General features: G+C 39.7%; 2 protein-coding genes across 3 annotated transcripts; one reads left to right on the top strand and one right to left on the bottom strand.

Moving 5' to 3' along the window:
• Positions 1-1,808: 1,808 nt before the first annotated feature.
• Positions 1,809-5,892, bottom strand: LOC120437763 (P2Y purinoceptor 14-like). 2 transcript variants are annotated; one of them, XM_039608314.1, is made up of 4 exons: positions 5,204-5,892; positions 3,917-4,031; positions 3,557-3,816; positions 1,809-3,365 (listed from the first exon to the last, which is right to left on the bottom strand). In XM_039608314.1, exons 2-4 carry the CDS (start codon positions 4,019-4,021, stop codon positions 2,705-2,707), a joined length of 1,026 nt encoding a protein of 341 aa, XP_039464248.1. In that variant the 5' UTR covers positions 4,022-4,031; positions 5,204-5,892; the 3' UTR covers positions 1,809-2,704. The 2 variants fall into 2 exon arrangements, with proteins under 2 accessions (XP_039464248.1, XP_039464249.1); XM_039608315.1 differs by having other exon boundaries at positions 3,917-4,126; positions 5,204-5,284.
• A 40,172-nt stretch (positions 5,893-46,064) lies between these two features.
• On the top strand, positions 46,065-49,235 carry LOC120437762. The gene is made up of 9 exons (XM_039608313.1): positions 46,065-46,130; positions 46,287-46,378; positions 46,882-46,942; positions 47,040-47,090; positions 47,179-47,223; positions 47,308-47,372; positions 47,449-47,557; positions 47,677-47,902; positions 49,067-49,235. Exons 1-9 carry the CDS (start codon positions 46,080-46,082, stop codon positions 49,108-49,110), a joined length of 744 nt encoding a protein of 247 aa, XP_039464247.1. The 5' UTR covers positions 46,065-46,079; the 3' UTR covers positions 49,111-49,235.
• Positions 49,236-72,089: the final 22,854 nt, after the last annotated feature.

The raw sequence follows: 72,089 nt of genomic DNA, 5'->3' as shown, positions 1-72,089 counted from the left end.
GCTTTTTGTGAGAAGGAAAAGTTGCTTTAGTCGTTCTCATGGTGTGATGGTATCACTGTAGATCAGGAAATGTACAGTGACCACACTGTTGCTCTCCCCACTGACGTATTTCCTGTTTCTTTTCACTGTTAAACTGTCACAAGTTATTTCCCAGATAGATATGTGTTTGCTACACTTATTCTTTGAACTTTGACTCAGTTACTTTATTACCATTGACTGATTTTCATTTGAAAATCTGAAACTTCAACATGCAGGCTGAAATACCTAAGGATCAAACCACTGACACTGAGGTGATTGGTAGATGATCCACCCTAACTCCTGAGCCACAGCTCACCCAAAATCCCAGCAGAATTACAATCTCTTGTATTTAGTTTTATTGTATTGTATTTTGTATATTTATTTTTCCCAGAAGAAATGGATGAAGAGAGGATTTTTATCAAGCTTTTCCTAATTTTTATGACTAAAAGTTTTTCTCTGTCATCATTGGTCCAGCTTTACACCCAATATCATTAAAACCAAACTCTTCAACTTTGACTAAAAGGAATGATTGGTGTCTTTTGCTTGAATTGAACCAACTTAACAGCTGTCAACACCGAGAATGTCTATTGTCAAAAACAACATGCCTCCTCTTCTGCTTCTCCCTGTAAGGGTTGCGAAGGAAACTACAGCCTATCCCAGCTACCATAGAGTTAGAGGCAGACTCATTCTAAGTGAGAAAAATTTTCTTCAATTGAAAACGTTGGAGGCCTATCTACTGCAACCATACTCGCTGCCGTTGGCTGATGCCCTTAGCCGTCGGTGCATTGGTGGATCTCAGTGTCCGGGGCTGGGTGCTCAAGTATGTACCGGCTCATTCTCTGTGGCTGCTTGGCAGGGCCTGGTGCCAGTGGCTTAGTTGGGCCCCTCCAGGGGGTGGGGAACCTTTCCAGGAGGAACTATTGCACCTTTGCCTCACTGTAAATAAATCCACTGTCTTCTTCAAAGGAGTCCTGCATACGAGTCCTGTTTTTCCTCACCAACCATGACAATATCAGTGCAGGGACGGGGTAGCTCTTTCCAACTTGCTGGGAAAGACACATGACACGTGAGATTAACAAAAAGTCCTTGCATGGTTGCATCTACCCACCCTGCCACAGCAATCCAATAAAATGCCAAGGTTGGCACATTGGCCTTGGCTGCACCACTGAGAACCACCAATGGCCAGACACCATATAATCACTGGGACAGGAGAGAGACCATAGAAGTGAAAAAGGTGCAGGATGTAGGGTACTGACAGTACAGTTCCCACCCCGGGACCCCCTGGAACCACACCAACCAATAAGTCTTACAAACCATATTCTGGCGAATATTTGATTTTTACTTGAATGACAATTTTTTATTTTGTGTGACATCAGCAGGTTGTGAGTGCACCTCACAGTCCCAAATTAAGTGACTCATCAGTCAGATTTGCCCACACCACTATCTTGCACTATTCTGTACTGCACTGTTCGACTCTGGATGTGTATTGTACTTATTCTATGTACTAATGTATTTATTCTCTTTTCTATTCTTACTCTATCTCTATTCAAGTACAATGCTTTTGTACTTATATTTAGTTTATCTATTCTGTGCTCTGTATAGTTATAAATATGTATAATTTAATTTTTAATTTTTCAATTTTAGTTTTACAGTTTGCACCTTTGATCCAGGAGGACAATATTTTGTCCCACTGCATACTTGAGTAAATATTGACAATAAAACTTGACTTGACTTGACCACACCAACCTCAAAACATCTGTCTTCAATTGAGCCAAAAACATGAAGCACACGCTTATTTTTACATTACATAACACAACTTTGACATATTTGTGGAAAAACTCTAAAGTAGGAAAATGGGTTATATAAATGTTGTTGTTATTTATTCATAAGCAAAAGGAATTCAGTCATTGTCTTTTCTTTAATTTTCATTATGAACTGTACAAATTACTGCTGAACGGGATAAAAGTTCCTCTTTACATTTAAATTCGGGGAAGGGAGGGAAATGGAAACAGATAGGGAACACAAGCAGTAGACTTGAGACAGAGGGAAGCAAAACTGAACCCACTGAACACAGGGTGCAAAATAAAACAGGAAACACACTGAGCCGCAGACTAAGACACACAGCTTGACACTGGGTTCGTTGAAGAAATAGACATGGATTCACATGACATAGAGGGGAGAAGAGGAAAGAAACACAAGGAGGAGAAGCATGGTAACAAAAGAGAGAGACAGAAAGATAGGACACGACTAGGAGCTGGAGGGCAAAGAAGACACACAGATAGAGAGGGAGCGAAGGACACATAGATGAAGACAAAGGTAACCTAATAAACAACAATAAACAAAAGCAAATAAACTAAAAATTCGCAAACATACTCAGCAACGTAAAATGTAATACTAAATTGTATAAAACTAAATCATTGAATCATGTGAGCCAAAGATCCAGAACCATATGAAGAACATTTGAATTTGACCACAGAATGGTTCAGTTCATTCATACTAAATCAGCCTTTGGGCTCATTCCTGAAAACTAGAAACATAAACACTGATGCCGTCTCTGTGGAAATGTTTCTGTGTTGACTTTAGCTTTGTTTGGATTTCTGACTTGTGGTTTGCGAGGATAAAGGTCCATGACACTGATTTTATCAACTTGTAAACAAAATTGAAATCTAAATGTACATTTTCACAACTAACTGGTTGAAGTCACTGGTTCTAATGTAATGATGTCCAGCTTGTCCCTCCTGCTCTCATTCTCCTTGTTTCTAGTTGTATGTTGGGCTCTCGCCTTTCTGACCTTGTCCCAAAAAGTGTTACTGAGGAAAAAGTAAACAACAGGGTCCAGGCAGATGTTGAAAACTGACACCATGGTGGTCACCTCCTTCAGGTAGAACAATACTGGACCTACTGAGTCATCGCTCCACAGAAACGCAAAGGGAAGACGAACCAGGTGATAGGGGACAAAGCAAACACAGAAGATGCTGACCAGCACCAACATGTTTCTGCGAGACTTCAGCAGCTTCTCAGTGCCAGAGGAGGCCAGCTGTGTCTGCTGTGCCTCCAGCACTCTGCGGGAGATGCTGTAATAGAAGAAGACCAGGGATATGAAGACCAAGAGGAAGATGAAGGCAGAGAAGGTGTGGAGAATTCTGAACAACAGGCTGACTGATGGAGTAAACAGGTGAACGCAGCGGCTAGGATTAAAGGTCAGAGGTTTCTGGGAGCTGAAAAAAATGATAACATAGACGACTGTTGGAGCCAGGAGAAAAACCCAGGTGATGACAGAGATGATTCGTGCAGTTTGCACTGTCTGCAGCATGTGAGTTCCTGAAGGATGGATGATCCTTAGATACCTGGAGAGAGACGAGAAATAGGCAGAATACAACTTCACTAATCAGTCACAAAGGTGCCTAATCTGAAGAAGTCAGTTAAGTCAAAAACATACATTCATGCTTTTGTCAGGAGCACATTGTAGTGGTTAACCACTCAATCTAGTTTTTACATTATCGTTAACTACAGCCTTAAATAAGTAAAGGTTCCTTACCTGTTGGCAGCGATGTACCCCATGAATAGTATACTGGCATACATGTTAATGAATAAGGCAGAAGCTCCAAAGCTGCAGTACAGCCTACGAATGATGGGAGAGCTGCTGGCATAGTAGGTAATGCGGAGTGGCAGACAGAGGCAGAGCAGGAAGTCAGCAGCTGTCAGGTTCTTCAGGTAGACCATCAAGCTGTTGGATACCCTAGGCCAATCTCGACAAAGATAGACCTTCAATGTAAAGCCATTGAGGAGTAAACCCACCTGAAAATAAACAGAGTGGAAGGAAAAGAAAAGGATTGGTACATACACCGGCACATAAACCAATTTCTAACAGAGCACAATTGGATAATTTGAAACTTACTAGGAACACCAGACTGTAGACCGCCATAAAGTATGGGTTAATGGATGTCTCGTCAACATCATAGGTCTGGTCCAAAGATGATGTCATGTTTTGGGGGGCAACCATGGATCTGGCACTGAAAATAAATCCAGTTCATCTTTGAAATGATTCACCTCCACAGTCTCTTGGTTTGTTGTATTAAATAAATGTTGGATTCATTGCCAAGAAGCACTGTTACAACAAAGAAATAGTCAACCAAACACAAATTTATCCACTTTTGTGTAAAGTTTATATATATTTATATGTTTTACTTTGCTGTTTTCATTGTCTTAAAGAAATGTGAAATCATATTGTTTCCTATGTTTTTGTTGCTTTTGGCAAGCAAATTAAGTTTACATGTAACAAAATGCGCTATATAAATAAAATGACTTTGGCTTTAAAAGCGCTTCATATCGGGGTAGGTCTGTGAGTCAGCAGTTTGAGTTTATTTTGCATTTTTGATTCCTTATGTTAATTGACCCTGTGTATTGGCTCCGTTTCATACCAGCGTGTCCCAGCCTTGATAAGAAAGTATAGCTGTATTAGTTATTTCCTAACAAAACGTCAGGGATTTTTTGTCTAAAAAGAAAACAGGTTCTTAACAAGCAAGTTTTTGCACAAGAAAATTAAGCTCATTCTAGGAATATATATCTAATTTTTTCTTAATAAGATATTTCAGCTCAAATTGAAGTTTATTTACAGGTTACAGACTACACTGCAAAAACAGCTCTGCTTGAAATAAACCAAGTATTCTTAAATCAGACAAAATTGTCTTGTTGATAGCCTTTGCTTACCCCCATTGGCAGATTGTATTTTCTCAAAACAAGACAATTTTGTCAGATTTAAGACTATTTGCTTTATTTCAAGTAGAGCTGTTTTTGCACTGTAGGAATATTTTAACAGGTGGTCACAGACTGTTTCTCTCTATATTCTCTATATATGCTGGTTTCCTTGAGACAGTAGGTGCAGACCATTCAAGTTAAGTTCCACTGACAGATGAAACCAGCAACATTAGTGCCATGGATCATAATGAATGTTCTTAAACATTATCAACATATTTAAGGTTGTTCGTCAGTGCACTTGGCACCAGGACATCCTCAGCCTTAGTCAAAGGAACATTTGTAATCATATATTCACATTAGTTTCCTGAACACTGGCAGAAGCAAGCTGATTATTTTTGTCCTTTAAGTGAGGATGGTTTAAAACATCTATTTTTTCTTAACAGTAGAAGGATTAAAGATGTGAGAATGAGAAAGTATCAGGACTCACCTCTGGTTCTGCAGCTTCCCGTGAAAAAGCTCTAAAGCTGCTTTGTCTATTCTCAGAGTGATGCTGTGACTGTAGATCAGGAAATATACAGTGACTTCACACTGCACACTGACTTAGTTTCTCTTTGTCTTCACTGTTAAACTGTCAGAACATATTTCCACTACAGATGAGTCATTTTCTGATCAGCTATTGCTACACTTCTTATTTTAGCACTGACTAACTTTATTACCACTGATTGATTTTTTATTAATGTCCTTCATCACTTCATCACCACAGCTAACATAAGACAGCAACTTCAGCCATTTTAAATTACACTAGTGAAACTAGTGCCATGGATCTGCAAAAAAATATGCAGATGTTTTAGCATTAGGGATAATGGTATTCACTGGCATATGTTAGTGTATTGTCATTTTGAGTTTTCTCGTTTTGTTTAAAAGGTAACAGATAAACTCAAAAGTGCCACTGACACCACTTACAGTCTCCTGTCTCTTTCAGACAATCACCCTATGTTCCCTCCTCTTCTTTAGGCAAAATCCAAAAATGTCCTTCCACATTCCTCTTCCTAACACTACACCTACCAAACACCTCTTCAGCTGCAATCCTCAAAGTCTAAAGTTGCCTTCAGCACGATAAGTGTTGCCACGTAAGCATGAGCCCTGGTACAGGAGTAGAAGTAAAAACAGGAGGCAAAGAAGTCACAAACACTCTTTTTGGGGAAATTCATCTTTTCAAGCTGTTACAACATCATCCTTTGTATAACCTGTGACGCTCTGAGCCACTGCACTGATGTATGATTTGAAAGACCAAGACTATCATACACTCGTCTCACACTGTGCACATGCTGGGCGATATTTCTGCTACAGGCAGAATGATAGTTGCACTAGACTGGTGATGTTGCAACGAGCTTGACAGAGTGGCAAAGTGGAAGTGATCTAAAGCTTGGATTAGTCACCAAAAACTTGGGAACCAGACAGATGTGTGACTATAGATGTTTCTTATTGAACTTACACATGAGCCTCATTTGTTCAGACTTTTGAGGAAGCACAAATGGTGAAACAGCAGGAGGAAGTAGCTGGTGTGTTGCAACATATGAGAAACATACAAAAACTCTAAGACATAAAAATGTTTTTAAAGGTCGAGCTGACACACAGAAAAACAAAACAAAACATGTCCTTAAAGTCAACTCTGAGTTTGATTCAAAAATCTGTGTGGCTGATTAAGAGCAGTTGAGGTGTTCTTTTTCCTCTTGTATACAGACATTGACCATCCAGTGGTGACTGATTTAATGCATGTGCTGCTGAAGACTTTAAAAGACTTTATAAGGATTTAGTGAGTAAACTAACCACACTCAATATGTGTGAGGTCGAAAAAGCCCTTAAGAGGCAATAAATGCATACATGGGGAGGTCACATTGGTCACTACAGTGCACCGGCCATATTGTTCAAGGGTAGCGACCTGCAACTCCCAGTGCGTGTAAGTTGGTGGAACCTGAGGTTTATACAGATTATCAAATGATTTGGTTTGTTGCAACCCTGGAATTGCATTTATAGAATAGAATAGAATTTAACAGAACAGAATAGAATTGAACAGAATAGAATAGATTAGAATAGAATAATCCTTTAATTGTCCCACAAGGGGAAATTTGGTTGTATCAGCAGCAAAAAAGCATACATATACAAAAAGAACAGGACACAGAACAGAAAACAAAAAACACAATTTGTACATATTTACATCATAGACAATAGTTACCAGAGCAGAGTACAGTACAGTTGTTAAAAGTAGCGTACAGATAGCGTGCAAACATAGCAGGATACTGAAAGATTTTTAAATGGTTAAGAATATTTAGAATAATTAGAAAAGTGCAGATTGTGTACTGTAGCTGTGCATTAAAAAGTAGACATGAAACCTCCAATAAGTTAATGTATAAAACTGAGAAAAGTAATTTGCAGTTATAACAGTAGACATTGTTACAGCACTGATGTAAACATCTATGTTTGTTGGGAGCAGTTCTGATTGTACAGTCTGACAGCTGCGGGGAGGAAGGACCTGCGGAAATGCTCCTTCATGCACCGAGGATGCAGCAGTCTGTCACTGAAGGAGCTCTGCAGTTCAGCAACATTTACATGCATGGGGTGGGAGACTCTGTCCATCAGAGATGTTATTTTGGCCAGAGTCCTTCTACATATGGACAGCATATGGACACCATGGACAGCAGCCACGATCACAGGTCCTCTCCTCACTAAAGATAAGAACAAGATCAGCATTAACTCAGAGTAATAAAATTGGATAAGTATAGTTTAAGTGATTTTATTATTGTTTTATTATTGTTTTATACATATATAGATATATGTATATATAGAAGAGCTCGAGAAGATGTGGAGGGTGAAGGTAACAGTGGTCCCCGTGGTAATCGGAGCACTAGGTGCGGTGACTCCCAAGCTAGGCGAGTGGCTCCAGCAGATCCCGGGAAGAACATCAGACATCTCTGTCCAGAAGAGCGCAGTCCTGGGAACAGCTAAGATACTGCGCAGGACCCTCAAACTCCCAGGCCTCTGGTAGAGGACCCGAGCTTGAAGGATAAACCGCCCGCAGGGGCGTGCTGGGTGTTTTTTTATATATGTATGTATATATATATATATATATGACCTAAGATAAACGCTCTCAGCTTCGTGACATTATTATATCTGTAGATTAGGAAATACACAGTGACCACACAGCGAGCCTGCACTCTGACTTGTTTCCTGTTTGTCTTCAACGCAACGTGAAATATGTTGACCAAGCTTTGCGTCTTCAACGCAAAGCTTGGTCAACATATTTCAAACACAGAAACACAGACGTGTCATTTTCTGATCAGACAGTTTTTGGTACATTGTCATGATGACTGCCTGCCGCCTACAATACAGTTTTGAGATCCTTCCCCAGAGCTTTTGCGCTTTTCACTTTGTTTCCAGCAATAAAAATGCACTTTAAGTTTTACTCCTGTATTCTCAGTCCTGCATTTTGGATCCTCAACAACTGCACAGTGCTATTCATGACAGTTGACCTTACTTTGTTAAAAGCACTCAGATAACTTGTGAATTACAACTTTATGACCCAGTAGATTCAGATTCATTTTCACCACAACAGTCCAATACAGCTCTGTAGCACTGCTAATTCATGATCTAAAAACAAGTCAGTACAACAGTGGTATATGTACCAGAGAGTATGTTTGAGTCATGATGTGACTGCTTAGTGCTCAGGAATATAAATCAGTGTAGTACAACTCTATGATCAGATATAATTTAGATTAAGTTGTTGATCTTTAAGAATATAAAGATTCTTTAAGAAGTTTAAGAATATAATCCACCCACTGTTATCATCTTCAATGCCCTGTACCAACATAGAGCAGAGCAGCTATCTGAACGCTACTCCAACAGAGGTCGATTATCTTGTTAATAATTTTACCTCCTCACTACGTACGACTCTGGATACTGTAGCTCCTGTGAAAACTAAGGCCTCAAATCCAAAGTACCTGACTCCGTGGTATAATTCTCAAACACGTAGCCTAAAGCAGATAACTCGTAAGCTGGAGAGGAAATGGCGTGTCACAAATTTAGAGGATCATCATTTAGCCTGGAGAAATAGTTTGCTGCTTTATAAGAAAGCCCTCCGCAAAGCCAGAACATCTTACTATTAGTCACTGATTGAAGAAAATAAGAACAACCCCAGGTTTCTCTTCAGCACTGTAGCCAGGCTGACAAACAGTCAGAGCGCTACTGAGCCAACAATCCCTTTAACATTAACTAGTAATGACTTCATGAACTTCTTCACAAATAAAATTTTTATCATTAGAGAAAAAATTACCAATAATCATCCCACAGATGTAATATTATCTACAGCTACTCTTAGTACCATCAATGTTAAGTTAGACTCTTTTCTCCAATTGATCTTTCTGAGTTAACTTCAATAATTAATTCCTCCAAACCATCAACGTGTCTTTTAGACTCCATTCCTACAAAACTGCTCAAAGAAGTCCTGCCATTAATTAATTCTTCGATCTTAAATATGATCAACCTATCTCTAATAATCGGCTATGTACCACAGGCCTTCAAGGTGGCTGTAGTTAAACCTTTACTTAAAAAGCCATCTCTAGACCCAGCTGTCTTAGCTAATTATAGGCCAATCTCCAACCTTCCTTTCATATCAAAAATCCTTGAAAGAGTAGTTGTCAAACAGCTAACAGATCATCTGCAGAGGAATGGCTTATTTGAAGAGTTTCAGTCAGGTTTCAGAGCTCAGCACAGCACAGAAACAGCTTTAGTGAAGGTTACAAATGATCTTCTTATGGCCTCTGACAGTGGACTCATCTCTGTGCTTGTCCTGCTAGACCTTAGTGCAGCGTTTGATACTGTTGATCATAATATCCTATTAGAGCGATTGGAACATGCTGTAGGTATTACAGGTACTGCACTGCAGTGGTTTGTATCATATCTATCTAATAGACTCCAATTTGTACATGTAAATGGAGAGTCCTCTTCAGACACTAAGGTCAATTATGGTGTTCCACAGGGTTCAGTGCTAGGACCAATTCTATTTACATTATACATGCTTCCCTAGGCAACATCATTAGAAGACATAGCATAAATTTTCACTGCTATGCAGATGACACGCAGCTCTATCTATCCATGAAGCCAGGTAACACACACCAATTAGTTAAACTGCAGGAATGTCTTAAAGACATAAAGACCTGGATGGCCGCTAACTTTCTGCTTCTTAATTCAGATAAAACTGAGGTTATTGTACTCGGCCCTGAAAATCTTAGAAATATGGTATCTAAGCAGATTCTTACTCTGGATGGCATTACCTTGGCCTCCAGTAACACTGTGAGAAACCTTGAGTCATTTTTGACCAGGACATGTCCTTCAACGCACATATTAAACAAATATGTAAGACTGCTTTCTTCCATTTGCGCAACATCTCTAAAATTAGAAATATCCTGTCTCAGAGTGATGCTGAAAAACTAGTTCATGCATTTATTACTTCCAGGCTGGACTACTGTAATTCATTATTATCAGGAAGTCCTAAAACTCGCTGAAAAGCCTTCAGCTAATCCAAAATGCTGCAGCAAGAGTCCTGACAGGGACTAGAAAGAGAGAGCATATTTCTCCTGTTTTGGCTTCCCTTCATTGGCTTCCTGTTAAATCCAGAATTGAATTCAAAATCCTGCTCCTCACATACAAGGTCTTAAATAATCAGGCCCCATCTTATCTTAATGACCTTGTAGTACCATATCACCCTATTAGAGCACTTCGCTCTTGCACTGCAGGCCTACTTGTTGTTCCTAGAGTATTTAAAAGTAGAATGGGAGGCAGAGCCTTCAGTTTTCAGGCCCCTCTTCTGTGGAACCAACTTCCAGTTTGGATTCGGGAGACAGACACTATCTCTACTTTCAAGATTAGGCTTAAAACTTTCCTTTTTGCTAAAGCATATAGTTAGGGCTGGACCAGGTGACCCTGAATCCTCCCTTAGTTATGCTGCAATAGATGTAGGCTGCCGGGGATTCCCATGATGCATTGAGTTTTTCCCTTCCAGTCACCTTTCTCACTCACTATGTGCTAATAGACCTCTCTGCATCGAATCATATCTGTTATTAATCTCTGTCTCTCTTCCACAGCATGTCTTTCATCCTGTTTTCCTTCTTTCACCCCAACCGGTCGCAGCAGATGGCCGCCCCTCCCTGAGCCTGGTTCTGCCGGAGGTTTCTTCCTGTTAAAAGGGAGTTTTTCCTTCCCACTGTCGCCAAAGTGCTTGCTCATAGGGGGTCATATGATTGTTGGGTTTTTCTCTGTATTTATTATTGTGCTATCTACTGTACAATATAAAGCGCCTTGAGGCGACTTTTGTTGTGATTTGGCGCTATATAAATAAAATTGAATTGAATTGAATTGAATTGAATTGATCTTTAGGCCCGTAGAAGCCAGATGCAGGAAGTTGATTTTTTTGCTCTCTGATTAAAAAGTCCATCTGATCCTGTGAGTCTTACACAGTAGATCATGCAGGGTTCAGCCGATTGTGGGTGAGGGGACTTGCCCAGCACTATCCCAGTAGGACGATCTGATATCCTCGTGTTGGTGTTGTTCCCTCGTCATCATAAATAATGTTGTTCCAGGTTAAACATTGCAAGTGACCAATCACCTTCTCCTGAAGTCATCCGCGACCTCGAAAAAAACAAACGCCTTCTTCACTTGCGAGAAGAGAAACCGCCTCTGTAAGGACAATATGTGTAATGCTTACCGTTTTTTAAAGAAAAGTAACCAGAAATGCAAAGAATAGGATATCAGATCATCCATCTCGGAATGGTCCAGGTGTCTTCCCTGCTATCCCTGACATGTAGAAAACTGAATAGGCCTGCAGGTCGACTCCTATCAGTCCCACCTGTTGATGGAAGTGCGCCCCATTGATCCTGTTACCTCTGGGATGATTTTAGTAGCATGGACAGCAGGCTCCAAGGAAAAAAATTGTAATTGAATTTAAAGAATGAAACTTAGGCTTTTTTCTTTACTGTTTCAAAAACAAGGTTACAAGGCCAAAGTTCATTGCAGGAAATTTTGTTAAATGACTTTTCCAAAGCAAAAGCAAAATCAAATAATAAAAATCACAAAACAATAATAAAATCACTTAAACTATACTTATCCAATTTTATTACTCTGAGTTAATGCTGATCTTGTTCTTATCTTTAGTGAGGAGAGGACCTGTGATCATGGCTGCTGTCCATGGTGCTGATCAGATATTGGAATGATGCTCATAACATTATTGATTATTGCTCCATGCTGATATTTCTGCATTTAGTCAGCATTTCCATGAATACTGACTGAGCAATATAAACATCAGCACACTGACCGAAGTGTTATTTTCTTTGCAGCCTTGAAATTAAAAGTCATGATGGAAACTGAAATGAAAAAAAGAGTAATTATTCCTCCATCAGTTATGACACAATAGATTTGAAAATGAAACCCGAGTCTGTGTGTAAAATTTTAAGATGTTTACTGAGTCACACTCAATATAAAAGATGATGGAAGCCGGCACGTTGAAGCTTCAGTGAAAGCTTGAGTAACAACTCTGATAGAGGTCACCTTCACCTCTTCAGACTCCGCCCTGTTCTCTCAGGAGTACCTGATAGTTCTGTTTCTGCCACCTGCATCTGACTGTGGAACACAGCATGAAAGAAACAGGAAGAAGTCAGTCAAGAAAACCTTTATTTAGAGAGCACATCTTAATCCAGGTGCAAATACAAGCAAAAAACCGCACATTTAAAGCCCCATGGTAAAGACATGAATTAAACAAATCAAAACAGCAAACATGAAGAAAAGAACACAAGGAGATAATCAAAATTAAAAAGACCTAAAAATAAATCCCTAAAACTCAAAATAAAACTTAAAACTGCTGAAGCAGCAAAAATGATTGGAACGATAAGCTTAAACTAAGAAAAAGTGAAAAAATTAAATCAGTTACGATGAACAAGAGGTCCACTAAACAGGCCCCACAAAAGTGTTTCAGTCATTTCTTTATCAAGATGACAACATTTAGGTTAAAACCAGAAGCAGAAAAGAGATATTTTAATCATTTGCCATAGAAACAACTCCATACCCTTCATCCGTTTTCCTGCTTGGGCTGAACTAAGGTCAGTTTTGTCATCAGACAGTTAGTCAGAAGGTTGTTCCCACATGCCAGTTATTATTGGGGGTACGCACGTGCTGCAAGAGCAAAAGCTGAAACCTCTATGCAGACCATTGATTCCCAGCCTCAGTTTTCATTTGCATTGCTCTCTTGACCTGTTTATCTCTCCACCTGTGACCTAGGTTGTGAGAAGACGTTTGGTGTGAGTGAGTTGATGCTCCTTCAGGCTGTTTTGCCAAAAAAAAAGGAAAAAACAACATTTTCCCGCAGGTTTCGCACCAGAACGGCCTCTCTCCAGTATGCAGATGCCTGTGGTGGTTAACACTGGACCGCTGAGTGAAGGTTTAGTTACACTTGTCGCACCAGTATGGCTTCCCTCCAGTGTGTATACAGCGATGGCTTCTGCCAGTTGAGCAAAGGTTTTGTCACACAGGTCACATCTATATGGTTTCTCTCCAGTGTGCAGCCTGTTTGCCACATTCTCCACAAACATAGGGTTTCTCTCCAGTGTGAACACGGAGATGATTTGTCAGTGTATCTGAAAGTGCGAAGGCTGCAAAGAAACTTACCTTACATAACACATAACACATTTCAAATGTGTTTTTATCACTTTCTAATGTTTTATTAATTAAACAATACATGTATTAATTGTTGTGTTATCTATAGATATAGTATTTATATATATTTATTTATAGTATAGCAAATATATTTAATTATTACTGTTTAAATGACTAATAAGTGACATATATTAGTAGTGATGTGGTGCTGAGGGTTAAAATGCCTTTTTGTCTTTTGGTATATTACGAAATGGCAATAAACCATTAATATATGTCTATGCTGTGCTCGTATTTATTTTACCCTACTCAAATTCAATGATGTGATACATTTTAAGATTTGAAATGGTTCTTTAAAGAACCATTTCAAAAAGATTCTTTAAAATGTTTTTTTAAAGAACCATTTGACAGACCTTTTTCAAAATGGTTCTTTGAAAAACCTTTAAAGGTTCTTCAATGAACCACTGAAAGAAATGGTTCTTCAAAGAACCATTGTTTGAAAGGTTCTTTGTGGCACCAAAAACGTTCTTCTATGGCATCAGTCTAAAGAACCACTTTTGGTTCCAGTTGGCACCCTCTGAGTGATAATGTTCTCAATCTTGGTAGAAGTACTGGAGCTGCAATCAGGGTCTTTCATTATTTCTCCAAAATGTTTCTGGATCCCATCCCGCAGTGCATCAACAAGAGGTCTACGCATTTTGCAAGATGACTCCAGCTTCCTCAGCTTCTCCAGCAACTGGTTAAGTGTTGACAGCTAGAAGCCCATGTGCACAGGTGATTGCCCTTGGAGGATGTTAAAGGCCATGGCAAGGGGCTTCATCACAGCAGTGTACTCAACCACAAATCCATTTCAGCAGGATTGAACCTAAAAAAGGTGTAAAAACAGAAATAAGTCATAGCTATTTCTACAAGAATGTAATAACTGTGCATTGTCTGTAAAATTTGCAAATGATTGGAAAATAAGACAGTAAAATTATAAGTAATTGATAAGGAATATTCACATTTTCAGTCTCAGTCAAAGTCACTTAAAAAAGGGTGGATTCACACATTAATCACAATTTAATATTTAAAAACAAGTTCAATCAAATTACATCTTTATCTTTAATGCTGTGCAAACATTGCTGATTCCTTTCTCTTCTTGCTCTTTATGAATGAATGAAACTGTCAGAGAAAACGGCAGCCTCGAGCAAGCCAGGATATTAGTTTACAGAGGCTGTTAAAATTATATGTCTAATGTTAAAATGTTGGTTAAAATGTTAATTTCATCCTAATGGTACTGACATATTCATAGGGTTGATTTTTGAGACAAAATATCATGAAGTAGTCATGATTATGCAAATATTCCACCTTGTAGTGCAGTTTGCACAAATCTTTTAAAAATGCACTCACCCTACAAACATTACTGATGAGTGACTCCTCAGTAATGTTTGTATAGTGTGCCTAAAATGTTGCATAATTTTCATAATTTTGATCTTTTACTTTGTGGTCATCTTAGATGAGTAGTTTTACGGACAAAACCCAGCAGGTCATTCAGTGTTCCCTTAGTGCTAATGTATCAGAGATGTTGGTGTACTATAACTGAAGTAATGTTGTTAAGTCCTTAAAGTCATATTCTTTTATTGTCATGACTGTATTTAAAGCTATTTTTATTTTTGTATGATACTTGATTTATATGGAATATGGCTGAAGTAAACTAAACTCTAAAATACTTAGTCAGTCATTTGTTTAATAGTAAATTAACATTATATAATTCACATATAAAACTATGAACTGTAATTTTAAATGGTTTAAAAGCATGTAGAATAGCATATGTAGGCAAGTATGTTTCTCTTTTTTTTTTCTTTTTTTTTTTTTTTTAAATCAAGAAGCAAAGACAAAAAGGGGGGAAAAAAAGAAACAGGGCAGCGTTCTGTGGTTGAATCATCCGTCCCCACCAATGCAAAAACCAAACCTACGCCCTTGGAATGGATTTCTTCTAATGTTGCAGCAAGAACATCAGATGTGTGTGAACCTTTAATAGGTCTACAAGCCAGTGCAGCAGAATGCCTTTCTAAAGAGATGTCATCTATCCAATGACAAGTCACTCCTAAGTAGCTATGCTGTCTGGCAGACCAGCAGTCTGTTGTGGTAGCAACATAGTTCACAGTGCTCAGTTTTTTTATTCAAATTCAAATTGAAATTGTATTTGTCACATACACAGTCATACACAGTCATCTGCCCTTTGGTTTCACCTGCACAAGTGCCAAGGTAGGCCTCCCCTGCATAATTGGTTTTCCCTTTGTTGGGAGCACGCGCTGGGCTGTTCAAATCACGGACAAACAGTATCCCACATTCATGATTTTTAGTACACTTGTAATGACTAAATGACTAACTTGGAGATGTTAGCTTGTAAAAAATCATCGTTTTCGTTGATTCAAAACGCTGTTTACATGTGGATGAAAAAGCTCCGTTTTCAAAAATACCTGTGTAGGTGCGGAGGTAGCGTAAAAGAGTTAGTAGTTACTTTCTTACTACCTGTCATTTATTGCAGATTACTTGTATTTGGTTAATTGTTTACTAGATGTGAAATAAACCACAATGGAGCAAAATATGGGTGGGTGTTGTTGGAGGATGTGTTTGCACATGTGCACACGCGCAGGGGCAGGCATTTTTCTTGTAAAACAAAGGGGGGCCTTGCACAAAAACTTTGGGAACCACTGGGATAGCAAATTAATATGAAAATTAAAATAAAGGGTAAATTTCACCAGGAAAGAAAAAAGTAAAGTATAAAAATTAAAGTTAAAAATAAAATAACTGTACAACAAAATACACAACATAGAAAATATATAAAGAATATATGAAGAAATACAGAACAATAAGAGCAGCTGTACAAGTAATAAATGGTAATGAAAGAAATGCAATGTCCAGGGTTGTGCAATCCACCTATTTAAGTGTCTTGTGCTGTGCAAATATGCTTAAAAGTGATTTATTTAAGTGACTTGTGATAGTGTGATTTGATTTGATGACCACACAGTGCAGTAAACAAATGTCCATAATGTCCAGTGTGTGTGTAAAAACCATATGTGTGGGTCAGTACTATGTGGTGGTGTGACTGAGAGACCGTATCACCTCCACCACATAGTACTGACCCACACATATGGTTTTGACACACACACTGTCTCTTAGTGACGCTGAAAAACTAGTTCATGCATTTATTACTTCCAGGCTGGACTACTGTAATTCATTATTATCAGGATGTTCTAAAAACTCCCTGAAAAGCCTTCAGCTAATCCAAAATGCTGCAGCAAGAGTACTGACAGGGACTAGAAAGAGAGAGCATATTTCTCCTGGTTTGGCTTCCCTTCATTGGCTTCCTGTTAAATTCAAAATCCTGCTCCTCACATACAAGGTCTTAAATAATCAGGCCCCATCTTATCTTAATGACCTTGTAGTACCATATCACCCTATTAGAGCACTTTGCTCTCACACTGCAGGCCTACTTGCTGTTCCTAGAGTATTTAAAAGTAGAATGGGAGGGAGAGCCTTCAGTTTTCAGGCCCCTCTTCTGTGGAACCAGCTTCCAGTTTGGATTCAGGAGACAGACACTATCTCTACTTTCAAGATTAGGCTTAAAACTTTCCTTTTTGCTAAAGCACATAGTTAGGGCTGGACCAGGTGACCCTGAATCCTCCCTTAGTTATGCTGCAATAGACGTAGGCTGCCGGGGATTCCCATGATGCATGTGCACTTGTTGATTGAGTGAGAAATGACACACACTCACACCTATATCAAAATGCTGATTCACTGAGAAGTGATCCACACACAACATACACATGCACACGCTTGTGCAATGAAGAATGCTTTGCTAACAAATGCTTATGCTGATACGCAAAAGGCTGCACGCAAACATCCAAATACAGAAGTTGTTATAAAAAGCCATGGATTGCTTATTGGTTGAATGTGTTTTATGTCACCCAGAGGGCATTTATGTAGATTTAAGGAACAAGGTCTAAAATTGTCTGGTTATGAAAACAATGTCTGTGCGTGATGTCTGTTTATGGCTCAAGGCCTCGACTGAATTGTTTACTGTGCTTCACACAGCCTGATAAGGAGCGAAAACAGAATGAAAATGATGAACTAACTGTGTAAGTTTTATTGCGGAGCGTCGCATTTTCTTAATTCAAGGAGGAACAAAAGTTGTTACAGTACCTGAGGGTCTCATTCCTACACAATGTTGTCCGAGCAGGAAGCAAAAACTTTCCTGTGAATTTCTGGTTGATTTTTTGGGTTTTGCTTAGCACTAGGTTGAGTTTATCAGTGAGCTTTGGGTTGTTTTCTTTCTCTAAGAGAGAGAGAGATGGTTTTATGCTTGGACATGTCTGCGACGGGCCCTAGTACGTGTTATTTTAATCAGTATTTTATTGGTTACGCTTGTGTTTGCTTTTGTTACAGTGCACTGAGATAAGAACATCTGAGAGGTGTGATCCACCGACGGTGATATTTTGTGAGTTCATGATTTAAGAATCAGCTCTTTAAACCAGGCCTGAGAGATTGAAATTTAAAGTGCTATGAAATATTCTTACTGGAAACAGTTGCAAAGTGTGCTTCTCAATGATTATAATGGGTTTTGGAGAAATTCACTTATATGGGACACTGATCACATGACATGGTCCTGAGTCTAAAAGGATTGCAGCGAGTCAATCCAGTCCAAAATAACAGGGAAGTGTTTTCCTGTAAAATGATGACATCATCTTGCTGTTAATCAGTGTTGCCACAGTTACTTTGAAAAAGTAATATATTACGGACTACTGATTACTCCTTCCAAAAGTAACTTAGTTACTTTACTGATTACTTTATTTTTAAAGTAACTAAGTTAGATTACTAGTTACTTTATTAGTTACTTTCAGAAGCTGCCTATAACACTCCCCACTGCCTCAACATAAAAACATCAACCGGTTTTGCCAATACTCACTTTATTGGAAGTGTATTTTAACAGTAATGTCAACAATATATCTCCTGACATTTGAAGTTGAACTTATAACTTTTTTCCTGACAGAAATACTTGTTTGTATGAAAATAAAGACAGTCTTGTTACTTCACTTAACATAAATACTTTTTATAAAAAAAATAAGTCGACTTCATTTAACATAAATACTTTTTATAAAAAAACAAACAAACAAAGAGTCTTTCTTGACTTCATTTCACATAAATACTTTTTATAAAAAAAACAAACAAACAAAGAGTCTTTCTTGACTTCATTTCACATAAATACTTTTTATAAAAAAACAAACAAACAAAGAGTCTTTCTTGACTTCATTTCACATAAATACTTTTTATAAAAAAAACAAACAAACAAAGAGTCTTTCTTGACTTCCCTTAAGATACTTTTTATACCATCCACATGTAAGCACTATTGTCCGCTTTTGTAACTTTGGACTAATCTTATGAAAAAAAAAGAGACTGCAGGTCCAACTTAAATTGCCTTACTTCCTTGCAAGTAATTGATTTAAGTTAATCAACTTGAAAACTTTAATAAGTTTATTAAGTGACTTTGATAAACTCAATTCAATTACTTGTAAATAGTTATTTAAATTGGATTCCCCATTCTCTTTTTTTCAGTATATGTTGTCATCGCATGTTATGGGGGAAACAGTAGAGTGGAGCGAGTAAACCAGTGGTTGTACCTCATTAACAGAAGCTTCTCAAACCTTCTGTCAGAAAGTCGATTTCTTTTAGGCGTGAGCACCAAACCTCCCAGACTAAAAAGTCGCTCCACAGGAGCACTTGATGGGGTTGGAGTGTTATACTTTAAAAAAATTGTCTTTATGCTTGAAAACTTATGCAGAATCTGAAGGTCGTAGCCTGACATCAGGTAGTCCATGACTTCTTTTTCTGCAGAATAGGTCTCCTCCTCTGGCTCTGCCTCAAAAGTGAAAAAGTCCATCTCACCTTGGCTGCTAGATGTAGTAGCACTGGGCACACTGGCAGGGTTTTTTGCCAGAGGAGCAGTGGTGCAACACTCTGCTGTCAGAAGCTGTTTTACTCGCTCCCTCCTTCCTGCATCTCTCAGCCATCGGAGTTTGAATTTTGGACTACTGGCAGCTGCGAGAAGGGCATCTTTGTCGTCCAGCACACTGGCGAAACGAGTCTGAATAGCCTAAAAAACATAATCGATATTTTTATGCCTACAGTTTATTATGTTATTGAATTATTTCCAAACCATGCCTAATATGAGATCAGTATTATGGATTTATTTTGTTTTAGGTTACTTGTAAACATTTTTAATTGTTTTAATCTTATTTTTCAATGATAATTAATATTCTGTTCCATGTTTGTGAATTGTATGAAGCAAAAATTTGACTAATTTCAAGATGGGCGTGCCTTTTAATGGCATCTGGAAGGCCTGCAGTCATCCTGGAGAGGTCATCTTTCACAGCCTGGGTCTTCTGCATCAGAACTTCAAGTGTTGGTAGTAAAGTTCCATATGGACAGTCGCCTTGTAAAATGTCCAGTGCTGCAGTCAGAGGTTTCATGGCCATGCAGTACTTATGCAGGAACTGGTATTCTTGATCTTTGAAGCACTTCAGTCCTTGCTTTGTGCACACAGTATTCAGCTCACCCATGGGGATTTCTGCAATTCGCTTTACAGCATCAAAAAAGGAATTCCACCTTGTGGATGTTGGTATTAGGAGCTTTCTTTTGCTGATTTCTTCCACTGTTTCAGATGCAAGTGTAGATCTACTCAATTTGGTCCAAAGAGCTGTGCATTTTGCTGTGCTGCTCCTATACACAGCCCTGCTCTCTGCATTGGTTGTTAAATGTTTCTCCACATCACGTGTGCAAATTATGTTGATGGTGTGCGAAGCACACCTGCGGTGCGGGGGAAGAGACAGCTGACCCTCAGTTTCATTCTCAGCCGAGAGGATTTCTGACAGATCAGAAAAAGTGACATCATCGTCTTTGGGGGTGGACTCTTCCTCCTCCGTCTCATCATCGGACTCCGTGACAGGATGATAAACTTGAAACGCCTTAACAAAGTTGGATCCATTATCAGTAACTGTTGCAACTACTTTGTTGAGTAATCCATAAGAGGAGTGAATGTTTTCGATTTCTGTACCAATGACATCATACGTGTGTCTACCACGAATTCGCCTACATGCTAATGCAACCTTGTGGCGCTCTAATGTGGTTCTACTGATCCAGTGGAGCGTCACTCCCATATAGCTTCTGTTGTTAGCAGTCCAAATATCCGCGGTAGTTGAAACAAAGTCAATCTCATTCAGTGCGGCCTTCAAATTTCTCTCCATTTCTGTAAACTCCTTCTCCAGGTAAGAAGTAAAAGTCGTTCGGTGAGGCAGCTCGGCATTAACAGAAGTAGGGATCTTTTTTATTATGGCACGAAACGAGGGCGAGTCAACAGTATTTACAGGTAGCATTTCTTCTACAATATACTGCGCGACCAACTTCTTCAATTCTTCATCACTTACTGGTTTTGCACCAAAGTCCAACTTTTGTTGTTTGGGGTGTGTGGGACCTTCTGCGGAAGTCACGGCTCTCTGCTTCGGACCACTTGGTGGGACTCTCTCTGTGAGTTTGACTGTGCCGTGCTGCGACTCCAAATGTTTCTTTAAGTTTGACGTAGTGTTTTTGAAGGTAGATAACACTTTTTCGCCAACACAGAGTGTACAACGAACCTTAATATTAAAATCTTTAGTTGACAGAAACTCAAAATAGTGACCATATTTCCAGCTAAAGAACGAACATCTCTCTCCCTCCATTGTTGTTTACACTTTTTTTACGTCGCTGGCTGCTTGTGAGCGGGAAACGTGACCTGTCGCTTATGTGACGTTTCACGACGCATATGCGTTTGTCATCCGCTGAGACGAAAAGAAGAAACCAAATCTTTTTGCTTAAAAAAACAAAAAAGTAACGCACAGTGGTTTGGACAAGTAACTTTAATCTGACTACTGTTATGGAAATAGTAACGCGTTAGATTAGTCGTTACTGAAAAAGTGGTCATATTCAGAGTAACGCGTTACTAAGCAACGCGTTACCGGCATCACTGCTGTTAATGGATACTCGAATAGGTTGTGCGTGAGACTCCATTATCAGCAATAACTGGTATGGATGTGTGTGATTGAATGCATGCGACTGGACAATGATGGACTGACGATGTAGACTAAAAGTTTTGACTGACTTGATACTGAGACAAAAACTGCACCGACCATAGGATTAGTAAATGTCGACAAACAATTCACCCAGCCGGTAAGAAAAGGGTGGATGCATTGTTTTGTTTTGTTTTTGCAGGAGCAGGAGGACAAGAGAGACCGGAGGGGGAGAATGTAGCTTCACATGAGAGTGTGGAACTGCAGACTGAACCCTTTGGCTGCTAATTTTAAGTTACTGATGTTTGCATTAAGAAAATTGTATTTTCTTGGCTGTGTTTTGATTAAGGTATCAGATTATATTGTTGGGAATACCAAATGCTACAGTGGAGAAAACGTTTGATATCACTCATGACTGGAATATGTTACTATTAACCATAGCAGGCCACTGTAAAAGTTGATTACAAAATAGCCAAAACTTTAACAATATTTATGAATAAAAGGGGAAGGGTAGATTTGTCATGTTCAAAATAGAGATATGTAATAACAAACACTGGTCCATGTGATTTAGGTTCTCCCTTGAAATAGTCAATAATTAAAAAGTAGAATACAACTGACAGGGGCATGTGCTAGTGTAACGCTTCCAGTTCTTCATAAATCACAGACGCTCGGTTTATTCCTCACAGTGCAAACACGCCTTGTGTTGACAGACTTACATATTACTAATTGATAAAGAAAAGATGGAAAATAATAATTTCTCCCATTTTAGTCTGTCACACTGAACTTGTATACAAAAAGAAATCTTATAACCCATACAAATACTTTTCACAACCGTATAATCAAAATAACAGGATAACAGAAGTATCAGCGGCTAAACATTTCCCTCTAGTGGACAAATTATGGTAGAGCACTACACTTTCACATGCTTGAGCTTTACAGACAAAATGACCGTTAACAAGCGCACGTCCCTGCAGAAGACATAGAACACACTTAACACGTGTCTTCTGGTGGTACTCGCAATTGTAGCTCCTACAATGTAAAACAAACGTCACAAAAAGCACAGATAAACAGTAAGTCCAAACACATTTCCAGCTATGCGCAGCAACCACTAGGGGGCCGGCAAAAGCTTACTGCCAAAGAGCATAAATACGGCAGAAACACTGTTTAACAGCAACCAGCCTTTGTTTCGGTTATGCAGTAACATTCTAACATCAATACTAGTGATGGGGCCAGCAATACTAACGCATGTATCAAGCTCACAGAGTGAAGCCTGTGATCGCTCATTGCCAATGCACCAAAATGTTTTTAAAAGGTACCGCATCCGTAACTGTCAAAAGAATGAGTCGCCACCAAACCCCCCCCACAAAATTACTCTCGAAAAGATAAATAAAAATACACATCCCTCCATAACAAAATGGAGCCCGAAAGAAAAAGAAAAGTTTCTGCTGTGTGGGATCATTTTGATCTTTTAACTGCAAATAGTTTGTCTGTCTTTGTTTCAGTGTTTCAATCTATCAGAATGGGAAAAAACAGCAATGTGACTTGCAGTGTAAATTATTTATTTCATGTTCTGCATTTCTTACACAAACAAAAGCAACTCCTCAGTGTTCAGGCATGACAGAACCAAACATGAAAATGAGGAGACAAACACACTGAGAATGAACACAGGTTGGCCTATATTGACACTGAACAGCTTTATCATCATTTTTTTTTAATATGTTTTATGATTTTGGAGAGTGTCGGAGAGAAACATTCCAAGATCAGAGGATCCTTTAACGCAGAGGTTCCCAAAGTGTGGGGCCCGCCCCCTAGGGGGGGCGCAGAGCCATTGCAGGGGGGGCGCGGTATGAAAAGGGAAAAAACAAAAAAAGAGCGCTTGGACACTGTGGACAGGTTTTTGACGGGGCTCCCACATAAACGCAAAGCAGGAGATGAAGCATCGCCAAATATGTTTCCAAACCAACTTCTTTCCAAGCCAAAGACTAGCAAATATGGTGAAGCATATCTTCCCTTTGGCTTCACCTGCACAAGTGCCAAGGTAGGTCTCCCCTGCAAAATTAGTTTCCCTGCGTCGGGAGCAGCGCTGGGCTCTCCAAATCACGGACAAACAGGATCCCACATTCTTGATTTTTAGTTCACAAACACTTCTTGTAATAACTAACTACTCCTGACATTTTGGACATGTTAGCTCTTTATGCAGTAAAGTTACAGTGGGATACAAATAATATCAGGCTGATCCTGCCGTAATTTGTTCCCCCTGTTCAAATCACGGACAAACAGTATCCCACAGCTGTTTATGTGTTTAAACCCATTTTGCACAGAGAGGCATTTTTGAAAATGTATTGACAGCAATGTTGAATATTATTACACAGGAAAAAAAACAACTACACGTAAAATAATCACACCGTGACGCCTCTGCCTTTCTAAATGGAGGGACAGTAACTGCGTGTGTATATGTAAGCGTGTAAAACCTGAAGATAGTCAGATTAACAATATTTTGTCTCTATCTGCAATTCATCTCATGTAAACAACAACGTGGCGCACAGCGTGACGTGAAAAAAGGCACATACCTTTGACGTTGTGTGACGAACTCTGTAATCCTCGTCCAAACGTAAACGCAAAAAAGGAGTTTTAAATAATCTCCGTTTTCGGTGAATCGCAACGCCGTTTACATGTTGACGAAATGCCCAAACACATAGAAACAGCTGAGTTTTCAAAAATACCCGTGTAGGTGTGGACGTAGCGTAAAAGAGTTAGTAGTATATTTTATTACTACCTGTAATTTATTGCCGTTTACTTGTATTTGCTTAGTTGTTTACTAAATGTTTGAGGTGTGAAATAAACCGCAATGGAGTTTGTAAACAAAATATGGGTGTGTGTGTTTGGAGGATGTGTTTGTGCGGGGGCGTTAGGTGGTGGGGGGGACGCGAACATTTTTCTTGTAAAAAAGGGGGGCCTGGCAAAAAAAGTTTGGGAACCACTGCTTTAACGTACTGGAGGAATAGGAAGACGTCTTATCAGAACCTTTTCCACCTGACTTTACAGTTTTTGTGTACCCCAGCTTCATCTGTGCCTGTGAGTTTTCCAAAGCTGGGGAAATGGTGTAATAAAAAAAAACCATTTAAGTAATTAAAAAAATATTTAAAGTCCAGCAGGTGTCAGTATGGAGCAAAACAGCAACACTGTGTCGACACGGACGATCTGATATGCTCGTGTCAGTGTTGTTCCCACATCATCATAATAAATGTTGTTCCAGGTTCAACATTGCAAGTGACCAATCACATTGTTGTGACGTCCCCCTTTTGTGCCTTTGAAAAATACCACCTTAAAAAAATCTACTTCACTTGCGAGAAGAAAAACCCCTTCTGTCTGCCGATCCAGGAACTGGAATTCTTTGCATTTCAGGATACTTTCCTTTAATAAATGGTAAGCATTGTACATATTGTCCTTACAGAGGCAGTTTCTCTTCTTGCAAGTGAAGTCGAATTTTTGAAGGCGTTTGTTTTTTTCGAGGTCGTGGATGATGTCAGCAGAAGGTGATTGGTCACTTGCAATGTTGAACCTGGAACAACATTATTTATTATAACGAGGGAACAACACCAACACGAGGATATCAGATCGTCCGTGTCAACACAGTATCAATACAGTTTGGGGAATGTGCTGAAACGCTTCATGAGGCCTCATCTACCCATCACTAATCTATACAAACCTATATACATCGACATGTACAACTTATGTGCCAACATTTACGCCAGAAACCATAATAATGTCAGAGCCTTTCATTACTGAACTTACCCTCACAGTGCAAACGCGCTTTGTGAGGAACGGAAGCCTTAGAAGCTTCAGACGCCAGAGTGAGATCCGGTTTCTGGGTTTCCAAAATAAAATACAACAAAAATGATAAATTCACACTTAAAATAATAATTAAGACCAGGTAAGTACATGTTTTTCCAGATGTATTTTTAACTCTGTTACACTAGGATGTAGTACTGCAAAGAAGAAGAGTAAAAAAATGAAGGAAAAACCACTGTGTTTAGCTTTGATAAATTAAAATGTACCATTACACTCAGAGGATCAATATGAAATCAAAATATATGCAAATTTTGCATGAAGCACATGACTGATAGTTGTTCTGTCCTGAGCTTTTGTTTCCTATAGCACCCACTTTATTAAGCGGTTATAATCATTTTCATACACACATTGCAAAGAAGAGTTGACACTCAGTCTTCTGAAGGTCATAAGTAAATGCAAATGCTTAAATGGTAAATGGTCCGTATTTATATAGCGCTTTTACTAGTCCCTAAGGACTCCAAAGCGCTTTACACATTCAGTCATCCACCCATTCACACACACACTCACACACTGGTGATGGCAAGCTACGTTGTAGCCACAGCCACCCTGGGGCGCACTGACAGAGGCGAGGCTGCCGAACACTGGCGCCACTGGGCCCTCTGACCGCCACCAGTAGGCAACGGGTGAAGTGTCTTGCCCAAGGACACAACGACCGAGACTGTCCGAACCGGGGCTCGAACCAGCAACCTTCCAATTACAAGGCGAACGCCCAACTCTTGAGCCACGATCGCCCATGCTTACACATGTAGATATGATTAGAATAAGTCCCTGGATCAGAGAGTCCTGAACATGATATTCTAAACCAAATTTGAATCACTAGAAGAACAATGGATAACAACATTAGATTATTAAGGCTAGGCAGAGAGGTGTTTTGGTTTTCTGCCTTACAGAGGAAGGAACAGACATCAGACGAGGTCACGGAGATACAAGGACCCTTCGCAGCAGAGACAGACACAGAGACTGCCAAGACAGTAACTGGGGTCAAGTGTCATGCCGTTTGGGCTCCGGCTAGTCACCTCAAGAGGATGGATCCCATAAGCACACTAATAACCACGAAAGGGGTTGGCAGAAATCCAGGAACACCAGACCAAGGAGGTTCGAAGAGGAGCAGAGAATCACCCGACTGGAAGAAACTGGTAGCTGCAGCAATAAAACAAAGGTTAAAAGCTCCTCAGACAGAAGTTCTAGTCTGAGTACGTGGGAAAGGTACAAGGTAGCACCAAGATGAGGTTGGGGAAAACTGTAGCACCAAAATAAAGCTGTGGGAGAACTGGAGAGTGATGGGAGTGTCATCTGTAACTACTGTTGTTGTTGTAAATTTAGTCTTTTTTGGATCTGAATTGCCCAAACACAGAGGTCATCCCACATAAGGTCCATCCGTTAAAGGAGCACAGAGGGCCATAGGGGTAAGAAGAATTGGACCTCGCAAAACTGGATTATAAGTAGAGCTGGGCGATATAAGATTTTTTCATATCATGATATGTTTTTTTCATTTCAGGCGATAACGATATATATCACGATATAAGCCAAATAACTATATTTGTAAGATTTAAATGTGCTGTTGCTCACAAGTAAAATGTGAAATAATTAGCAGCTTGTTTTAATGAAAATATTTATTTCCCATAATAAGTTCAACAGGGTAGATGTACTTAAGGAACATGAGACTTCAGTTTCAGATAAATAAAGGCAAATATTGCAAACTACACAAAAGGCAGCCGCTAAAGCGTTTAAGTTTCAAAAGAGAACAAACAAACAGACTACTAAATTGTCAATTCCACTTAGAAACAAAATATTAATTCTAAAAATAAATCTTAGTTCATTTTACAGAAGAACAGACAAAATTGACTAACTTTTGTCAATATCAAATAAACTGAGAACTAAAAGGAAATTCTCAATCTCTCCTTGTTGTATAGCTTAGCTTTTCAAACAGTTTTAACAGTTACTTTAGTCTGACAAAAGCCGAATGACGAATTAGCGCTTTCAGTCAGAGATTGAGCATGCACCGCTTTATTGTATTTCCAGACTTGCTTTCGGCACAATTTACAGTGCGCGCTACTCTGTTTTTTGTCAGACTTGAAATAGCCAAAATACCTTCACACTACGGAACTTCTGTGGCCTTTCCGTTCGACAAGCTCTCCGACATTGGAACCATCATCTGTTTTTTTCTTCGGTAACCTTCGCTCACGCTCTCGGTTGATTTTTCTCTCGTCGGCAAACTAATTTCCTTCATTACCCGGGCTGCACGGCTGCAAAAACAAATACACATGTGCGCCTTGGCGCTTGTGCTGTACGTAACAAGTCACGTGACGTGACGCTGCGGCTGTGATTGGTTCCGCTCTGCGCTACTTAATTTGGATTGGCTGTTCTTTTTTTTTTTTTAAAGAGGACAAGAGAGATGAGGCCTATCGCAATAGTTTAATTTTTCTATCGAGAAAAAGTTATTTCGCAATACATATCGTTATCGTTCTATCGCCCAGCTCTAATTATAAGGTGTAAGTGATCTCTTTAAAAAGAGATCAAAGGGGGAATTGTGAGATTATTATACTATCTTATGCCACGTTATACCCCTAATTAAAGACTGTGAAATTATGTAGTTTTAGTTTGCATTGTTCTCCTGTCATGTTTTTAGTTTAGAATCTGATGAGCAATATTTTAATTTATTTTTTGATTTGTTGCTTTTCTGTTTTCTACCTGAGGGATTGCCACCTTAATGTGGTTAGGGGGTTTGCGTGCCTTAGTGACCATAAAAGCTAGACCAGCAGAAGCTTAGTTTTCAGGTGGGACACCCAAGTTGGTCAGGTCATAAGGTGGAGGCCTGATAAAGTGCAGTCCAATTACATGACAAAAACAGTTCTCCAGAGTAGGGGTGCCATGATTAGTTGACTAGTCACTATTACGTCGACTATCAAAGTCGTCAATGACTAATTCAATAGTTGGCACGTGATTTGAAGCTTTGTAAGATCTTGAAAGATGCAGGAATAAGCAGTAGGATTTAAGAGTGTAATATCGGACTGAACGGAAAACAGTTACTCATATTTTGTATTTTAAATACGTAACGCCGGTACATGTATTCCATTACTCCCCAACACTGCCCCTAATCCAGAGCACCCCACCCAACCCCCACACTGTTCTTGCTTCCATTGCCACCAGGTGCCCCCTTTACATTTCTGTCTGCCCCCTCATATATGCCTGTCTACAACCGACCCAGGTACTGTCACTGGGTTCATACTAAAGGAGTATTCACAAGAAATCATCAGTATCAAACTGTGACAACAAAAAATGTTCATTAAAGCAACCAAGAATGGGATAAGTTTGATGTGAATCTTTAGTAATGGATGGGGGAAGCTCTGTGACAATTTTATCAACAAATAAGGATTTCATCGTCTTCTGGATGCGATACCTTGGCCTCCAGTAACACTATGAGGAATCTTACAGTCATTTTGACCAGGACTTGTCTTTCAATGGAAATATTAAGCAAATGTTTAAGCCTGCTTTCTTCCATTTCTGCAATATATTTAAAATTAGAAATATCCTGTCTGGGAAGGATGCAATGGCTGTTTTTTTTTTTATCCATGTGTGGATGCACCTGCCCACCACCCAAATTGTACCCAATAGTGATGGGATTTCCGGCTCTTTTTAGAGAACCGGCTCTTTCAGCTCCAAACTGGCTCTTCAGGTTGTTTTGTTGCTTTAATTAATTTATTACTAACAACTCTATAAAATTATGCACAAAAGGAATTACTAATGTAAAAAAGTGGTTTTATTTATATATGTTTATATATAAATATATGCGGTGGCCCATAGAGACAAAGTACGTACAAACTCCAAAACACATTTCTAGCGTTAACTGAAATTCCAAAACAGAGCTACCTAGATCACTTAAATTACACAATTGAAAGTATATGTGTATTGTTTTGCGTATTTATACACAAGCACTCATATATATTCAAATAATTAAAAAAAAATGTTCATTTACCTGTTACTACCACACACCAAATCCGGTCGTTGGTACTTGCTGGCTTGTGTAGCCACTAGGTAACAAAAGCTCAACACTGCGCCCTAGCATCCTGGAGCACTTCTGTTGTCCTTTTGTTCGTGTTTTAGAGTTTTTACGTGCTTCTGAGTTTGTACGTGCTTCTGAGTTTGTAACTGTTTTGAAGTTTGTATGTGCTTTGTCTCTAGGGGCCACTGTAAATATACTTTTATTTATTCACTCCACATAAAATGTAATAAATAAATCATATAATACAAAAACAACTTTTCACATTTCAATTTTTAACTATTTAAATTTTCAGCTTTTTCCTTTTAAACAAATTTAAAGTGAAACAACATAAAACACTGCAAACCACAATACAATTAAATATAAATTAAAATATGAAAACAAAAAGTAGATGCACATTCTCTGTCATATAGGCCTGCATGAATAAACTTTCTGACTCCTTTATCATCTGCAACTGAAAATAGTTGTGGATGATAACTATACCTTTCTAATGTGACGTTGTTGTCCCTGGCTCTCTTCTCTCTCTCTCCCTCCCACTCTGTTCCTGTGCTAGTGCGAGTGTAACTACCGCCCCTCCCCCCTCTTCCCAGTGCAAAGCACAAGGCTCGCATGCGGAGTGAAGCGGAAAAAAAGTGCGAGAGAGAGGGTGAGAGAAAGAAAAAAAATTAAAAAGCAAAAACACCCCACGGCTCGTGATAAGGAGCCGGCGCGCGTCGTTCACGTCAAAGATCAGGCTCTAAGAGCCATTTCGTTCGCAACCGACACGTCACTAGTACCCAGACTCTGTACCTCCCTCCATCCAACCACACACTTCTTTGGGTTTGCCATTAGCCCTGCCTGCCTCATGGACTCCGGGACTGTGACCAACCACTGCACATGATCCACCAAGGTATCACAATGAATGACAACACCATCCAGGTAAGGAACAGCATTTGCAGTGTGAGCTAGCGCTCCATGAGGTGCTGGAAAATGGTCGGGCTTCAACCAAGGCAAACAGAAGTGTGAGGAATTGATACGAACCATACAGAGTAGAGAAGGACGTTTTTGTCTGTGGACTCTGCACACAAGGGAATCTGCCAGTGGGCGTTGGTTAAATGTAGCATAATAGAAAAAACAAGCAGTGCTTATACAGTCCGGGTCAACATGGGGCATGGGATAAGCATCAAACCATGAGACCTTGTTCACTTTGTGACAATCACCACAGAACCGTATAAAACCCTGCGCTCACTTCTTAATTACCTGGAAGCAGTTTAAAGACAACCGGCCCCTCTCAACAGCCAGACAGGCTGCGTTTCAAAGTGGTGCTCCGTGAGAGTCGTGCAGACGAGCAGGGGGGAGAACACATCTTCAAACCACTGCTGCAATGCAGGAACATCACCACCACCACAGCACATTTTTGAGAAAAATCGAATATTTTTGTCCTTGAAGATCATTTCAGAGTTTTTAACGAGCTGCAGGAGCTGAGGAGACTTGCCTGAGTGGAGAACAGCCAAGTCTCCTCCTCTGATAAACCTCCACACGTACCACTGAAAACTGTTAAATTACTTAGAATCTGAAATCATGGCTCAAACTACTTGTTGTGAGACCATTTCTTTATTTTTTCACACCAAACTGTTTAATAAGACAAACTCTACACAGAGTTCATGAAATATAAGTAACGCTTTAACATTATCAGGATTTTCATAATGCAAACTTCAAATTAACAAGAAAACAGCTGCAGAACATGTGGATCAAAATGAATTCATTAAAAAACAACATGTGGACTTCAAGAATACAGTAAATACACTAAAGTGAAAGGAGGAGCCAAAAATAGAGGTTTAATAGAATTTGAAACAACTAAAAGTAGTCACCTGTGATCTTTAAAATGGTCTTGATGTGTGCTGCTGTTTTTAACTTTTAACACTTCTTTAAAATGAATACTTTAAAAAAAGAAGTTAATTTTGGAAAAACTAAGTAAGTTCAAATGAAAGAAATTGACTGAAGTCTAATTGTTGAATGTTGTCATTGTAGTTCTTAAATTTGAGTGTCTTAGTTCAATCTATAGGATCAAGACATTCCTTTGTCTCTGACCACCTCTCCAGCTACTCTGTGCTGGGGGAGGTTTTATTGTAGACACATCTGTTTGTTGATTCTGTTTGTTGTTTGGTAAGCTTCCTGCCCTTTGTATGGCTTCACTGTGTTGTGCATGGTGAACCAATACAGGCATTGAACCATATATGCACTCCATACTGTACATTAATGCCACTGTTTTGCACATACCAACCTCTGTATATTTTATATATCTTATTTTATTGTTTACTTTATTTCATTTGTAAAACATGTATATACACACTCACACACACACACACACACACACGTAGAAAAACATATTTAGTACACACGTTCAGTAATGTATATACCTTTATATATTGTACATATATTTATTACTTTTTAGATTAGCCATTTTTATATTTTGCTTGTTTTACGTTATTGTATTTTTGCACAACTCTGTTGCTTGTGAAGCTCGCACACAAGAATTTCACTCACATGTACTGTACCAGTGTACCTGCACATGTGACGTGACAATAAAAGTGATTTGATTTGATTTGATTTGATATATTGGGTTTGGGGGAGATTACCATTTTATGACTAAGGATGTTGTTAGAAACAGTTGGAAGTCACGCACAAAGAGAGACACACATTCTCACACACTTTACGGTGGGAGGTGCTTGTGTTGTGTTGTATTGTGTAAACTGTAACTGTCATGTCCATAAAAAGGCTATGAGGACAGCTGCTCTTTGAAGGATTTAGGCTTCAAGAGCTGGTTCTTCACCAAAGCGTCCCTCGTTAGAGAGTTAAAAAAACGGATGAAGATGATCTGTTATGTTTTGCGTTCTTCATGAGGAATAAGTCTCTAAACTAGCGGGGCATGTGGAAACACAGACCCAACATTGATATATATCCATATCTGTAATTTTGATACAATATCAGTTTGGTAAAAAAGATATTTCTATAACTTTAATAATACAGTAACAAGTACAACTACTAAACACTACTGTGTCCTAAGGGAACAAAGAATAAAATGTAACAGGGATAACATTTTAGAAAATTAAATTCCCTCAAAGGAAAAGAATAAACTTGATATGCATATCTATACATGCAGGTTCCTAAATGTAACATTCAGGGTTATTCACTGCAGGTCCAGAAATCAGAGCTACCTCATCAGATCCAAGTGTGACATCAGCTGACACTCTTTACAGGAGATTCCAGCTGAACTCTGTGGAGCCTGATCTCAAGGTTTTTAAGTCTGACCCTGAAACCAGAAGAGGATCTTTCTCTCTCTTCAGATTCATTGTGATCCAGTCTTGATGCATTCTCAATCATCCAGGAAAGTAAATCTCCAAAAGTTGAATCTGTTCATCTGGACGTAGCGTTTTGTGGGAGAAACGTTTCGTCACTCATCCAAGTGACTTCTTCAGTCTCAGCTGACTGCAGGTTTCCCCAAACCTTATAAACAGTACATTTGCATAATGACTGAAACCAGCCCACTGAAGGAACAATGGGCTGTGAGGTCAGTTCCTTAATCATAATTATGCAAATTCCCATGACCATTGATCAAAAATCACTGACCAAAACCCACTGATCAAAGAACACTGATCAATGGCCATGAGTACCATTCACAGAGAGTTGGGGAATGGCTGCAATCACAGCATTGTAAGATGGCGAAAGATGTACCCTTAGGCCCCCTCCTCGATTCAGAGATGGTCTTTCCCTTTTCACGTAAATGGCCTCCTTGACTCCGCGCTCAAACCAGCATTTTTCCCTGTCCAGGATGTGTACATCCTCATCGTTGAAAGAGTGTCCACTGGCCTGTAGGTGTAAATAAACTGCAGAGTCCTGGCCTGATGAGGTTGCTCTTCTGTGTTGTGCCATCCGCTTCCGCTAGAGGTTGTTTGGTTTCCCGATGTATAAATCCTGGCAATCCTCCTGGCACTTAACAGCGTACACTATGTTACTCTGTTTGTGTCGGGGGGACCCGATCCTTGGGGTGGACCAATTTTTGGCGCAGCGTATTTTGGGGTTGAAAAGCCACAGAGACCCGGTGTTTAGAAAACTACATACTCCCATATGTGTCAGGAGTATCGGAACAGTTGAGACGCATGTAGCGAAAACCTGTAGTGATCCTATATGTGTCAGGAGTATCGGAACAGTTGAGACGCATTTTTTCTAAACACCGGGTCTCTGTGGCTTTTAAACCCCAAAATACGCTGCGCCAAAAATTGGTCCACCCCAAGATCGGGTCCCCCGACACAAACAGAGTAACATAGTGTACACTGTTAAGTGCCAGGAGGATTGCCAGGATTTATACATCGGGGAAACCAAACAACCTCTAGCGGCGGATGGCACAACACAGAAGAGCAAACTCATCAGGCCAGGACTCTGCAGTCTATTTACACCTGCAGGCCAGTGGACACTCTTTTCAACGATGAGGATGTACACATCCTGGACAGGGAAGAACGCTGGTTTGAGCGCCGGAGTCAAGGAGGCCATTTACGTGAAAAGGGAAAGACCATCTCTGAATCGAGGAGGGGCCTAAGGGTACATCTTTCACCATCTTACAATGCTGTGATTGCAGCCATTCCCCAACTCTCTGTGAATGGTACTCATGGCCATTGATCAGTGTTCTTTGATCAGTGGGTTTTGGTCAGTGATTGTTGATCAATGGTCATGGGAATTTGCATAATTATGATTAAGGAACTGACCTCACAGCCCATTGTTCCTTCAGTGGGCTGGTTTCAGTCATTATGCAAATGTACTGTTTATAAGGTTTGGGGAAACCTGCAGTCAGCTGAGACTGAAGAAGTCACTTGGATGAGTGACAAAACGTTTCTCCCACAAAACACTACGTCCAGATGAACAGATTCAACTTTTGGAGATTGTGATCCAGTGATTTCAGTCCTGCATGATCAGGCTGATGTTTGCACAGAGCAGATAATGAAGTGAATGTTTTTGCACATTGGTAACAGTGAAACAGTTTATTTACAGTGTGGGATCATTTGTGTTCGGAGTATGAACTGAGATTCCTGAAGCTCTTGTCACACTGGTCACAGCTGAAGTTCACTTCCATGTTTGTACGTTCATGTTTGTTACAATGACCTGATTGTGAGCTTTTGTCACAGTGTCTGCACTTGTATGGTGTCTCTCCTGTGTGGATTCGCTTATGCTTTTTCATTAAGCTCATGTGCAGTGGTGAAGGATGACCCACACTGGTCACAGATGTGCTTTTTGACCCCACTGTGGAAGAGGTCATGTATTTCAATGTACTTGGGGTGTGGGAGCCTCTCACAAATTCTTTACAGTAGTTCATTTTGACTCCAGCGTGGCTACGTTGATGTGTTTTTAGGTCCCATTGATGATTGGAAGTTTTTCCACAAAGGTCACAGAAAAACGCTTTCCCACCACCACAGTGACGACAGGGTTGAGAACTGGATCCATGTGCTTTGCTCCACTTCTAAACAAAGACAGTGTAAGTCAGAGAATTCCTTCAATGTTTTTATCCTGAACGATGCCTTAAATAAGGAGCATTTCTGCCAACGTCCAATTAAATTTTACTGTTTACATTATAACACTCAGCTTACCAGACAAAGATGACTCTTCATTTTTCCAAACAGTTCATTCAGTATAATTCCACAAGTTTACTCATCAGACTTGTTCCAAACAATCAGGTTAAAATCAATACATCCTCACAGTAACTGCACTAGTAGAGTTACTTTCTGGTGTGGATCTGTTGGTGTTTTTTCAGGTGATGTGGAGCTTTAAAAGTCTTCTCACACAGGTCACATTTATAAGGTCTCTCCTCAGTGTGGGTAAACATGTGTATTTTTAACTGTGCATCTGTTGTAAACGGTTTTCCACACTGATCACAGCAGTAAACATCATTTCCAGTGTGAATCCGTAGGTGAATATTTTGGTAGTGTTTGTCGCTGAAACTTTTTCCACAAAAGTCGCAGCTGTATGCCTTAATTCCAGAGTGGGTAACTAGATGCCTCTGTAAGTTGCTACTTTGAGCAAAGGCTTTACCACACAACTCACAGCTGTAAGGTTTAAATCCACTGTGGATGAGTTGGTGTGTTTCTAAGGTTTGAGCCATTGAAAAAGACTTTCCACACAAGTCACAGCTGTAAGGTTTAACTCCACTGTGGATGAGTTGGTGTCTTTTTAAGTTTTGAGCCCGGTTAAAAGACTTTCCACACAAGTCACAGCTGTATGCTTTAACTCCACTGTGGATGACTTGGTGATTTTTTAAGCTGTGAGCCAGGGAAAAAGACTTTCCACACAAGTCACAGCTGTAAGGTTTAACTTCACTGTGGATGACTTGGTGTTTTTTTAAGTCTCCAGCCCAGACAAAGGACTTTCCACACAAGTCACAGTTGTAAGGTTTAACTCCACTGTGGATGAATTGGTGTTTTTTTAAGTCTCCAGCCCAGACAAAAGACTTTCCACACAAGTCACAGCTGTATGGTTGAACTCCACTGTGGATGAGTTGGTGTTTTTTTAAGTCTCCAGGCCAGGCAAAAGGCTTTCCACACAAGTCACAGCTGTACGGTTTAACTCCACTGTGGATGAGTTGATGTGTTTTTAAGCCTCCAGTCTGGGTAAAAGACTTTCCACACAACTCACAGCTGTAAGGTTTAAATCCACTGTGGATGAGTTGGTGTGTTTTTAAGCCTCCAGCCTGGGTAAAAGACTTTCCACACAAGTCACAGCTGTAAGGTTTAACTCCACTGTGAATGAGTTGGTGAGTTTTTAAGCCGCCAGCCCGGGTAAAAGACTTTCCACACAAGTCACAGCTGTAAGGTTTAACTCCACTGTGGATGAGTTGGTGTGTTTTTAAGTCTCCAGCCCGGGTAAAAGACTTTCCACACAAGTCACAGCTGTAAGCTTTAACTCCACTGTGGATGAGTTGGTGTGTTTTTAAGTCTCCAGCCTGGACAAAAGACTTTCCACACTCATCACAGCTGTAGGTTTTCTCTCCCTTTCTTCTGTGACGTTTGTTGACCTCCTGAGAGCGCTGACTTCTCGCTCCATGTTGGTCCTGCAGTGACAGAGATACAAACAGAGGCAGTGAGTGAAATGCAGTCGTGGAACAAACTGAAACTCTCTCCACTAGTGGAATCAAACATGTCAAAAAACACATTGTAGGTGTGTTACCATCACCTTCTAGAGAAATTATCACATTTCAATGATGTGCTACAATGAGAGTTGTAATGAAAAATACATATTGAAGAAATATTGATCAGCTGAGAAAATCTTTTACTCATAAAAAATTTTGAGTTCAACTGATGATATTGTTGTTTCAATGTGTGCTGATAAAAATGATCTTTGTATTTTCTTATAACCTCTGAGTTTTTTGTTTGTGAATGCAGATTGTGAATGTATGGAGGAGCCCAGGATGGAAAAGAAAAAGCTGCTGTTAATAGGTCTTGATGCATTCTCAATCATCCAGGAAAGTAAATCTCCAAAAGTTGAATCCGTTCATCTGGACGTAGCGTTTTGTGGGAGAAACGTTTCGTCACTCATCCAAGTGACGTCCAGATGAACGGATTCAACTTTTGGAGACTGCTGTTAATAGTTTTTTAAAAACCAACTAGCTGTGCACACAGTTTCAATAACAGTGTAACTGTGATATTTTTCTTACCTTTTGTGTTGAAGTCATTGTTTCCTCTGTAGTGGCTGAGCTGAGTCCAAATGGCTGAAATTGTTCCTCTGCTGCTCCACCAGACTCTTCTCCTCCTGTTACTCAGCTGGGACACAAAAAGTATATATATGTATATTATTCCTGATAAAATATATATATTTACTCCATAAAGCACCCCTCCATTAGTCAAACCCATCTATTTTCTGATTGGATAGTTAAATTTGTGATTTACATGACATTGGCCAATCAGATGAAAAGTAGGGTCAAAATTCGTACTTGTAACTTGCAGAGTTTCACGCGTATTTTTTGGCTAAGTCCACACACAAATCTTTTTTACGCACACACAAATTCTTTACACAAATAAATCCTGATATAGAAGTACAAAACTGATTAACAAGTACAAAATATTTATGACCACAATTTGAGCCCATAATTGTGGGATATATGGGACCACGAAGCGTGCACCAGACCACGGTTTATATTTGGGGAAATCGACGACGCATTTGGAGTACACTTCGGATTGGGACAGCCATCATCGCATGGCGGTGATGTAATCGCACTCAAAATGCGTACTTCAAGCATGCAGTTTCTAAATTGGAACACAGCCATAATCTGTGCGTGGACAGAAGAAGTGTCAGACAGACTCGGACAATTGACTGATTAACATGTGTTCTATTTTGTGAACGGTTCATAAAAAGGCATTCCCTGTGAGTATACACTATTGTTTGGCACTTTATGTTAATTAATAGCAGTTACGTATATGCAGTATTACGCAGGCTAATTTATGGTTTTAGGCAGTTATTGGCTGTTAGCATTAGCACTTGTTTATGCAGTTCGTCACGTGATTACTAACATAATTACTGATGTCACGAGAGGGGGCGTGGCCAGGATTTTCGGTTGAGGTGCCATGTTTCTGGGCCAAACAAAGCGCAAGCAAAAGAGGACCGAAAGCACACGGATAACACCCGCTATGGTTCGTACTTGCTGTGCGGTCGGTTGTAATGTTAGATCGCACGGCCGGCAAGGGAATAAGGTTGAAAATGGTTTATCTTTTCATTCTTTCCCCACTTGGACACAACATGAGGCAGTTCATGTATCGGATGTTACCAAAAGAAGGCGTCTAGTCTGGATAGCAGCTGTGAGACGAGCTGATATCCAGTTCTCTTCCATCTCCAAATATGTGTTGGTGTGCTCCAGACATTTTCATTCCGGTAAGTTATAGATATGTTCATATTAGGGCTGTGCGATATGACCAAAATCTCATATCCCGATATTAAGACATCTATTGTCCGATAACGATATAAATCTGTAAATTCTGTGAATCTCGGGCAGCTCGACTTGCGTGAAGTGTTTCCAGCTGGGCGTCACGTACCTGGAGTCGAGTGTTTTAACTGATGCATGAAACAATACATTTTTAGACATAAGTTGTAACGGCCGCCGTTTTCTTTGTGAGTATTTATTACACAGCGTGCTGCGGGGAAAAGCCTGTTCTAACGTTTGAGGCTAAGGTTTATTTTTTAGCACCTGGCGGCTCTTTTTTGCTTCTCATCGTAAATACTCTGCATCTTTCACGTGATTCAGTTTATTTTGAAAAGTCTCAACAGGATCTTGAGCTTTATTGTGAAAGGTTTATGTGGAAAATAAACAAGCGGACACGAGGTGGTTTTACCGTCGTTGTTGCTAACGACAACGCATAAAAACAAGCGCTTGTCCGTCTGTAGTGTGGTTATATTAAATATAAGAGAAAGAGAGAACTTTAGGAAATTAATATAGCCACTACAGTGACCATCAAAACAATGAAAAAATATTGCCGTAAACAGTTTATTTTGCGACACCACGAAACAAACGATAGCGTAAAATGAAATGATAGACGTTTTTATATCGTCATCCGATATATATCGTTATATCGAACAGCCCTAGTTCATATCACTCTTTATCCGGTCTTTAAGTCTGACGTCACTAGCCGTGTCTGGGTTCAAACTTCGCTGCAGGTCCATGAATCACATGATCACTGTGGCATCGCTGAGAGTTGAAAACCTATCTAAAGTCTTTCATCCATAATAAAATGATCAGCGTTCTTAATGATCGGCAAAGTGTGTTTCTGGAATATTATGTTTTTGTTGCTGCAAGTGGTTTTTATGCAATTTTTGCAAAGCTATATGTGGAGGTAAACTGTGACCTAGGACAAGCTGAACTCCTCCAGTTTCATATGCAAAAAAATTTATTGCGCTGGCTTACGTGGTTGCAGTTCTACAGGGATTTAAAAATAGTTACACAAAACGGAGCGTGCCCACTCCGATCGGCTTTATAGGGTTAAAGAAAACAAAAATATTAAAATCATGATGAACATTTGGAGTGGTGATTTCTATAACTTTGTGTATATAATTTGGCATTTCTTACTGATGTAGGCAAAAAATGAATACATGATATAATTTCATTCAGTTCAAAGGTTTATTTGCAAGACGCACAAACAGACACAATAGAAAGTTACAAATGTATTGTGCATGAAAATGAATTCAAACGTGGTGCAGATGTGTGTCACAAGTTAATCTGGCTATAGGCTATGGCACTTGGCCAGAGGGGTTGCTAGTTGACTCGAATCTAGTGGTGTGCGATACTGCATATTTTGGTATCAACCCGATACCAAGTAAATACGGGCCAGTATCGCCGATATTGATACCAATACTTTTAAATAAATAAGGTGGATGCGCCATTTAATTGCTAAATCTCAATTAATTTTCATGACCTTAAGTGTTTTTTGTGATGTTTCCTTTTTTATTATTAAATAGTGAAAACTAGTGGTGCAACGGCTCACGGTTGATCCATAACCCGAACCGAGCCCGCTCCACGGTTCAGCACGCACGTGATCCGAAGATTAAAAAAAAAAAGTATGTGTATGGTAGTCAGTCTGTCAAGTGGTAGTTATGGCCAACGCTAGTGGTCCAAGTGAGGAGCAGAGGAGTTTGCGGTATTTTCTCAGCCCTTTGCTGCCCAATTCGACCGAGCTAAAGCTATTACAAAAGCTATTGGAGTGTTTAGCTGCAGACATGAGGCCGTACTCCATTGTGCAAAACAAGGGGTTTAAACTAAGATGAACGTGCTTGAGCTACGCTATGATATCCCATCCACTTCAGTGATAAAATTGTTCCAAGCATGTAAGAGCACAAGTTTAACATTATGGCTGAACTGTCCCAGGCTTCTTCTGTTGCCCAAACTACAAATGGGTGGACCTCCAGGGCAACGGAAAGCTACGTGACCGCTCACTATATCACAGCGGAGTGGTAGATATAAAGTTCTGTACTGCCCTATATTGCACCTTAATTTGTTTTTATATAAGTGCGTGGAATGAGTCTTGAGTTGAATGCTTTTTAATAGGCAAATAAATATCTAAATAAGTAAATGGTGAGTCAGATTTTTGTCTTTTTTTTCTTTTTTTGCTGATTCGAAAATTGATCCGAACCATGACTTAAAACCGTGATCGGATCCGAACAGTGAGATTTTTGATCTGTTGCACCACTAGTGAAAACCCAGGACATAATAAGGACAAAGTATATAATTAAAAAGAAAATGCTTTATTAGTGTGGCTGGTCTGTAATGCTGCTGCAGGTGAGATGGACTCACCAGCACCACATCTATAATCATACCTCACTGGCTTAAAACCTGTGCTCTGCTTCTGTTGTTGTTGGTGATGTGTACGGCTGGCAGCGGGAGAGCTGCAGCCCTTGAATGTACTGTTACAGCAACTGTGATTATTGGTAGAGATGGAACGATACCACAAATTTGGATATCTGCCGATACCAATATGAATCCGATATAATGTATTCTATAATCAATAAAACTGATTTTTTTTTTTTAAATCTTGCTGCAGGAGTAGGAGTAGGTTCAGCCGGATGGTTCCCCGGGCTCAGTCGGGTGAAGGGGGTAAGTGGCGGGGTGTGTTCAGAGCCCTGCATGAAAACAAGGACACTAACCATGGTGGACCAAGCTCAGGTAAGATTTTTTAGGTTTCAAGGATACAGTCATTTGCACTGTTCGGTAAGTTACTTTAAATTAGTAACTTAGTTATATTACTAGTTACTTCTATGAAACGTAACTCAGTTACTTCAAGTTACTCATTACTTTCAAAGTAACTAGTTACTACGGAAAGTAACTTTGCTTTTACTCAGAATTCTCTTGTTAATGTGTTGCTTCTGTAACTGGATACCCAGCAAGATTGCCAGTCTTCTAGCTTGCTTACTTGCCACACGTCCACTGTGCCACCTACCAATAGAAAGGAAAAAATTATGTGCATTTTTCTACGATAGAAATCCCACGCCTGGACCGTCGTTGACCGCCTCCATGATTCTAGCCTACGTCACAGCGTCATGTGCACTTTTTACATCCAACACAAAAACTGCAGTCGTGGTGCTTTCGATTAAATAAAACCAGAAATTCTGCCTTCCGAACAGGAAGATGTAGGTAACACCAGACTGCAGATGAGCTGCATACATGGCTGGACTGGGAGAAAAAAATCGGCCCGGGCATTTTGACTAGAGACATAAAGTCTTTGAATGAAAAGAAAGCAAAACTTTGCTAGATTCACCCCTGCACAGTTACCAGCTGTCAGCTACAACAACAACAAAAAAAAAAAAAGGATCCTGGTGTTATTTGTCTCTCAGAAACAGTTCATAACTTCCCTTCAACCCATTCATGTCACCTAAAAGGCAAACCTGTTTCTCCATCACCTGTTCAGCTCTGATGATTCAGTAAGGACATCTCCTGGTTTCATCTTTATGTTTTCCTCTCACCACATATCCAAACCGATATCATGACCAGCAGCTTTTACAGCTGTGGCTCCAGCAAACATCAGCTGATACTAGAAAGTAATATTAAATAAATTCTAACAACAGCTGATCAAGCTTAAACGTGCTGCTGTTGTTTAGCGCGACATCCGCTGGTTTCCTCTTTCTGGCGCAAAGTGGGTGATAAACAAACAAGAGAGAAAAGCCGATCAGCTGATCATTGATCAGTTTCATGATTGAAGTAGAAACAGGAGAGAGAGGGGAGAGAATGAGAGAAGAGGAGGCAGCTGTGCAGCAAAGACAGAAAAACTCCAGCTTTGTCTTTTTCATTGTAGTTGAAGTCCGGGACAAACTGTGTTCCTTTTCACCTCAGTACGAAACGCGCAATATTTTCTCTGAATACGAGACGATTCTGAAAAGAAAAGAAAACTTCTCCCTAGTGTCATAGGCACTGTTATAAAGTCACAAACACATCACAACTCCCTCCCTATTTGTTTCCATGTACATTCCTGTGTTAAGCTGCCAATCTGTTATACACAAACATTAATATAATATTAAATATAACTAATATTTAGAGTTCAGTTATTGATGTCATGAAAAAAAGTAATTTATATATTCAACTTGAAGCTCCACACACTAGTTTGTGTCATTATCCAGATGTACTTAAGCATGATTACAAAGTTTTACAATCATTCCAAAACTCTGTCCTGAAAGTTTCCACTTTCTTTTTAGTATCAGACATACTGAGACAATATTCGGGATAAATAACCATGAAAACAGCTCCAGAGAAAATACCAAACTATACCCAATTTACAGTACTATACTTTGAATAGTCTCATCTTTGAGCTTAGAATAAAGGGAAACTATAAGAGGTGAGAGGGATATTTCACTGGATTCTGACTCTGGGTGACCCCAACTCCTTACCCTTTCACCCACAGCCAAGATTACTGAACAGTTTCTGAGAAAATTAATCCTAAACTTTATACAAATAACCGTACTCTTAATATTCACATCTTTGAGCTCATTTTAAAGGAAAACTATAGGAGGTGACACAGATTTCACTGGTTTCTGACTCTGGGCCATCCCCACTCTTTACCCTGTGACGCACAGCCAAAATTAATGTACAGTTTTTAGAGAAAATTAATACTAAACGTTACCCAAATTACATTACTGTACTTTGAATGAATGCCCTAGAGTCAGGATCTAGTGAAATATCTCTGTCACCTCTTACAGTTTCCCTTTAATCGGAGTTCAAAGATGAAAAACTACAGTAATTTGTGTATAGTTTAGTATTAATTTTCTCTGGAACCATACAGTAATTTTGGCTATGGGGTGGAAGAGGAAGAGTGGGGTTGGCCCAGAGTCATAATCCAGGAAGACATCTGCGTCACCTCTTACAGTTTTCCTTTAATATCAGCTAAAATATGAGAATGTGAATTGCTATAGTGTAATTTCTTGGCAACTATACAGTACATCAATTTTACTTGGTGGGTTATAGTTCAGTATAGTGAGAAGACAATGCTTTTTAAATATGTTATGACTGTGGAGCCACTGTGGAGCTCCACAGTAACCGGATACACGTGACCTCGACAGTAGCCAGAAACACGCATGGATACTGTGAAATTCTTGCAAGTGGATCGCAAAGGTTGGGACAGAGTCTTTATTAAATAAATTTGCCGTTAGTAATTTCATAATTCTAGGAATCGTCTAGTTTTCTTACAATGAACATGTTGCCACTTTTTTGTGTTACAACAACATTCATTCTTATTTTAATTTTTTTTTCATCGTGCTCCATGGCAGAGAAACACACAGATATGCTTTTTCCTGGGCCTGGTTTAAGTAAGAGAGCTGGATTAACGGCTTCTGTGGGCGTGAAGAAAAAAAAAAACACATTTTGCATTAGAATATGATTTATTGTTGGCCTCAGAGACGCAAAATAACGAATACTTCAATACAGTACTTAAGTAGAATTTTCTGGTATCTTTACTTTACTGCTGTACTTTTTTGTGCCTACTGTATACTTCTGCCTCGGACCGGAAGGCGTTGCAGAGGGTCGTGAAAACTGCCCAACGCATCGCCGGAGCACCACTTCCTGCCATAAAGGACATCTACAGGAAGCGGTGTCTGAAAAGGGCTGGGAAAATCATCAGAGACCCCAGTCACCCATCACATGGACTCTTCACCCTCCTGCCCTCTGGGAGGCGCTACAGGAGCCTCCGGACTAAGACCACCAGGTACCGGAACAGCTTCTTCCCCACAGCTGTCAGACTCCTGAACTCTGCCTCCTGACATCTGACCCACGTTAAACTCATGGACTGAACATACACACACCCACAACCACCTACACACACACACACACAATGGACAACCGTACCCTCAAACACACAATAATAACATGGACTGAACCACCACTCACAACCACTAGCACTTTATATAGCCTCTGTAGAAATTATCCACATATCTCACTTATCTTAACTGCACTACTGTATAGTTCTGTGTAAATAATCATTCTGTACATACAATAATTTTTAATCCTACAACTGTTTATAACTTGCATAGTTCACATTTCTGTATAGCTGTATATCTCATATTTCTGTATAGTTTTTTATTTCATATTCTGTATAGTTTTTTTCATATTTATATCCTGTTCATAGCCTGTACATAGCTTGTACTCACTACAGCCTGTACATACTTATAGTTATAGAATATTCATAACATACTTCATACCGTGTACATTATAACATACCATAATAGACCCATTTCTGTAATATACTTACATATCTATATTATTGCTAATATATATTGTAATATATCTATATCATGGCTAAAGCACTTCTGGATGGATGCAAACTGCATTTCGTTGCCCTGTACCTGTGACATGTGCAATGACAATAAAGTTGAATTCTATTCTGTTCTATTCTTTATACTTCTACTTCTCACATTTTAGCACACGTATCTGTACTTTGTAATCCCTACATTTGTAAATCAGCCCCCCGCACGCGTGCTTTGGACGCAAGATTACTTCAGAATTTTGTACATAAATTATATTTTAGACCCTGTACTTCTTACTTCCACTTGACTAAAAAGTCGAGTCAATGCTTCTACTTTTATTTGATTATTTTTAAACAGAGGTATCTAAACTGTAGTAAGGAACGTGTGTACTTGTGACACCTTTGGTTAGCGTCAACACTGTAAATTTCGTCACAAAAAGATTCATATATTTATCAACACTTCTATTCGTTATTCTATTCTGTACGCTTTTTTTATTGCCCAGATTTTAGTTAGCCCCTGTTCAATTGACTGTTATATGTCAATAGAAACATATCTCACAAATTAAAGTGTCTTGTTAAATATTTGGGGGGGGTTCAAGAATTTTCTTCCCAAATCTATTACATGCCAACTGTAAATTGTTATTTCAGCTAAAACCTTAACTTAAATGTCTATATGGTGTTTATCTGTTTTAGATGCACACATCAATCTGGAATTTGGGCTTAAAGCCAGAATTGCAGCAATGCAACACGTGTTGCAGAGGACTCTTTCACTGCCCTCTGTGCCCCACTTTCAGCCCTGCTGTAAAGACTGAGGAGCATCTAAGTGTGCATATAAAAAATGCTTTGTATTTCAACGGTATGTTTGTATTAAATATACTTTATAGTTATAAATATGCACTTTTTTAAACACTTCTGCAGTATCTTTGTTGACTTAAAAGTTGCTGTTGACATTGTACAGTTCAGTGCATTCATCTGCAACAAAAATAGTGTTTTTATAAAATATATTTTATTTACTTTTCACCACTTTTCTTGACATAACTTTTGTGACCCACACCATTTTGCTTTCATTATTGAGGTTGGCTTGGATGTTTTTGTTAACATGTACAATCTGATTGTTAGATAAATTGATTGCATTCTATACAACTACATTTAAATTACATGTTGTTGTTTGTTTGTTTGTTTATCTCTTACAGATAAAATGATATGCCGGTGCAGACTGCCTTGTAGGACAACAGGACGCTTTTGTAAGATTACAATCATACGGCGTGGGGATATGGCATTTATTGTCTTGTCAGCATTCTTCAATGCCAAGTCAGCCACCATCATCAGGACTGCTCCCCACTGAACTCTTCAAGGAGCCCCGTCTCCCCCCCCCCCCCCCCAAGGTTTTGTCTTCGGTATCTGAACCATTTTCTGAATGATTTTTTTTTATAACTTTGGTGAGAGTTCATATAAAGAATACTTAAAAATAAAATTGTGTTTCAGACTGATGCTCAGAGGATGGACATCATAGTTCTCCCTCTCTGGACACCTGGTCATTTCCAGTTGTGTGTAAGTCTTGTTTTTTGACACATACAAACTGTTAGAATTTTGCTATGTGTCTGAGATGTATTCAAGCTTTTATGACGCAGTTTCAAAAGTCTTTGATTGTGATCCCTTGCAATGACATTGTTTTCAAGTTTGAAGTCATGGCTAACTGTCTTTTAGGTACTGAAGCCACCTAAAAGAGAAATCCTCTTTCTTGACCCATTATACACAAAGGCAGGATTTGGTGGCCAACAATATGTTTCACTTTTGAGGTCACATTTTTATAAGCATTTTTGGTTTGTTCCAGAGTTTTCAGGAACCTGTTCAGTGTTCCAGGTTAAGTGCATCCCCAGATCATGTTCTGCTGATCTTGAGTGTTCACACATACAGTACACTCACATGCTTTTTTTTATAAACTATATCAGCATGATGCTTCAACATTTTATTCTATTTCTCATCTTCACATTCTGATCAAGTCAGTGATGCTGTCTTTAGATGAGTTTCAGACATAAATAGGGTCTTCAAATGTTCTAGTTTAACATAAAACACCATTAAATAGTAGTTTGTAAAATATGCCAACCTGAAATTAAAGCTGAAAATGCTTAATTTTGACCAACTGTGAGCATGTGACTGTACTTTTTCATTTTGTTATGCTGTTTTGTTGAGGTCGTGTTCCTAAGGCCTGTAGTTACAGTTGGTGCTATTAGCAATAAACATTTCACACCCATCATGATGATGTCTGTTAACTTGTGAATGTAACTGTCTTGAAAAAAAGGAATCTTGCAGTGAAGCTCATTCCCGGGCAGTGGTCAGAAAAAAAGAGCTTTGACTTGAAGGTATGTGCTAGTTTAAGTGTATGGTGAACAATATGAATTACGCTAGTCTTCTTTTAAAGGATTTTATTAACGAGCCTTTATTTTCAATGTAATACAGGGTTTTTCAAGCCAAGACTATGGAGTTGACTGTGGGATCTTCATGCTGATGATAATTTTTCTCTTCTCTTCTTGAGATTCATACAGAAGCTAATTTAAGCTTCTAAAAAATTGACATTTTTATTTTTTCTTCCAAATAGTCTGCTCTGTACGTGGCACTGGATGCACCATTTGACTATACTATAGTAAGTATCCTATTTACTTTCACAGAAATGGAGTCTTGAATCTTTTGAAAGTTGTTAAATATGTTTCATATTAATATTTTACAGTCAGACATGCCCTACTTGCGTAAATGGTGGTGCTTGCTGTTGATGGAGAACTTTGATCTCAGGAGGTATTTATATTTTGACTTCTGTTCTATGTTGTGCCAAAGTTTACACACTTTAACAATATCAAAATTTTCTGTTAAGCTCTGGCAAGCTATTTGCACACTGGAGAGAGGAAGCCAAAGCTGTGCTTGAAGGAAAACACGTGCCCATTTTCAGACTGAAAAAGCAAGAGTTCCAGGAAGTCAGTCAGGTCAGTATTCACTTTAAACAGTAGTGTAATTACATGGTTAGTGACATTTGAATAACTGTTAAAAAACTGTTCTGCAACAGAGAAATAGCTATGTTTTTATCCCCATTTGCCTGACACAGGAGGAAGCAGTTGTTGAAGATCTGCGTCCTGCTGTGCAGTGGGTTGTCCAAAATAAGGCACTTTTCCGTGGACACGTAACAATGCCAAAATATCTGTCCTTAAATCAAGGGGACCAGCAGAAGGTCTTAAAAGACATGTCAGAGGAAGAAGACACTGGAGCAAGGGACTTGTTCCTCTTTGTTTTTCAGTTTGCAGAGGACATGGAGCTCTTTTTGAAAGCATGTGCTTATTCAATTCAATTCAATTCAGTTTTATTTATATAGCGCCAAATCACAACAAAAGTCGCCTCAAGGCGCTTTATATTGTACAGTAGATAGCACAATAATAAATACAGAGAAAACCCAACAATCATATGACCCCTATGAGCAAGCACTTTGGCGACAGTGGGAAGGAAAACTCCCTTTAACAGGAAGAAACCTCCGGCAGAACCAGGCTCAGGGAGGGCGGGCCATCTGCTGCGACCGGTTGGGGTGAAAGAAGGAAAACAGGATAAAGACATGCTGTGGAAGAGAGACAGAGATTAATAACAGATATGATTCGATGCAGAGAGGTCTATTAACACATAGTGAGTGAGAAAGGTGACTGGAAGGGAAAAACTCAATGCATCATGGGAATCCCGGCAGCCTACGCCTATTGCAGCATAACTAAGGGAGGATTCAGGGTCACCTGGTCCAGCCCTAACTATATGCTTTAGCAAAAGGAAAGTTTTAAGCCTAATCTTGAAAGTAGAGATAGTGTCTGTCTCCCGAATCCAAACTGGAAGTTGGTTCCACAGAAGAGGGGCCTGAAAACTGAAGGCTCTGCCTCCCATTCTACTTTTAAATACTCTAGGAACAACAAGTAGGCCTGCAGTGCAAGAGCGAAGTGCTCTAATAGGGTGATATGGTACTACAAGGTCATTAAGATAAGATGGGGCCTGATTATTTAAGACCTTGTATGTGAGGAGCAGGATTTTGAATTCAATTCTGGATTTAACAGGAAGCCAATGAAGGAAGCCAAAACAGGAGAAATATGCTCTCTTTCTAGTCCCTGTCAGTACTCTTGCTGCAGCATTTTGGATTAGCTGAAGGCTTTTCAGCGAGTTTTTAGGACATCCTGATAATAAAGAATTACAGTAGTCCAGCCTGGAAGTAATAAATGCATGAACTAGTTTTTCAGCATCACTCTGAGACAGGATATTTCTAATTTTAGAGATGTTGCGCAAATGGAAGAAAGCAGTCTTACATATTTGTTTAATATGTGCGTTGAAGGACATGTCCTGGTCAAAAATGACTCCAAGGTTTCTCACAGTGTTACTGGAGGCCAAGGTAATGCCATCCAGAGTAAGAATCTGGTTAGATACCATATTTCTAAGATTTTCAGGGCCGAGTACAATAACCTCAGTTTTATCTGATGAGCAGGGACTAAGGGTCAGTGCTATGTTTGACATGTAATGGACAAATGAAGGCACTGGCTGTGTTTGCTTGTTTGTTTAATATGTTGTTGTTGTTGTTTTTTGTTTTGTTTTTGCATAGTACAAAATTCCAATTAAACTTATTTCAAAATGTTGTTCACTTGATTCTATGTCCATACTTACAATAAAGGATTACAGTGTAACAGCATTAAATGTAAATGTAACAGCATTTTTTTTATACTTGTAATTTCAAAATAAAAAGCTTATTGTTGATATTAACAGTAAAGAATTGTAATCAATATTTTTATACACTTTAAACATTAACACTCTGGGCTCGATCCTGGCCATTTGTGGCCACTTCACTTCTTCTTTTTTTGACTACTACACTGCAGTGGACCAAAAGATGACACAGGTTTGATCTTAAGGATCTAATAGTTGTGTGTGCTGTGCATGACATGCCACAGAAATATGTATTTGCGAGATAGAGTAGAATAAATTATGACGCATCAAATACTACACAGGCTGCAGTCAATTTCTGTTGATACAGACTATTGAGCTTTGAGTTTCCCAGTCAAACTTAGCTTTGAAGCACATGCTAAAAACACTTTTACTCTTGTTCATTTCATAACAAGACACCATAGCCAAAATATATATTAATAAAAAATTCAAAGCTGCAGCACATACAGCAACAAACACTGTTAGTAAATGTGTCCTGGAGTTTATGCAGGTGCAGAAAGTGCTGCTGCTGTAAGTAAGCCTAACAGCTTCCAGATCACTCATATTTCTGGAAAGATGGTAGGAAGGGCATCACTGCTCATTTCTACAATCTCCCAGATCTTGGAATACAATGCCTTTGTCCCATGAAACCACTTCACAGTACTACGAGTCCACTAAAACCTATAAAGAGAGTGATCCTGGAAGAAATGGGGCACACACTAGTGACCTCAACAACTGCAAGACAGCCTTTTCCCCGATGCTCAGATGGGGGGAAAAAAACGCAAGTTTCATGAAAACATTAGGACTTTATCACCGTTTTATCTGAAAAGTTAATGGTAATATATAACCTAATTGGCTATAAAGAGTAAAAAATTTAGATACAATTTTGATTTTGATGAAAAGGACTGGTGCTATTTTAAAGAGTCACGTCGGTAAAAGTAGATAAATGTTTTAAGAAATATACATTTTATAGCATTTTGTGAACATACACAAAAAGTGGCCATTTTTGGCAACAAACAAGCTGAGAGATTTATATATTTTTTGCTCTCCTTGAACAAAAATAACAGTGCATAATAATCAATGTTGATGTTAATCAATTAGATGTCCCAGACTCTACTATTAATAATACAGCAGTCCCTCGTTTATCGCAGGAGTTACGTTCTAAAAATAACCCGCGGTAGGTGAAATCCATGAAGTAGCCAACTTTATTTTTTACAATTATTATAGATATTAAGACTGTAAAACCCCTCACCACATGCTTTATACACTTTTCTCAGACAGGCATGAACATTTTCACACTTTTCTCTTTTGTTCAAACACTCTTAGAGTTCAAACCTTCGTAGAAACATAAGTCCAGTATTATGGAATGAAACCAAAAGGTGCCTTTGGCGGTGCAAAATGTATCGTCGGCATTGTTGTGTTTGTTTGGGAGAAAACTTACAAACATACAGTACAGCACTTCAGGGTTACACTGCTAGCAATCGAAGATTTATGTAAATTCGACAAGCTAAACGCATTCTGTACTGTACAGCAGCGCTCCCCAACCTTTTTTGCACCACGGACCACTTTAATGTCAGACAATATTTTCAGGGACCGACCTTTAAGGTGTCGCGGATAAATACAACAAAAGACTAAAAAAGAAACTGTGGTATTTTGTAAATATAATAATAAACGTGAATTGAGCTGTGCGCCAACAACAATGACAGTGACATCCTCCTCTCTGCTTCTTAATGCACTCTGGTCGCTATGGTAACGCGTAAATAGTTCTATCAAAATAAGACACACAACTACAACCATACATTTCACACCGGAGCCTCAACTCTCGCGGAACGGTACTAAAGGACTCACGGACCGGGTCTATTAGGGACAGCTCCTGTACAGGAGACACTGGACTAGATTGATTGACAATGGTCTACAGCAATCAGAACGCACAACACGATGTGCTGTAAAAAATAAAATAAAAATCAGCGAAACAGCGAGTGTCGCGGAAGGTGTGCCGCGTTATAGCGAAGGACCGCTGTACACTTTTGGCCACGAACAATTTAGGGGCGTGTGAATTTTTTTTAACAAACCCGGAGTGTTAAAAAAACCCCCACTTAGAACCATTTTTATTTCTCAGCAGCATCAATAGTAACAAAAACGCGATTTAGTTTTCGCTGTCAAAGTCGATTTAACTGAAGTTACGTGTTTCCGGTTAGTGTGGAGGTCACGTGTATCCGGTTACTGTGGAGCTCCACAGTGGGCGTTTATCAATATGCGTACTTGCGTTCTCGTGTACTCGTGATACGTCATCAGTCGGAGACCAAGTACTGTTCCAATTCGAAGTACGCATCAAGCCGAGAACGCGAAAAAGTCCCGGATGTGTTCTCGATCCGCCCGTTTTATCGAGCATGCATCGGTGTGGACTTGGTACAGCTATATGTCCCAGAATGCATTTCGTCCAAAACTCAACAGCGGACTCCCGGCACCCCCCCTCCCCCCCCCCGCTCGCGGACTCTATAGTATTGAGTGTCCACTAGAATAGAAATAAAAGCGTTCTAACATCTCACCTGCTTGTTTGTATTAAGGTATGTACACGTATGTACATGTACACTATTTTTATTATTAGAGGTTTCACTAGTGCGGTTAACAATGATATATAAGTCACTTAGATCACTTCTACATGTTAATGTTTGGTTTATTTCAGTGTTTTATTTGTTCCTGAGTAAACTGGTTTGGCTGTGATTAAAGTTAAGCTTCATAACATGTTACTCACAGTTACATTGGGCGTTTATCAATATGCGTACTTGTGCGTACTTGCGTTCTCGTGTACTCGTGATACGTCATCAGTCGGAGACCAAGTACTGTTCCAATTGGCACGCATCACGCCGAGAACGCGAAAAAGTCCCGGATGTGTTCTCGATCCGCCCATTTTATCGAGCATGCATCGGTGTAGACTTGGGACAGCTATATATCCCAGAATGCATTTCGTCCAAAACTCAACAGCGGACTCCCGCACATCGTCCCCCCCTCCCCCGCCCGCTCGCGGTCTTCTCACTACTCAGGTTAAAGAAACTCCAGCAGCTGTCTATAGTATTGAGTGTCCACTAGAATAGAAATAAAAGCGTTCTAACATCTCACCTGCTTGTTTTTATTAAGGTATGTACACGTATGTACATGTACACTATTTGTATTAATAGAGGTTTCACTACTGAGGTTAAAAATGATATATAAGTTACTTAGATCACTTCTAAATGTTAATGTTTGGTTTATTTCAGTGTTTTATTTGTTCCTGAGTAAACCGGTTTGGCTGTGATTAAAGTTAAGCTTCATAACATGTTACTCACAGTTAAATTAGGAGGGGACGGCAGTAAAAACTCCGGACCTGTGACATCATCACGTACGCTGGTACAAATCACGAGTCCGTGCTCGCGTTCTCGGCGGGTACGTACTCCCGTGCGTTCTCGGCGAGTACGTACTCACCGAGAACGCGAGTACGTACTCGCGTACTTGGGCATTGATAAACGGCCATTAAGAGGGGACGGCAGTAAAAACTCCGGACCTGTGACATCATCACGTACGCTGGTGTTCCGACTGTACAAATCACGAGTCCGTGCTCGCGTACTTGGGCATTGAGAAACGGCCAGTGGCTGCGGCCAGGTGCTCTTGAACCTGTCGGCACCCGAAACCGTAATATGCGTAAGAATAGCGCAACAGCATTTGCGGTGAGGCTGGCTTGACTGTGACACTTGACCACAAACTACAGTCTCTCTAACTCCAGTGTATACCAAGCAATCTATTGTTCGCAACAGAGATAAACTCAACATAAACTGAAGCCACATTAAAGTTAGCTCGGTGCTTACCTTTAAATGAGCCCACAAACCGAGAGAAACTCCATGATGAAGCTGGAAGTCTTTCCAAGCACAAGAAACACATCAGGGAGCAGAGACCCACGTGGTTCACGCTGATCTCACTTACGATCCAGGAGACAAGGGTGTGCAGATCGATGCCGATATCGATCCAAACGTTGGTAGTGGTATATGTTCCTGTAGGTTTACTACTTTAGTCCCGTTTTATGAAAAGCAGCTCTCTCTATGCTCACCTCATCTACTGCGCACACACACACACCCCTTGCTCCGCCCCCTTACCCGGGCTCTGCTGTGATTCGTTGCTGTGCGGTCACGTGACTCAGCTGCGTAACGAATCCACGTGGGATGTTATTTCAAAATTAGGGCCTATCTCGGCTGTCCCAATTCAGGGTATGCACGCTTGAAGTACGCACACTACGCGTACTACGTACGGTGCGTACTACAAGTACGGGAAGTGCGGAAGTGAGAGGCTTGTGAAATGGGACGGTCTAGCCTTCTTCGCGCTGAAACGAGAAACGTTTCATACAGCATTGTTTGACAGAAATGAAGGAGAAAAAAATGTTTTGTTGGTCATTCATTTTTGTCATGACATCAATTTGATTAGTTGAGACCACAGGACTGTAAAACATGATAGTTGATAAGATAAGATAACCTTTATTAGTCCCACACGTGGGAAATTTGTTTTGTCACAGCAGGAAGTGGACAGTGCAAAAGTTATGAAGCAAAAATTAGAATAAAATAAAATAACAATAAATACAGTACACAACTGTACAGAATAGAATAAAATAAAATACTATATACAGTAGAATAAAATAGAATAAAATATACAATAAGATAAAAATAGAATACAAATGCTATATACAACTGAGTAAAAAACAGGACCTTGCAGAAATGGGCTTCATTTCTGTACTGAACAGTCATTTCAAGATTAGTTAGTAATTAGCTAATGTTGTTCATGAGACTAAAGTCATCTCACTGTGGTAATGTTAATATAATATGGACAATATTATATGTATTGTCAGATTATTTTATATATATATACATACACATATATACACACACACACACACACACACACACACACACACACATATATATATATATATCTATATATATATATATATATATATATATATATATATATATATATATATATGAGCTTGAACTCTGGGTCAAAGATGCAAGTAGTAGTTATTTAAATCTTCACTCAAAGACAAGTATCTCTGACAGTGTATATACAGATGTATTATATATAAGAGACAAACATTGTTCTTTTAATATGTTGGCATTACTAAATTTGGCTCAATGCTGACATATATGTGTAAAAAGAAAATATACGAGCTGTGATAACTGTTTCTGATAAAATGAAGAGTAGACTGATATATTAAATATTCCTGTACTGGGTGAGAAAATCAGACCATGTCATAACTGCTTTAAGTCATACAGAATAGATATCAGAGCCTTAAACAGGCTGACTTTTGCTAAATGGGTCAAACTGGGCAGAAAGTATACAAACACATAACATCCTTATAGAATATGATGTAACACTATAGATCAACTTAGCTCAGAATATATAAAGCATATAAACAATTACAGCAATATGATGCAACAAACACAGCAGTACTACTAATCCAAAATACTCAAAGCTTCATAGAACTGAAACAACCATTTATTTTTAGCTCCATTCTGCTGCTGATACATACTTTAGGTTTCTGAATATTAAACTTGTTGCTGCCTTTCATAGTGTGTAACTTGAAGGCCCTGAGTACTTTCTCCCACACTGAAAACACTGGAATGATAACATTATTCAAACATTACCTAATAAGACTGATTCAGGACAGACAATTAGTTATTTTAAACTTTCCTAGCAGTCCTTCACAAACAGGGAACAGTCTGTCTGTTCTCTCCATCTGTCAGCTGCTGCTGGCTCTTCCTCCTCCTCTTCCTCACACACTGCTGAGTTTGTCCTGGTGGATCATCAGGGGTGCAAAGCCTCACAGATGATGTGCAGCAGTGGGTCCCTCAGTCTGTCCTCTCTCTGGACACATGGAAATCAAATGTGTGATAAGCTGCAGGATTCAAACACAAGTGTAACTTATAAACACATGTTCATACTTTTATTCCACAATCAGAGAGAAAGAAACAGAGAGAGAGTGCAGGACAGACAGACAGGTGACAGTCTCAGGTGTATACACTGCTACAAAACAGCACAAGAGAAGGAGGATTTAGTGTTTGTGTTATTACGAGTGCCAAACAAGAAGAGTTCCAGATGGTACAGTGGACACATGTGTGACTCCTGTGATTAAAGCATCTTTCTTTCAGCTTGACGAGTGAACCGTCAGCTCGTTCAAACACACGTTAAAGTCCGTTTGGCTAGACACCACCGAACAGAGGCAGCAATATAACATAGCTAACATTAACAGTGCAGTGAATCCTGCTTGTGCCGTCATATTCAGGACTGCAAATCGAGCAGCATCACTGACTTTCAGCTTGTTGTGTTTGTGGATATATGACTGACTTCAATTATCCATAAAATCATCACATTCTCTGTAAGATTAAGGTCAACTATATATATATTTAGAAGTAGAGGCTTTAAAACCAAGCCGACGCTGAAAGTACAAACATCACTAATGTCACATAGCTTTGCCAACATGTGGCCGATATTTAATGTTCTTCATTATTAAACATTCGCACATAAATAAGTGACATGATATTCAGTACTTACTTCTGACAGTTCACTCTTCGGCCGCTCCCGTCTGCCGTATTTTGTGGCAAAATTATCCACACCCACCGCCACGCTATGGATTGTGGGATATATGGGGCCACGAAGCGTGCACCGGACCACGCTTGATATTTGGGGTAATCGAATGCGCATTTGGAGTATGCATTTGAAGTACACTTCGAATTGGGACAGCCGTCGTCGTGTGGCGGTGACGTAATCGCACTTGAAATGCGTACTTCAAGCGTGCATACTCTGAATTCGGACACAGCCCCTGGCTGGGGGATGGATGCTTAAAATGCCATATTTGGAGGCAAGGATGTCACAGCGACATGACGAGGGCTGTCCGAATTCAAAGAGTACTCAAAATGTGGCGACAAATGCGTCCTACTTTGCCCTGAATTCTAAGGATGGTCCGATGTATCCTTCATGTCCTACTATCAGTGTTGGGGAGTAACGAAATACATGTACCGTCGTTACGTATTTAGAATACAAAATATGAGTAACTGTATTCCGTTACAGTTACCGTTTAAAAAGGTGGTATTTAGAATACAGTTACTTTGTTGAAATAAATGGATTACACGGCGGTAATTTCCTGTTTCATATTGTCGTGGGTAAGGACTGTTTGGGTTTTGTTTGACAGCTATGTTCTGTTGTTCCAGGCGGCATGGTTACAGGGTGACGCGCTCTCTCTCTGCGTGTTTCCTGGGTGAGAGAGCGCCTTGTTGTTGTTGTGCTAAGCTAATAGGCAGAATGCTACAGGCATAGCTCTAAAGAATGTAGCTTCATAGGCAGTGTAGTCCGTGCTGCAGGGAGAATGGACTGCCATACCCGTTATGTGTCTGTAAGCGAGGGAGGGAGAAAAAGGAGAGTGGAAAAGTACGAGTTGTCACTGAGTAGAAACAGGAGCTGGAAGCATGTAAATATAAAAATAACCACTGCAGCCAAAAAGAGTGCCTGACGAGCCCAGCTGTAAGTAAGCTATTAAGACTCGACTGTACACTGTGTTCGTGTTTTTCTCTGAAACAATAAGTTCTGTTGGAGCAGCCTTTCAACGCCTCTCTCTGTCTCTCGCTAGCAAAGTTGACCCAAACATTTTTTTTTATTTATATTAAGATTTAAAAATCTAGTTGGTATTGGTATGGCGAGTATCCTTCAGTAACAGTAATAAATCACACAGCAATAGTAGATTGATGTAGTTGTAAAAAGGATGATAATATATTAAGTAATCCAAAGTATTCAGAATACGTTACTGTCATTGAGTAACGTAATGGAATATGTTACAAAATACATTTTGGGACATGTATTCTGTAATCTGTAGTGGAATACATTTTGAAAGCAACCTTCCCAACACTGCCTAAAATCCTTCTCACATAAAAGGTCCTGTTGTTCCTAGAGTATTTAAAAGCAGAATAGGAGGCAGAGCCTTCAGTTTTCAGGCCCCTCTTCTGTGGAACCAGCTTCCAGTTTGGATTCGGGAGACAGACACTATCTCTACTTTCAAGATTAGGCTTTAAACTTTCCTTTGTGATAAAGTATATAGTTAGGGCTGGACCAGGTGACCCTGAATCCTCCCTTAGTTATGCTGCAATAGGTGTAGGTAAGATCTTGTTGTCAGAGTTGGACTTTCACATCTCACCACTAGGGATGGGTACCAGTATCCGGCACCGGTTCTGACATAAACGGTAGTAACCAGACCGAAAAGCAGCGCACATTTCGGTGCTTTATTTTCCTGAGATGTCATACACTTCAGATTCTAGCCAATCGTTTTATGTTTCCGAGGATAGTAGGCGGGCCCAGGTACGTCAAAAGTCTGGCTGTACTTCACAGCAAAAGATGCAAACTCAGCAGCCTGCAACAAGTGCTTTAAGCTGATACTGTGATTCTGTGCAAAGGAGGTAACACCTCGAATCTGATGAAGAGTAGAGTCCTGACCCCTAGCCCTGCCAGTGTAGCAGAAATGATGACGGATGATGATGGCAGCAGCAGCCGTTCTTCTCTGCGTGTTGTTTGTGTGTAATTTACGTTGAGTAGGCTAATCACGTTATTACATTAATGCATGTAAGGTGAGCTAGCAAACCCCGTCGTAGTTACATGCGGCTGTCTTCTTGTTTGATGGCAGATACTCCCTTCACCCTGGCCAAAAAGGCTAAAATGACCAAAGAAAAAGTGGAAAACAGTTAAACATGAGAGATTTTTGAACAAAGTTTGTGTTTTTTCCATTGTTTAAGCACTGGTTCGAGCACCGTTAAAGCACCGGCACCGTCCCTACTCATCCCTATTCACCACCAGGGAACCACTGCTTTATATAATATGAAAATGAAGTTCAAGCAGATCCCATGAAACTTGGATTACACACACACACACACACACCTCCAACTTTCAGATCCCCTTTTTTCCTCATCAGGATTTTTTCCTTGTTGTAGACGGTGCAGGTGTAGGTGTTTGTGTCCCAGTCTGTGGGGTACTTCAGGGTCAGACTGAGGTCTCCATTTTTCAGCAGGTCTTTATTCATCTGCGTTCGGTTTCTGTATCGGCGGTCCTGTTCTTCAGGTTGGTCAGAGTTGTTCTGATACACGTAGAGCATCCTGTATGAACTGTCCACCCACTCCACTTTCGAGTTGTTAGGCCGGCTAACTTTAATTTGGAGGGGGAGTTGGACAGACTCCACCCCCAACTGCTCCACCTCCACAATGGGGAATGAGAGGGAAACAAAGCACAATGTGCGCTGTAAAAACAGCAGCATGAACACTGAGCACATTTTCTTTGACCGGATGAAGTGAAATATTTGCACTGAAAATATTTGAGTCCACTCTGACACAGAGCTGAGGGGTGTCCCATGAAGCGAGTGTTTATACACCTCCCTGCATTTAATTATCAGTTACTATTATTCAGATCGATTCAAGTGTATTCTGCCTCATTCAGCTGATTCATATCAGAATCAGTGTGATGCTCTTTTTCAGTAAGTTTCACTGTTTCAAGCTCACTGAGGAACTCTGCTGGTTTAGAGGCTGTTTGGACAGGATTTAGTGTAAAAAAGGTCACAACTGGGTATCACGTAAAATACAGGTAAAAACTAATTATGTTCTGACCTTTGACTTTCAGCTCCACTTGTTTCTTCATCAGGGTTTTTCACTCCTTGCTGTAGACAGTGCAGGTGTAGGTGTTGTTATCTCCATCTGTGGGGGTTTCAGGTTCAGACTGAGGTCTCCGGTTTGCAGGAAGTTTTCATTCATCTTCGTTCGGTCTCATTAAACAGGGTCCTGATCTTCAGGCTCACAGATGTTCTGACACACATGAACCTTCCTGTCTGAACTGTCCCTCCACACCACTTTAGTGTCTTTGAGGAAGTCATCTACAGTTTTGTAGGGCAGTCAGACAGACTCCACTCCTGAATCCACCTCCACCTGGGGAACTGAGAGGAAAACAAAGCACAACATGAGCTGTACAGACAGCAGCAGCAACTCTGAGAACATTTTTTTGACTGGATGAAGTGAAATGTTTGCAGTCAAAACATGTTTGACTGATTCCAGTCTGAAATATGTCCACTGAACAAAGACAGTGTCGTCTTTGGTGTCCAATCAGCAGCACAGCTGACTGTGTCTTAGCTCCGTGTTATTGTCACAGAAGCAAGACGGTCACTGGAGGAAACTCTGAACTTGGTAACTGTGGGGTATCCTATGAGGCCAGTTTAACACTGTGACAACTAATTTTACCCTCAAACTTTGAACAAAACCTGTTGTAGACCAGCTAATGTGTTTAAAAAAAAGACACAGCAGCAGATGTACTTCCTCTGCATCCTGAGGAAGAATAACTTCCCTTTTCACCATCACCAAGCGCTTGTTCAAGTGGGTGTTGCCTGATTTTTGGGGTATTGTCTGTATCATTTTAAGGTCTTTACCTTGCAAAAGAAAGAACCAACTGTTGTGACGTGAAACTATATAAAAAAAATGAATTGGGTGATTTTAATGGAATGTATCTGTCACAATAAATACCATGTGCCATATTGAACTGAATCATATTGGAGTCAGGGTCAAAGCAAAGAAAGGGGGTTTGATGGCAGTACTTGGAAGTCGAGTGAAGTGAGCCGTGTGGAGATATTGAAGTAGGATCCAAACGCAGGCACTTGTAAAGGTGTGAAGGTGGTTTATTGAAAATAAAGTACAAAATAGAAAAACAGCAAACTGGGCTGCAGACTATCTGAACTGGGAACAACTAACCTACAAAACACGAACCAGGACACAAACATGAAGAAGGATGGGCGGAGTAAGAGATGACGAACAGCAGGGAGATCACACGGATGAAATACGATGGATACACAGATGGACCAGCAACTACAACAACAGAAGACACGACTTAAATACACTCAGGCTGTGTCCCAATTCAGGGTATGCACGCTTGAAGTACGCACACTACGCGTACTACGTACGGTGCGTACTACAAGTACGGGAAGTGCGGAAGTGAGAGGCTTGTGAAATGGGACGGTCTAGCCTTCGTCAAGCTGTTCAGGTTGCCTAGCAACCATGATACTAACCATGAGAAATGTTTCATACAGCTTTGTGTGACAGAAATGAAGGAGAAAAAATGTTTTGTTGGTCATTCATTTTTGTCATGACATCACTTTGATTAGTTGAGACCACAGGACTGTAAAACATGATAGTTGGGCTTCATTTCTGTACTGAACAGTCATTTCAAGATTAGTTAGTAAATAATAATTAGCTAATGTTGTTCATGAGACTAAAGTCATCTCACTGTGGTAATGTTAATATAATATGGACAATATTATATGTATTGTCAGATCATATATATATATATATGAGCTTTAACTCTGGGTCAAAGATGCAAGTAGCAGTTATTTATATTTCCTTTATACAGATGTATTATATATAAGAGACAAACATTGTTCTTTCAATATGTTGACATTACTAAATTTGGCTCAATGCTTACATATATGTGTAAAAAGAAAATGTACGAGCTGTGATAACTGTTTCTGATAGAATGAACAGTAGACTGATATATGAAATATTCCTTTATTGGGTGAGAAAATCAGACCATGTCATAACTGCTTTAAGTCATACAGAATAGATATCAGAGCCTTAAACAGGCTGACTTCCGCTAAATGGGTCAAACTGGGCTGAGAGTGCAAACTGAGAGAGAGTGCAGGACAGACAGACAGGTGACAGTCTCAGGTGTACACACTGCTACAAAACAGCACAAGAGAAGGAGGATTTAGTGTTTGTGTTATTACGAGTGCTAAACAAGAAGAGTTCCCAGATGGTCCAGTGGACACATGTGTGACTCCTGTGATTAAAGCATCTTTCTTTCAGCTTAACGAGTGAACCGTCAGCTCGTTCAAACACACGTTAAAGTCCGTTTGGCTCGACACCACCGAACAGAGGCAGCAATATAACATAGCTAACATTAACAGTGCAGTGAATCCTGCTTGTGCTGTGATATTCAGGACTGCAAACCGAGCAGCATCACTGACTTTCAGCTTGTTGTGTTTGTGGATATATGACTGACTTTAATTATCCATAAAATCATCACATTCTCTGTAAGATTAAGGTCAACTATATATATATTTAGAAGTAGAGGCTTTAAAACCAAGTTACCGCTGAAAGTACAAACATCACTAATGTCACATAACTTTGCCGACATGTGGCCAACAGTAATGTTTTAATGTTCTTAAACATTCGCACATAAATAAGTGACATAATATTCAGTACTTACCTTTGACAGTTCACTCTTCGCCGCTCCCTTCTGCCGTATTTTGCGGCAAAATTATCCACACCCACCGCCCGCGCTATGGATTGTGGGATATATAATACCGAAGCGTGCACCGGACCACGCTTGATATTTGGGGAAATCGACGGCGCATTTGGAGTATGCATTTGAAGTACACTTCGAATTGGGACAGCCGTCGTCGCGTGGCGGTGACGTAATCGCACTTGAAATGCGTACTTCAAGCGTGCATACCCTGAATTGGGACACAGCCTCAGAGAAACACGGGGGCCGTTTATCAATGCCCAAGTACGCGAGTACGCACTCGCGTGCTTTCGGTGAGTACGCATTTGCCGAGAACGCACGGGAGTGCGCACCGCCGAGAACGCGAGCACGGACTCGTGGGCCGTTTCTCAATTCTCAAATCGCGAGCACGGACTCGTGATTTGTACAGTCGGAACACCAGCGTGCGTGATGATGTCACAGGTCCGGAGTTTTTACTGCCGTCCCTCCTAATTTAACTGTGAGTAACATGTTATGAAGCTTAACTTTAATCACAGCCAAACCGGTTTACTCAGGAACAAATAAAACACTGAAATGAACCAAACATTAACATTTAGAAGTGATCTACGTGACTTATATATCATTTTTAACCTCAGTAGTGAAACCTCTATTAATAAAAATAGTCTACATGTACATACGTGTACATACCTTAATAAAAACAAGCAGGTGAGATGTTAGAACGCTTTTATTTCTATTCTAGTGGACACTCAATACTATAGACAGCTGCTGGGGTTTCTTTAACCTGAGTAGTGAGAAGTCCGCGAGCGGGGGTTGAAAACGATGTGCCGGAGTCCGCTGTTGAGTTTTGGACGAAATGCATTCTGGGATATATAGCTGTCCCAAGTCTACACCGATGCATGCTCGATAAAATGGGCGGATCGAGAACACATCCGGGACTTTTTCGCTCTCGGCGTGATGCGTGCCAATTGGAACAGTACTTGGTCTCCGACTGATGACGTATCACGAGTACACGAGATCGCAAATACGCACAAGTACGCATATTGATAAATGCCCGGGGAGATTACACACAGGTGGGGGACACAGCTGGGAGTAATTAACGAGACGAGACAAGGGAGGTAAACACAGTCACATGAGACACAGACCTTCACAATAAAACAGGAAACAAGAAACCATCACACAAAGACGCAGACTTGACACTGAGAGGCAGACAGAATATAACACATGAAACTCAATGCTGAACATGAGACACAAATCCTCAAACACGAATAAACAGAAACATGGAACTCTAATCATCATCATCATCATCATCATCATCAACATCATCATCAACACAAGCACTACAAGAGAATAAGAAAACAATCCGTAATGCAAAAACACACCAAAACATAACAACTCAAAATACTGGTCAAACTGACCCAGAACCGTGAAAGTTTTCTGATTCTGCAAAGAGACTGAGGACAACAAAGCCCAGAGAACATGAGATACACAACATCCAACATTCAGACTCAAACAGCCTCCATAAATGAAGACTACCAGGTTGGCCCAGTTATACTAGGGCTGGGCCATATACCGTTCACGGTAATACCGGTATAATGTTAAGCAATGATAAAAAAAAAATGAAATATTAAATATGGATAACCTGCCTTTCCGAACAGATTTTAGGTGGCACACGGCGCTCAAAAATCTGTCAAAAATGTTTTAGTATGACTTTGCTGAGCTATGCAGCCGCACTGCTTGATGGACTGTTGGAGCATTACGGCTACCGTAGTCGGGAGCCTCGCAGTGATACGGTGCTTCAACGTAATATTACTGCATTGTGTGTGTTTAACCTCATTTTTATGGAGGACCAGAAGAGCCACGCGCATCGAAATAAAAATTTCTGTGCTTTAATAATGAATTTTAGAATAAATTCTGCAATTGTAAATTCATTTTTGAATTCCAATTTAATAAACTGCATTTCAAAATCCTTTTTCCAATTGCATTTCAAAATCCTTTTTCCAGTTGCACTTTAATAAACTGCAGTTCAAAATCCTTTTTCCACCTGCAATTTAATAAACTGCAGTTCAAAATCCTTTTTCCACCTGCAATTTAATAAACTGCAGTTCAAAATCCTTTTTCCACTTGCAATTTAATAAACTGCAGTTCAAAATCCTTTTCCACTTGCAATTTAATAAACTGCAGTTCAAAATCCTTTTTCCACTTGCAATTTAATAAACTGCAGTTCAAAATCCTTTTTTCCACTTGCAATTTAATAAACTGCAGTTCAAAATCCTTTTTCCACTTGCAATTTAATAAACTGCAGTTCAAAATCCATTTCCCTTTCCTGTTCGCTCTGGGATTAGCTGCTGGATTAGCTGCTGGATTAGCTGCTGGATTAGCTCTTCGATTAACAACTTGCTGGAGGCTATTCAAATTAGCCACACCGTGGGATGTAAGGAGCTCTCTGATTGGTTGGTCGGACACAGGCTGTCTGCCAGCCTGGATTTTTCTAGCTCAAAGCTTCTCCCTGCTACGAAGCGTGTGTGCTTGTACAAAGGCCGTTCAGCGTCGGGATTACACTCGGCTCGACACGGATATGTGAAGAATGAAGGGACCCTGCAGCGAAACGGAGAGCCAACCTCTGACTGAGTGCCTGTCTACACAGTCTGACCACCTGTTGAAGGTAAGGTGCTAACATGGCTAACGCTAGCGCCACCGCACGTAGCCCGTTATTTTAAGATCATCTTAGCTAATGAAAGTTTTACGTCGCAGCTGTGCGAGCTCGCTACGTGTTTTATAAGCTGCTGTGCTCTTCACAAATAAAGCTGGAAGCAGCTCAGACTGTTAGAACCGGCACTGAGCCCTGTTACATTTATACGGTGTTAGAGCAATGGCTGCAACCTACAGCCTTTAAACTAGCGATTACAAATGCTGACAGTAAACTCGTCAGTCCAGATGTTACCACATTACTCTGTGGTACTTAGAGTTAAAACAACTGAGACAGGCTGATTAAAATAACAGCTGTCAGTTCTCTCATTCAACATATAAAGACTGGAGATCACACTACTGATTTCAGTTCATTTAATATGTGAGTGCACAGATTCATTCTCAACTGGACATAAATGATGATCAAAGGTTGTATATATGATGAATTCATCAAATCCCAGCCTCTAACACAGTGCGCTGAATCTTAGCTTTGAATGTCCAGTATATTCTAATCAGTGCAATGTAAGCATTCACCGAACCTATAGTATCTACACCTGTGTGGCAAATGTGTGGTAAAGATACAGATAATGAAATTTAATTATTAATACAATATACATCATGAAAATGAAAGCTGAAATTGATTCAGTTTAGTACTTTTCTCTGTATGCTCTGTGATTATAAAGGCCTTAAATTCTGTGATATATATACTGTAAATGATTTTCACAGAGGTCTTAAAGTACTTAAATCACTGCTGATAGTCTGGTTGTTTATATTTTCACATGTTTTTGTGTCTGTAGGGCTGTTTGATGACGATTTGGACTCCTATGGGAGATGAGGACACACCCACATCTGTTCCATACTGCAGCCATTGATGGTGTTACAGCTCTGAGTCAGATTTGGGCCATCAGATGCACACACTGGAAAACCAGCACCTGGACTTCATGCAGGAGAGACGGCCTCAGTGATGGACTCTGCATCCTCTACTTTACCTCTAATCTCTTTCTTCTTTAACACACAATTAAAATCACTCCAAAAGAGTGTAAACTTACTGAGGAAGTCTCTAACTTGTACACATTTGTACTTTTACTTGTTTTATGAGTTATTTTTAAGAAGAGTAAAGTTATTCACATAAAGTTGTTATTCTTCTGTATTTATTCTTTTGTATCATGTACCACAGTCATACTGAACTTTACAGACCTGGTGAATTGGAGAAAACAAAGATCACACACACATACATACACACACATATCATTCAGCTTCAGCAGTATTTCTATTCATCTTATGAATTTCCAGTCTAATGTCAATTCACGGAGTTCAGTTTTGGTCTTAAACTCCAGAGAATACCACCTGGTTCAACAATCTTTTATCTGATTATTGGCAAAATGTTTTCTTCTGAAAGAAGAAAACATTCTTCTGAAAGAAGAAAATATTTTGGGCTCAATTTCAGCCTCAGGCAAAATTGAGCCCAAAGAAACAACAACAAAGTTTAGTTCCTCTGGATTTTCCATGGAAAATTGTTTTATCACTCATCCAGGTGACTTCTCCAGTGTCACGGATGAGTGATGAATGTATCTCCACTGGAAACCATTGTGTCCAGTTAAAGTCAATCGACTTTTTTTAAGGAGAGTTGTTAGATGCTGTGCTCATGAGGACAATGGGTTTTAACTTGCAGCACAACACAAAGCTGCCATACTGGATCAACGATCAAAACACTTAATTGAGCAGAATTAAGGCAAAATGTAATATCCTCATATGATGACACATCACACATGATCCAGCATTGTTCTAAGAATGCAAACTTTCTTAATGGAAGTTTCCACAGCTGCCAGAAAGGGACAGATTTCTGGCTGGTCTTAATGAGTGGTCGTTGCTCTCTCGTTTTCTCTGGAATTGCTGCACAGAGGATGTAACACCCATGATAAGCACTGAGGTTTGTGTCCTTGTCAGAAATCAGCAATACTCAGCTTCCAGGTAAGGAAAAGTGGAACCAGAAGATATTCAAATGCATCTCTCCACAGCTGCTGATGAATTCTACAAAAACAAAGTTTGTTAAAAACATTTGCAGGTGAATCACCACTGATTTATCAGTGACATCCATTTACTCAAAAATACTGACAAGTGGATAACTAGGATATATAATATCTATATAGATATAATTTCAAAATGTCCTGTACAAAATGGAACTGTATATGACAAATGTGGTGTGGTGCTTGTGGAATTTTTAACAAGGACCCTACAAAACTTTACAGTACTCATGCTGCCAAACTTTTGACAGCTAGGTGTGCAGTAGGGCTGGGTATCGTCACTGATTTCTAGAATCGATTCATTTCCGATTCACAAGGTCCCAAATCGATTCGATCCACGATTCGATTCAATTCGATTTGAATCTGGGAAATTTTGACAGTCAGAAATATTATAATTCAGATTTCATTGACATATTTTTGTATCTATAAAAAGGAAGCTGACACACGCAAGACTTTATCAAAGGTGTGAGCGTCACAGCAGATGCCTTTGTGTCAAAGTAGCTGAAGATAATACAGAAAAACATGAAGGTGGTTTTCCTGGCCTGGGATTTTATAAAAATATGTATCTGCAGTACATCAAAAACGAAAGAAAACCATTAATCAACATATGAACGTTACCTCTGACGTTACAGCGGTTTTATTAGAGACACGGCTAAGCGTTTTGCATAATTTTAAAAAGTTTAAATTTGTTCAGTATTGAACGGCAGAAATTAGGTTTTCTTTTCAGAAGTATGTAAAACAAAAAAAACAAAACAAAAAAACAGCGGCCGACAGCTCTGTAAACAACAGTAGAGTTGCGCGTAACAAGCAAGCGAATAATGCAGAAAACAGTACAGAGAGAGAGAGCTGTGCATGAAGTGTGATTTTATCGTGGGTGAAGCAAAACAGTAAAAGTCAGAGGGAATTCATGACGATGTTTACGTGAAGCGTAGTTTGGATCTTCTTTTGCTGTTGGTTCAGTCAATATTGTTTGGAGAGAGATAAAACTAACAGCTTTAGAATCAGCGCAAAAAGGGCGTGAACACAAAGCGCGGACCCGCCGAAACAGAATCAGCGAGCTGTCGGCTTTCAGCACCGACCGTGTCCGTGCAGTTGTTGTGCCAGAAAGTGATTGCCGTCTGCGGAACGCAGCGCGCAGACGCTTAAAGCTGCAGCGCCCGTCGGGTGAGAAAGGCGACATCTCACTGATTCTGATCCACGGGTCCGCTGTGTGTTTACGCCTTGTGCAGAATCCGTACCTGCTCTCATTTACTGTCTTAGCTGTTTGGTGGTTGTTGAAATTTTGTGAGGTTTCACCTGAGATTCTGGCGTTTCGGGCAAAATAAATTTATATTAAAAATCGATTCAGGATTTTAATGAATCGATTTCACGTTATCAAGCCAGGCAATTTTAATCGATGAATCGATTATTAAAACCCACCCCTAGTGTGCAGTTCCTGCTTTAAATGCATTCAAAATCTAAGTGATAAGAGGCCAGAAATGTTTGAACTCGCTTATGAACCTACATCACTGAGGCCGTCTCTCCTGCATGAAGTCCAGGTGCTGGTTTTCCAGTGTGTGCGTCTGATGGCCCAAATCTGACTCAGAGCTGTAACACCATCAATGGCTGCAGTATGGAACAGATGTGGGTGTGTCCTCATCTCCCATAGGAGTCCAAATCGTCATCAAACAGCCCTACAGACACAAAAACATGTGAAAATATAAACAACCAGACTATCAGCAGTGATTTAAGTACTTTAAGACCTCTGTGAAAATCATTTACAGTATATATCACAGAATTTAAGGCCTTTATAATCACAGAGCATACAGAGAAAAGTACTAAACTGAATCAATTTCAGCTTTCATTTTTCATGATGTATATTGTATTAATAATTAAATTTCATTATCTGTATCTTTACCACACATTTGCCACACAGGTGTAGATACTATAGGTTCGGTGAATGCTTACATTGCACTGATTAGAATATACTGGACATTCAAAGCTAAGATTCAGCGCACTGTGTTAGAGGCTGGGATTTGATGAATTCATCATATATACAACCTTTGATCATCATTTATGTCCAGTTGAGAATGAATCTGTGCACTCACATATTAAATGAACTGAAATCAGTAGTGTGATCTCCAGTCTTTATATGTTGAATGAGAGAACTGACAGCTGTTATTTTAATCAGCCTGTCTCAGTTGTTTTAACTCTAAGTACCACAGAGTAATGTGGTAACATCTGGACTGACGAGTTTACTGTCAGCATTTGTAATCGCTAGTTTAAAGGCTGTAGGTTGCAGCCATTGCTCTAACACCGTATAAATGTAACAGGGCTCAGTGCTGGTTCTAACAGTCTGAGCTGCTTCCAGCTTTATTTGTGAAGAGCACAGCAGCTTATAAAACACGTAGCGAGCTCGTTACAGCTGCGCGACGTAAAACTTTCATTAGCTAAGATGATCTTAAAATAACGGGGCTACGTGCGGTGACGCTAGCGTTAGCCATGTTAGCACCTTACCTTCAACAGGTGGTCAGACTGTGTAGACAGGCACTCAGTCAGAGGTTGGCTCTCCGTTTCGCTGCAGGGTCCCTTCATTCTTCACATATCCGTGTCGAGCCGAGTGTAAATCCCGACGCTGAACGGCCTTTGTACAAGCACACACGCTTCGTAGCAGGGAGAAGCTTTGAGCTAGAAAAATCCAGGCTGGCAGACAGCCTGTGTCCGACCAACCAATCAGAGAGCTCCTTACATCCCACGGTGTGGCTAATTTGAATAGCCTCCAGCAAGTTGTTAATCGAAGAGCTAATCCAGCAGCTAATCCAGCAGCTAATCCCAGAGCGAACAGGAAAGGGAAATGGATTTTGAACTGCAGTTTATTAAATTGCAAGTGGAAAAAAGGATTTTGAACTGCAGTTTATTAAATTGCAAGTGGAAAAAGGATTTTGAACTGCAGTTTATTAAATTGCAAGTGGAAAAGGATTTTGAACTGCAGTTTATTAAATTGCAAGTGGAAAAAGGATTTTGAACTGCAGTTTATTAAATTGCAGGTGGAAAAAGGATTTTGAACTGCAGTTTATTAAATTGCAGGTGGAAAAAGGATTTTGAACTGCAGTTTATTAAATTGGAATTCAAAAATGAATTTACAATTGCAGAATTTATTCTAAAATTCATTATTAAAGCACAGAAATTTTTATTTCGATGCGCGTGGCTCTTCTGGTCCTCCATACATTTTAAGTTTTGTGGATATTATACATGGTTATGCTGAGGATATGTTGGCCAATTTCCACTGGAAATGCCTTTTGGTTAAACTGTCAGCGAGGAATTTGCATTTGCACTGTTACATTTTTATATGACTTTAATGCACATAAAAAACAGCTGCTTGTTTAAGTGAAAATACATTGATGGGTTTTTTGCACTAATAAAGTTGTGGAGTTGTAAAGTATTTTGTCGAGTGTCATTTATATCGTTATCGCAAATTTTCAAATATATATCGTGATAAATATTTTGGGCCATATTGCCCTGCTCTACTAGATATGAGCATACTTTACATAACTGTGTATGAATGATGATCAAGAGACAAACTTTGAAGATGCAGAGCATGATGTCGCATCATCAGACTGTAAACAAACATCCACCAGGCTTCTTTGCTGGCAGAGGTGATGATTCTCCCATCAGGGATCAGTAGAGTGTATTAACCTGTGGTATAAGCAGCAGTCAGTGAAATATTACTGTTTCACATAAGAAATCTAGCACATGAAAGCCAGGGTGGGAGGGATCTCTGCAAACTGACTCACCTCTGCAAGTGTGAAGCTCAACAAAGATCTGACTCTGCAGTCACAGACAAACAAAAAACTCCAGCTGGGAGATAGAAAACGCTTTCTGGGTCTTCCTGGATGTTGCTGGTCAGAGTCCCACATTAGCAGAGTGCTTCTTGGTCCCACTGACCCATGTGGACAGCGACTGTGGAGAACTGTTCTGGAAAACAGAAAAGAGAAGTAAAATAACAAAAAGCCAAACAGGATTTCCACAAAGACTCTCTTAGAATCAGCAATCAAAAAATCATTGGTTCATATTCATATTACAATTAAATATGACCAGGCTCCTTAAATGTAAGCAGTTAAGATCTGATCTGATTTACATCCTTCACACAGCACATGTGTCCAGGCTGTCAGGTAAACATAGAATTAATCTCAGGTAACATGACTCACAGTAGAGATTCAGGAAGAAAGATTGCCAGCTCTAATATTATTACCACACCAACAGCTCAGATTTCTAGAAGTATTTAAACAAATGTCAGTCTATCCATTCATTTTCTCCTAAATAATTAATTCATGTTCACAGTGGGAGGGTGGGGGATTTTGTAAATAAAGTGTGCAACACAGCTGTGATCAAGCTATTTATTACTGTGCGCAGGAGAACCAACACACATCAAACATCACAGTTCAGTCATGCCAGCTCTGCCACAGAAGTCGTGCTCCTACTCCTTTATGCACTCCAAGGAAGAGGGAGGAAGTTACAAACTGATCCTACCACACTTCACACGCCTCGCTATGAAACCTAAAAGTTCAATGGTTACACTGTTTTGTGTCCTTGGCCTTATCAGCAACTGTAAAGGGAGTTGTTTTCTCAAACTGCTGACGCTGAAGTTCATCTAGTTTTCACTAAACAGTCTATAACAGTATCACAACTAAGCATATGCATCAGCACTTAAATACTTTAAATGAGAATAATAGAAAGTTTCTATTACAGGAGCCAGAGCCTGTCCCAGTAGTCATAGGTAGAGCACACCTGGACAGGTACCAGTCTGTCAGAGGACTAACACAGAGAGACAGACATCAGAGTAACAAATCTATTTAAAATTAGTGTAAGTTTGCTACAGCTGTATGTATGAACATGTGTTTCTGTGCTCACAGTCCACCTCTCAGGAACCTGCAGTTCATCTTTAGTCTACTTTAAACAGACCTCACAAAAGGCTGATGTGGCTGGATCAGTAGTCTGATTTAAGTACGATACCTTTGGCCAGGGAATCATCTGGTACATCGCTTCACTGCAGTCTTATGTGTTTTCCCCACAGTAGTAATAAGGGGGCATTAGTCCAAGATGGCGGCCAACCAAACCGTTTTTCCCTGTTTCGTGCGTGTGCGCGTTCAGGTGTGCTCGGGGCCATGCGAGTTCATGTGTGGAAACACACAGGACGTCAGAGGGGTTATATGAGTTTATGTGTTTTTAACTGTGTTTTAATTTAAACAAACCATAGAGTTTTTAATTAAACTTTTTTCATCACTTTGGTGTATCTCAACATTCAGTTATACAGAAATTTGTGTTCTTAAAAGCAATTCTTTGTTTTGGGAGCTGTTTTGCTTCACAGTGCACCTTAACAAAGAGGGGATGCTTTTTATTTAAATCTAGTCAAAAGTGTTGGTAATAGTGTTTTAATCACACTAATTTTATAATTCTGACAATATCTCAGCTTGCAGCGATGCATGCATTTTATTTTAAAAACGGCACAAGTGGGAATTTCTTCTGAATGGGTAATGTCAGCTTGTTTTCATTTAATCAAACCACTAGTTTTAATTGAACTAGTTTTTACGCATCTACTGGGGTTTCTTTCACGGGATGATGAGATTATTTTATTTAAAAATCAGGATTTCAGAATGTTGAACTAAGAGTGAGACAGGGGCTACTAGTTTTAACACAACAGATGGTCACAAATAACATTCATAGACTATAGAATGACATAGAAGAGCGCACTACATGGTTTAAGGACATGTTTTTATACAGTGGTGCGACTGGAGAGCTATGC

The sequence above is a fragment of the Oreochromis aureus genome, linkage group 3 (genome assembly GCF_013358895.1).
Source record: "Oreochromis aureus strain Israel breed Guangdong linkage group 3, ZZ_aureus, whole genome shotgun sequence".
Lineage (NCBI taxonomy): Eukaryota > Metazoa > Chordata > Actinopteri > Cichliformes > Cichlidae > Oreochromis > Oreochromis aureus.
Note: the sequence above shows the minus strand (reverse complement) of the source record. Positions and strands in the feature narration are given on the sequence as shown.

What these genes read in the sequence shown, in the direction of transcription:
- LOC120437763 (XM_039608314.1), bottom strand. Translation starts at nt 4,021, where the DNA reads ATGGTTGCCCCCCAAAACATGACATCATCTTTGGACCAGACCTATGAT. An exon ending in TCTACAGTCTGGTGTTCCTA is followed by an intron (nt 3,817 to 3,916) that starts GTAAGTTTCAAA and finishes GTTTATTTTCAG; the next exon opens with GTGGGTTTACTCCTCAATGG. An exon ending in GGGTACATCGCTGCCAACAG is followed by an intron (nt 3,366 to 3,556) that starts GTAAGGAACCTT and finishes GTCTCTCTCCAG; the next exon opens with GTATCTAAGGATCATCCATC.
- LOC120437762 (XM_039608313.1), top strand. Translation starts at nt 46,080, where the DNA reads ATGGACATCATAGTTCTCCCTCTCTGGACACCTGGTCATTTCCAGTTG. An exon ending in AAAAGAGCTTTGACTTGAAG is followed by an intron (nt 46,943 to 47,039) that starts GTATGTGCTAGT and finishes AATGTAATACAG; the next exon opens with GGTTTTTCAAGCCAAGACTA. An exon ending in AGTTCCAGGAAGTCAGTCAG is followed by an intron (nt 47,558 to 47,676) that starts GTCAGTATTCAC and finishes TGCCTGACACAG; the next exon opens with GAGGAAGCAGTTGTTGAAGA.